Source organism: Herpailurus yagouaroundi, unplaced genomic scaffold (genome assembly GCF_014898765.1).
Source record: "Herpailurus yagouaroundi ecotype Mexico unplaced genomic scaffold, PumYag 28, whole genome shotgun sequence".
NCBI lineage: Eukaryota > Metazoa > Chordata > Mammalia > Carnivora > Felidae > Herpailurus > Herpailurus yagouaroundi.
Window position 1 is genome coordinate 120,545,035 of NW_024412376.1, and position 72,089 is coordinate 120,617,123.

The 72,089-nt window shown below is 35.7% G+C and overlaps 1 long non-coding RNA gene across 1 annotated transcript; it reads left to right on the forward strand.

The window, feature by feature from the left end:
* Positions 1-27,793: 27,793 nt before the first annotated feature.
* Positions 27,794-54,279, forward strand: LOC121032238 (uncharacterized). Its single transcript, XR_005791171.1, has 3 exons — positions 27,794-28,014; positions 40,666-40,681; positions 54,268-54,279. It is a non-coding gene; the product is annotated as an uncharacterized LOC121032238 (long non-coding RNA).
* Positions 54,280-72,089: the final 17,810 nt, after the last annotated feature.

A 72,089-nucleotide genomic window follows, 5' to 3' on the forward strand; every position in this document is an offset into this window, starting at 1 on the left:
TTTTGAATGAATAATTATAAATAAATACATGAATGAATGAATTTTCAGAAATCTTTGTATCACTCTACATAACTAAAATATAAAGCCCAAACAGCCAAGTTTGGAATTAAAGAATTTTCCACTTTCATTGCTGGTCATTTCTCCATATTCAGCCTCTGCAAAATCATATCAAAATAAATGTCCTTTCTAAAACACTGCCAACACCCACAGCACCCAATAGATTTACTCAGACACATAAACAGAGGCAGTATTTTTTTTTTTTTGGTCAGTGAATAGAATCACATTGAATAGATATGCATGTCATCTAGCTATAGCCAATATAGTTATTCTGAAAGAAATTTTTCTTCTTAGCTTGTGAGCTTTTGGAAATCAGGGAACGTGTATACTTTCTTATGGGTACCCATAATCTAATCATTTGTTTGATATATAGTTGATTTTCCATATGTATTTTCTGCATTGATAAATGCCCTTACACCAAATATAAGCAAATGCAATATAGGTTTTCCATAGTCACTAAGGGGTTTATTTATTTATTTTTTTAAAAAACTGAGTTGAATCCTCAGTAGCTTTTTTTTAACTTATTTTTGAGACAGAGAGAGACAGAGCATGAATGGGGGAGTGGCAGAGAGAGAGGGAGACACAGAATCGGAAGCAGGCTCCAGGCTCTGAGCCATCAGCCCAGAGCCCGACGCAGGGCTCGAACTCACAGAGGGCGAGATGGTGACCTGAGCTGAAGTCGGACGCTTAACCGACTGAGCCACCCAGGCGTCCCAATCACTAAGGGCTTTAAAATGAGATCATGGATTTGTGCCCAAAGAGGGACCACACACTTACAAATTCTGGCTATACTGTAAATGTTGCTCCCTTCCGGTAACCTGTGCTGATAAAATATGACTTTTATATACACTAGTGTTAAACACTTCATGGTGCTTATCAGGTAATAAAATGTGTTTTGCTGTTTTCCACTTTCATCTTGATGGATGCAAACAAAATTATACAAACTATTTTCAGACTTTCCACCCACCATTCGTGTCATGTATAATAGCTTTTTATTGATGAACGTGGTTACTCCAGAGCATCTTAGGTCAGGAAATAAAGATGAATCGCATATATATTTGACAATGCAAAATGGATTTAGATTAATAAATATGTTAACATTAGAATTTAACTAATTCTGGTAAAAATAAGTTTGTAAACATTTTTTTTTACCAAGATAATCATGCTCCTCTTTCAGAATAGTTAAAAAGGATACTTATATATGATGATGATGGTGATGATGACATTTATAAGAACCCCCAGTTATTGATCATTTTAACTTTTTTTAATGTTTATTTTTGAAAGGGAGAGAGACAGAGAGTGAGCGGGGGAGGAGCAGAGAGAGAGAGAGAGAGAGAGAGAGAGAGAGACAATGAGAATCAAAAGCAAGCTCCAGGCTCTGAGCTGTCAGCACAGAGCCTGATGTGGAACTTGAACTCACAAACCATGAGATCATGACCTGAGCTGAAGTCAGATGCTCAATCGACTGAGCCACCCAGGTGCCCCTTGATCATTTTAAATGTGTTTAATATACTACAGACCTTAACTTATTTAACCTTGTAAAATTTTACAGAGAGCTCAAGATATTTGGGTTCAAAAATATTAGGTTATTTGGACAAGAGGGTTAAATACTTGCTTTCAATGACTGGTCAAACAGAGAGTATATAAACCCACCCCATATGACTTCATAGTTGCCATTTTAAACATCTGCAGTGCTAAGAACCAAACTAGTTTAGTGCCTTTCAGAATTTGGAAATGAATGAGTACACAGTAATACCAATACATCACAAGAATGGCAATCACTGTATAACCTTACTATATTTGAGAAAAAAAAAACATTAATTTATTGAAATTAACATTCAAAGTGTCCTTGAAATATTGCATTATTTTAATTTGAACAATTAAAAAAATTTAGAGAGAGAGTGCAAGTGGGGGAGAGGGGCAGAGAGAAAGTGAAAGAGAAGCTTAAGCAGTCTCCATGCTCAGTGAAGAACCCACCGTGGGGCTTGACCCCATGACCCTGGGATCATGACATGAGCCTAAATCAAGAGTCAGGCACTCAACCAACTGAGCCACCAGGCACCCCTAATTTGAATAATTTTTATAGAAATCCTGGAATAATTACGTAAAGGCAAACAGTGGAGTTTTTTATTTACACATATGTTCATCTCAGAGAGGCTATTTTTCACTTGCATATGACTAATCTCCTTAAATAAAGATCAGTTCCATAACTCCATTCTAATCTATCACTTAAGTTTGAATTCTAAGAATAGTCACATACAATTAATTAATATGAAATGGAGCGTTTTTTAAAATTATTTGTTAAGTAGTCTCATGTTGTTTTTTTTATCTCATTCTGTGTTAGTAGTAGACCAAGTTTTCTAAACCATAGGAAAGCAGAAACTCTTTTTTTCTCAGGGAAAGCAAAAGCGACAGTAATACTGATGAAAAAAATCATTACAGTATGTAGCCAAGAAATCAGGCTCTGTACAGTTGGTTTCTACGCAGTACATACTGCCACAAAGGCAATTTGACTGCAATAACTCAGCTCAATTCTGTGCTGGTGGTGGTTGTATGATTGAAAGAACTTTTCAGCCTGCAAGACCAACTTCACCAGCATCGTTTTTATAGTACTGCAGAATCTAGAAATGGACTGACTTCCTAACTCACCCCAGGGATTCCTTAGCCAGTTCTCAAGTTTCCATTTAGAAGAATATTTGCCTTATTTGCCTGGCATTTAAGAAATCCAAAACATGTTTCATAATTTCTCTGGTGATACGTCCTATATTTAATGCCATTCTCACAATTTCTATTTTATGGTCTCTAGTATTTGTTTACATATCAATTAACACATAACCAAAAGAGACAGGGATACAAGCTAATTATTATTCTGTATGTAATGACCCTGAATACTTTTCAAGAGAATTTTCTTCATCTATCAAGCTTTGAATCTTTCTGTGCAATAAAATTATATCAACTATTGATGTTTACCATTGATTGTTTGGTTATACTTTACTCAGATAAATCAACCAGAGGTTGCTTCCTGTGAAGACTGAGTCCCTCTGTTTGACTAAAAACCACACATACAGGAAAAACAAAACAAAACAAAACAAAAACATGGATACAAGAAGGACTAAAGTCAGATGTGTATAAAGTAATGAAACATTTTCCCAGATAGACCATTTGAAAAATGACAAAGTCTTTGGGTATATACGAGATAAATAAATTAAAAACAAAGGAGACAATGGCAAAACAGGTTAAGCTAAAAAACAAAACAAACAAACAAACAAACAAACAATCAGGATAGGGTGGAATGAGCCACATGGCCAAAATATTCAGTGAAGAGGAGCTAAGAGAAAATGACAACAAGCAAGGTAGGGGAGGATTCTGAACTGAATTACTAAAGTCCCAGATTTAGAGTGCCCACATTAATGGCAAACACTTGGGTTAAAATGTCCAGCAGCAACTATGGCCTTCAGTTATTTGATCTGCCGGTTTAATTATGCTACTTTTGAGTATATTCCAGGATTAATATCTAAAAAGATAAAACTTATTTATATTATCATTTTTATTTTTATTTAAATGGCAGCTCACTAAAAGAATGAAAAAAGTAAAAACATTTACTTAAGTATATGAAAAGTGCCTTTTTTTTTTTTACATGAACTTCTTCAATGAACTTTAGCCTTGACATATACACCAGAATCTTGGTTTCTAATATGGTTTTGACTGACTGAAGGAAGTTATATGTTATTTGCCTGGTCAGATTAGTACATAGCCTAGATCTACTAGGTAGTAGAAAAAATGAACATCTCCTCTCTCAAAAACATATTTTCAGAATCCACGTCATGAAATAATAGCTAACATTTTTTGAATACCCAATATTTATCAGTATAATTTTACTTTAAGATCAGCATATGTCCCTAAACATGTGTTGGTTCAGAAACATTCTTTACATTTTTAATTTATGCACAATGAGTACACATTTTGTTTTGTTTTGTTTTGTTTTGTTTCCTGTATGTGTGTTGTTTTGATCAAACAGAGGGACTCAGTCTTCAACAAGAAATGGCCAAGGGTTGATTTGTTGGAGTAAACTATAATCAAAACAATTAATGGTAAGCATCAGTAGTTGGTATAATTTTATTACACAGAATGAATCAAAGATGGACAGATGAACGAAATTCCCATGAAAAATATTAAGGGTCATTATATACAGAATAACGTTTAGCTTGTATCCCTGTCTCTTTTGTTATGTATTAATTTATATAAACAAATACTAGAGAACTATGAAAGAGAATATGTGAGGATGGCATTAAATACAGGAAATGTTCCCAGAGATTATTTGAATCACAAAGGATTTCACTAGTGCTCTATTAACACTTTTAAATATCAGTGTTCTATGAATACCTTCTTTTTTTAAGGCTTCAATTCATGTTGAATTAGGTTTGATAAAAGATTCACATTCATTTTAGAATTGATTCAGTCTTCCTTTTTCACTCACATATCTTAGAAAATCATATTAGGAATCCTGAAGAGATAGCAAGGCACTTCCAACATTTCCTTTTTTTACAGCATCTAAGTTACTCAGAGTTTTATCTACAACTCTTGGGACCCAACTGTCCCAGTTCTGCTGAAGGTATATGATGGCCTGTCATGGTTCAAAGACACTATTTCTGATAAGTCACTGGTTTCTGCTTTTTCTCAGAAACTCCATACCACTGGGACTATACTGAACAGCATTTCATTGATTTAGTAGAATGTCATCTCTAACGTAACAAAACTGGAAGACTAAAATTGTGGGGCATCAGCCATAGTTAAAAAAAAGTGATATTTTAATACTATAATATGCATACAATGATATTAAAATAATTCCAGGCAAATAGGGTAGCATGATATCTCCCCCCACCAATTTTATTGATTCTAGGTTATTTTGCAAAATGTCATTTGTCTAAATACAAAACTTAACCTAGTCAAATGTAAAAACTAAAGGTTATTTAAATCACAATTAAAAGCAAATTTATCTTTTTATTGCCCCTCTCTTCCTGGGAAAAGGCCACGTACACGGTATGAAGGAGGAGAATTTGCAGCCAAGGACCTAGTGAGGCTGAAAAATTGGAGTGCCAACGAGTTAATGGTGGCAGGCAGTGGAGTGAAAGAGACAGCAACATGACCAGTGGTTGAGGCTGTGAAACAGACCGGAAATTGGTGCATCTAGGGGCAATGAGCAACTAAATAAATATACTGAAATATTAGGAGCCAGGATCTATTAAAGAAAGGATTTACAAATGTAAAAAGGGACAAGGTGTTGGATTGGATTTGATTGTATTGTTGTCAGTAGATCTCTACAGATTTACACATAGGAATAAATACATGAATATACGTATAAAAAATGTGTAGTTAGCTTTGTCATCTAGAGGGCCTGGAGTCTAGGATATCTCTACAGCAACATGGACACTAAGTGCATAGATCTTGGTCCCTAAATAACATCAACTAAAAAGAATCAAAGCTCTTCAAAAAAAATGGCTGAATGGCTGATTTCAAGCAGGGAAAGTAGAAGATGAAACTAGAATACATGTTCATGACAAAAATTAAAGTTCACAAAGATGTATGGAGACATCAAAAGAAGACATAAGTAAGTTTCATGTTCCTACTTACTAAATCTAAGGAGATTTGTGCATTAAATGTGTCAATAGTAATGGCTCACATGCCATTTGATAAAATTATAATTCATAACTTCATACAGATATAAGTAAATAGAAACCTCAGCCTTATGCTATAGTCAAAATACATATAGGAAGAATGAGAGAAATAGAAAATAGCCTCGGGGTGTGTGGGTGGCTCAGTCAGTTAAGCGTCTGACATCAGCTCAGGTCATGATCTTGCAGTTCATGGGTTCGAGCCCTGAGTCAGGTTCTGTGCAGACAGCTCAGAGCCTGGAGCCTGCTTCAGATTCTGTCTCTCTCTCTCTCTCTTTCTGCCCCTACCCTACTCATGCTCAGTCTCTGTCTCTCAAAAATAAATAAAATCATTAAAAACAGAAAAAGAAAATAGGCATTATAGTGGATATTGATTCAGGTAGGGAGTACCAATGTTATAAAGCTGGTGGGCAGAAGTTTTATGATAGACTATTAAGGCAGATTCACAGTAATTTACCCCCAAATATTTAGAAGTTACACATGGAAAAAGCATGACTTTTCAGAAGAGAAAATTTGTGGAGAATTTTTCAACTTAGCCAGCTGATCAGAGAGGTATAGCTTCAGTGGAGGATGAGATGTCCTGTTCCCATGACGTGATGCACTGAAAGCCAAAGCATCATTGTACAGTATTCTTCCCAAAAAGTCATGAACCGGTACTATATATGAAGAAAAATTGCACAGAACCAGATTAAGGGAAATCCTCCAGATGGAAATCCCTTAAAAGAGTCTGGGTCGTGAAAGACAGTGTAAGACTAAGGAAATGTTACAGATTGAAGAAGAATGAACAGACATGAAAGTGCATTATGTGATCCTAGATTAGATTTGGAAAGGAAAAAGTCACACTGTTGGACTACTAGCAAAATTTGAATGGAATATGTAAATAACTTGTAGGATTAATTTGATTTCCAGATTTGCATGGTTGTACTCTGGTTATGTAGGAGAATGTCTTCTTTATGTAAAGTATGCACTATAGTATTAAAGATTGATGGGGTATCATGTTTGGAACTATTTTCCATGGTTCAAAAAGAAAGAATGATAATAGGTGGTCATAGGTAATTCTCCATGGGTCTTTGCATTTCTATGTATCTTGAGAAAGATTTTACTCTATCACATCTTTGTCAGGATGTTTGTGTGGCAAATAGTTCTGAAAAAGAGCTAATGTCTCCTTCTGCTGGGAAGAGAGGTCTATTTTATGATGAGGATAGCAAAGTTAATGTGTCTCCCTACTGTAAAGGTTGGACAGTATAGTTGCACTCTTCTTAAAAGATGAATATGTTTCAAAGTTTGCAATTACTCAGTCATAATAAAGACCCACTGTGTGTGTATCATCCATCTCAGCCTGCCTTCTCCTCACCCTCCTCCTCATCATCTCCATTGTACTGAGCAAAAAGAACCAATGGGGGACATGACGCTAATGCTGCCTGCTATGTCTTGAGTAACAAGGTTTTGATGAATAATAATAGTCTCTGACCCAAGTCTCTTGATATCTGCCAGAGTCTATGAGAATGTAGCTGGAGAGGGCAGAGTGCGAGTGGGGGAGGGGCCTAGAAAGAAGGAGACACAGAATCTGAAGCAGGCTCCAGGCTCCGAGCTGTCAACACAGAGCCCCATGCAGGGCTCGAACCCATGAATCAAATCGTGAGATCATGAACTGAGCCAAAGTTGGAAGCTTAACTGCCTAAGTCACCCAGGTACCCCAGACCCTTCATAATTCTTGACATTTATATTCAGTGAGTAAAAAAGTGATGATTAAATAAACGGGGAAAAATATTCAGGTAATCTGGGTGACGAGTATATGTATGTTCCATTGCAACATTTTTGTAAGTGCAACTCTTCTGCAATTTGTATGCCATTTGAAAGTTATTCAAAAATATAATTATACAAAAAGCCATTTACATTATTTCTAAAATAAAATAAAATTTCTGTATTTTTAAGTAAAATTTTCAATTTTCAAGAAAAATGTTTTGAAAAATCATCTAAATCTTAAATTATTTTTTAGTCTGCATATATGCAGGCCTTATCTATCCATCAAAATAGAGCCAGATCAGTCACAAAACAGTTGGGCAGTTATTCTCACTTGGCCTATAATATAATATGTAGTATAATATATACATCATACTAATTTTCAGCCTGCCACTTATACTTTCAAAACTAATTATCTTTCTACCATTCAAAGTATAATGAATATCTAGAGACTTGAAAATACCAATGACCATCTGGGAATTTATTTGCATTTTAATTTTTTCAAAAACATGCAACACTATTTTAAAAAAGACTACACACATGCAAAACACAGATGCAGGTAGAGAATGAGCTGTCTTCTACAATGCTAATGTTTCCATTGTTTTCCCTTTGTAATCACCCTGAATTGTGCAGGCATACCTTTAGATATTTTCATGATGTCATAACTGTTTTTAATCAAGAAAAATATTGCCTTTAGAAAATACATACTAAACATTACACACAAAACATTAGTATTTTAATTTGCATCTACTAGGAGTGAAATATCCAAGGTGACAGTAAAGCGTAAATGTAGAGTCTGAATGGAGAGTGGAATTTGATCTTGTGCATGTTACTTCTCTCATCCCCAATTTTCTCACCTGCACAATAGATAATTATAAGGCCATGGAAAGAAGAAAAGTAAAGTATTTGGTACACTGAATTTGTATTTGTATTTGTATCTGTAAAGTATTTGGTATACTGAATAAGAATTCAGCATATCATCTTTTGTTATACCTGCCTATATTTCCCTTTGATTGCATGTGGAAAATATATATTGCAATAGCACTGCTCCACCTTCTTATAAAATCAAATTTCCTTGCAGGAAATTCCTTATTCAGCACAGAAAGAAATCTGTTTCATTCCCTGGGTCTCTTGTCCAAAATCTCCACTTTAACTGAACTGTCTGATATGGTTGAATGAAGCTATCGTATAAAAGACTGATAGGACACCAAGTTAAAGAGAAGGACGAGCCTGGGAACAAAATAGACCATAGTAAGGCTGTTCTCAATTTAAATCTGTCTCTTTATCATTAACAAAAATGTCATGCAACATTAGCCAAAGCAATCTTGAGAAAGAACAACGAAGCTGGAGGTATCACAATCCCAGATTTCAAGATATACTACAAAGCCATAATAATCAAAACAATACAGTATTTGCCCCAAAACAGACACCTAGATCAATGGAACAGAAGAAAGAGCCCAGAAATAAGCCCACACTTATATGGAAAATTAATCTATGACAAAGGAGGCAAGAATATGCAATGGAGAAAGACAATCTCTTCAATAAATGGCACTGAGAAAACTGGGAAGCTACATGCAAAAGAATGAAACTGGACAACTTTCTTACACTATGTACAAAAATAAACTCAAAATGGATTAAAGAGTTATGTGAGACATAAAACCATAAAAATCCGAGAAGAAAATAGGCAGTTATTTCCTTGACATGAGTCTTAGTAATATTTATCTAGATATGTTTCTTCAGGCAAGAGAATCAAAAGCAAAAGGAAACTGCTGGGACTAAACTATGGGAAGGAGAGAAGATATTCACAAATGATAAATTTGATAATATCCAAAAATATGTAAAGAACTAATACAGCTCAACACCAAAAAACCCCAAATTACCCAATTAAAAACTGGTCAAAGGACCTGAATAGACATTCTTACAAAGAAGACATACAGATGGCCAACAGATACATGAAAAAATGCTCAACATCACAAATCATCAAGGAAATGTAAATCACAACTACAATGAGATATCACCTCTTGCCTGTTGGAATTCGTACACTCAAAAATATGAGATAGAACAAGTGTTGGTGGGGATGTGGAGAAAAAGAACCCTTGTGCACAGCTGGTGAGAATGCAAATTGATGTAGCCATTCTGAAAATAGTATGGAGGTCCTTCAAAAAATTAAAAATATAACTACCATACAATTCAGTACTTTCACTACTGGGTATTTGTCCAAAGAAAATGAAAGCACTAATTTGAAAAGATATAAGTATCCCTCTGTTTATTGCAGCATTATTTACAATAGCCAAATTATGGAAGCAACCCAAGTGTCCGTTGACAAATGAATGGGCAAAGAAGAGGTGAGATATATACATATACATATACATATACATATACATATACATATACATGTATATGTATATATATGTGTGTATATATATGTATATATGTGTGTGTGTATGTATATATATATATATATATATATATATATATATTACCCAGCTGTAAAAAAGAATGAGATCTTGCCATTTGAAGCAACATGGACAGACCTAGAGGCTATTATGCTAAGTGAAATAAGTCTGACATGGAAGGCCAAATGGCATTTGATTTCACATGTATATGGAATCTGAAAACAAAAAACGAAAAAACAAAAAACAACATCAACAAAAACAAATGAATAAACAAACAGAAAGCAGAAAAAGACCCATAAATGCAAAGAAAAAACTGATGATTGATAGAGGGATGGGCAAAATGAGTGAAGGGCCATAGGAGTTATAGGCTTCCAGTTATGGAATGAGTAAGTCATGGGATTAAAAGGCACAGCACAGGGAATATAGTTAATGGCATTGTAATAATGATGTATGGAGACAGATGGTAGCTACACTTGTGGAGAGCATAGAATAATGTATAGACTTGACAATCACTATTATGTATACCTAAAACTATGTAACATGGTATGTCAACTATACTTTAATAAAAATACTGGATAGATATAGATAGACCATACAATATATGTTCATCATGCAACTTCTTTTTTTGCTTACTTTTGATATTGATATATATTGTCTGTATGGCATGCTCTTTATCTTTTTTCCTTATTTTATTCATGGCAGTCTTATTTTTATTTTTATTTAGTTTTTTAAAATTTTTTAATGTTTATCCAGTTTCTGAGAGAGAGAGAGAGAGAGAAAGACAGAGTGTTAGCAGGGGAAGGCAGAGAGAGAGAGAGGTGGGAAGACAGAATCTGAAGCAGGCTCCAGGCTCTGAGCTGTCAGTTCAGAACCCAAGGCAGGGCAAGAACTCAAAGCCATGAGATCATGACCTGAACCAAAGTCAATCACTTAACCAACTGAGTCACCTAGGTGCCCCATGTCAGTCTTATGTTTTAAAATTACTTATTTTTATTACTTCAATGTGAATTATCTCTTATTCCCAAAGCATTAACATTATCTTTCTCATTTTTTCCCTCAGAGTCAGAGAAAAAAAATGTGCTTTCTTTATTCTTCCAATGCCTTCCCTTGTGAATTTTGATTTTGTACCTCTAGAGAGACATGACAGAGGTAAATAATGTTATCCATTTCAAATTAAATTAGTGATATATGTTTAATTATAGCTCTCTCTTAAGAAAAAAGTTCACATTCAATATTTCAAGTGCTAAAAGCAGCTGTGTGTCAATATATTTTTATTTATTGACTTTCTTGACTACCCTTTGAGTAGAAGTGAAAGTAAACAGAAAAGAATGTCAGAGGGTTTATTAGAGAGGTAAATGAGATTCCATTTTCTTTTGTTCTCAACACAAAATAAATGAATTACGTCAAGCTCAGCTTTAGATACCCTCTGTATCCATCTTTTATTCTCAATTTTCTTACTACTACTGTTCAGATCTGAATTACCTCCTACTATTTGTGCCACCCAAGAGTCTGTGTACTCTCTCTCCACCAATATCCATCTACAGGGCTTCAGAGGTACCTCTCTATAATCCATCTTTAATCATTCTATCCTATCTCCTTGTATGTCCTGTGTTGGCTGATTAGTTGGATTTTTTTAAGACTTCCAATCAATGTGTCCTTGTTTCCTGAAAATACACCAATATCTGACTGTATGAGTTTTCTAAATTTCCCCAGCTATACCATAAAGATAATGAGAGTACATTTAGTGCTTGGAGTTCCTGATAGACAGTCAATGTTCAACAAGTGTTAGGTATCTTTATGGCACACATTTAAATTAGAAACATATTGCATGTTGGAGTTTAAATTTGAACAAAAAAATGATAATAAGCTTGGCTTCATATTTTAAATTTTATAGGACTCTGTGTCTTTGTTCCCAGGTATTTCTGGTTTGCTCAGGTTTTCTCTAAACTTCTAGGGTGAGAATTCCCCACAAACTTAGAACATGCCTAGACATGTCTTCAGGGGCCTCCTTGGGAACTTCAGAGAAGGTGTACTCAGAAGAATATTGAAGATACAGCAGGCAAAAACTTGACCCAGAAAGGATGTTACTTTCTCTCAAACATAACGGAAGCTTTCATGGTTGGATGCCTTGTTTGTAGGTGATAGGAAATCTCTAATTCTGGCAACAACTTCTGTGTAAAAGACAATGAAGATTTATAACCTGCTACATTCTGTTTAAGAAAACATGTTCATTGAATTTAGCTTCTTAATAAGAAGCACACAAGTGTTAAAAGTTAAGTATACTTTAAAAATCCCAAGGAAATTTAATTGATCAATAGCTGTTAATGGTCTTAATTAAGATATGCTCCTTTCCTTATAGAGAAGAGTAAGCTTTCAGAACGAAAATAAATAGAGCCTTTATTTAATAAAGAGTTCACCATTTTTCTTGCTTCAAACATTATCCAATATTTAACCATTAGCAATGAAATACCTATGACATAATTCAACTATTCAATAGTACAGGAAGTTTTTGCTGTAAAGCAAGTCCTACAGAATCCTAAGTTTAAAAAGTTCCTTTAAAATAAATTTTCTTTTAGACATACAAAAAATATAATTTGGTCTCAGAGAAACAAATGCCTTTCAAAACAGCTCAAAATTTCTTCTCATGCTCTTTAAACCTATTCCCGAACTCTTGGAAACACAGATAAGGGGTGCCTGGGTAACTGAGTAGGTTAAGCAACTGACACTTGGTTTAAGCTCAGGTCATGATCTTACAATTTGTTAGTTTGAGCCCCATGTCAGGTTCTGTGCTGACAGTATGGAGCCTGCTTGAGATTCTCTCTCTCTCTCTTTTTCTCTCTTTCTTATCTCTCTCACTCCCTCTCTCTGCTCCTCCCCTGTTCTCAACAACAACAAAAAAGAAAACACTGATAAATCCAAACTTCTTCAAAGCCTTAAATGATGCTTTATCTAACAAAATAGTTAAAATTACCATGCAAATTATACAAATAGTCTATTTTTACACACTAAAAATAAGATTTTTTGGACTATTCAAACAAATCAATAAACAGTAAATCAATTAGTGTAATTTTAGAAGCATTATTATCAGAGTAAAAATATTTTTCAGTATACACTTCTACAGGTGGCTTCTACTAAGACCCCTCTCTTTTGCAAGACTCAGCTTTAGTTAAATGCTTTTCACTCATATTCATTTTTAACTTGCCAAATAAAAATTTTTAAAGAATGGTTTTAAATACGAAAGGAGAAAGAATGAAAGAACACATACACACACACACACACACACACACACACACACACGGAATGAGAAAGTGAAGAAGAAGGAATAAAGGAAAATAGGAAGGAAGGAAGGAAGGAAGGAAGGAAGGAAGGAAGGAAGGTAAAGAAGGAGGAAAGGAAGAAAGGGACAGAAAGGGAAAGAAAATATTACATGATGCAAGTGTGGATCAAATCACAAGGAAAGTGCCTCCAGATTCAGTGTGTTTAATCTTTCCAAAAATATTAACACATTTCCCAATATAACTTTACAGTATTAGAATTCTGACACAGTATAAGAAATATATATTTCAAAAAAAGAAAGAAAGAAATTTATATTTCAAAACCAAAACTTCAAATTTGATAGGTAACCGGAAGTTGTGCTTACCAATTCAGAAACACTGCCATCTGCTGACCAAATAAAATTGATATGAGTTCTGTATTTGTTTTTTCTAAATGTATAACCAATAACATTGTATACTTCATAATGCATCCTACAAAACTTGTATTTGGTAATAAGTTACTAATGCAAAGACTTTAATTTACAAATATAACCAACTCTGAGAAATTTGAAATATGAAAAAGTGCAAAAGGAAGTATTTTGGTTTCTAGCAAAAATCCTATTAGGGTTTTAATCAGTAATCCAAAATATGAATAAGTAATTTTTCTGACACTGTCCACAATTATGTAACAAATTAACAACTGTTTGAGCATTAACTCAAGCCACAGCATTTTTTGTAATATACTGCCCTGATGTAAGAGATTTCTTCTAAATGTTCATTATCCACTAAAAGTCTCAACACTCCAGAAAATGCATCACATTGATGAAATCACAAGATGAAGTGTCCAGATCCTTACGTGTGGTTTTATTTCCTTCTTACACCATCCTTATTCCCATATTAATCAGGGGAAGTAGTAGGAAAGTACAGATTTTGACATACTTAGGAGGTAAAGACACAGTGTTTTCTGATAGCTCATGTTGGGTAAATGCATGGGTTATTTCCATAGTATATGAAAGTGATCACAAAGTTACCAACAAGATTTCTTTCTGTGAGTGTCAGTGATGTAGGGAGTCTCCTAACTGACCTGCCCTTATGTGCAAGGTCTTGAATTGATACAACGTGGAGCTAACAGCATATTTATTCTCTGTGTACTGTTCTCTTCTTCTACATTTCCAGATTTATCTCTTGTGATACTAGTCTTGCCCTCATACTCCAGTTATGGGAATTTGCTTGCAGCTCAAAGGAAACTTCATATTTCACCTCTGTGCTTTTGTGCAAGCTGCTGTCTGTCTATGATGCAATTATCTTCCTGAGGATGTTCTGACCTGCTAACACCAGGAAAGCTGATTTTCTTTCCTCTCTGTTCCCAGCCTGCAGTGTTTATGTTTACCACTGCACTTACTAGGAGAAAGTGTTTTCTGTTTGTCAGTCTGTTATCCTTGCTTCCTAGTGAAGTCCATCATATGAGGGATGTTGACTTATTTCTCTCCAGATAATCTATGCATGGCATGACACCTTCTGAAGAGAATTTTTTTAAACCTCCCAATATTTTACGAACTCGTACATTTCCCTGCTCTTCATCATTTCTGCAATGACAGACATGTTTCCATAGAAATTATCAACAGCATGTTAGGTTTGGTAGCTTGGACTATTCTGTTATATATAGTTTAACGCATTATCTTGTGATTAGAGCTTTCCCCTGTCCCAACTAGTCTGGAAACATCTGTGGGATTGGGCAATTTCAGACTGCATATTGCCCTCCAAACTGGACATTGTGGGGGATGCCAAGTAAATAAATTCTTATCAAATGTTGCATTGTTATATAATCTCAATTACATTAATAAAAACAATGCAATATAACAAGTACTATACAATCCTAGGATATAAAATGAAAATGAAACAAAGAGGATGAAAAAATCTGTTTGGGGAACTTCTTGCTTCAAAGTGAATCTCAAAGTATAGTTAGGAATGGACTGAATTTACACAGGGATTCTCTATAGATTTGGAAGAAGCAGGAAAATGTGTAATCAGTCTAGTATCTAGCAAATTGAACCAGAATATGTTTTTTTCTTTTTTTTTTTTTTTCATTTTTAAATCTCCATAAGGGACACAGATAGGAAAAATAAGAAAGAGGAGTGAGAAACATGTTGATGTTCCTGAATTATAAAAGTTAAAGAGAACATGAAAGTATCAGATGGTAGATATTTCCTGAATGCCTGATCTCTGGGTTTATAAATTGAGCCACATATCTCAAAGTTCTTTGAGAAAGAAACATCACAGATTAATCAATTAATTTCCTTAATACTCATTTTCAAGGTGTTGCTGGAAGTCAGTGCTGGGCACTTCATGTAGTCAAGGAAACAGGCAATTAATGCAGTGTTCAATGAGAAGTATGATAAGTTTTTTCTGCCTCAATGTGTCTTCCTTGCCAGGTCAGGAGTTCTTACTTCTATATTATGGGACTAGATATCAATGGCATTGTCATTAAATATTATTAAAATTCATAATTCTCTAGGAAGTGCTGTACCCCACACATCCCCCAAATTTTTAATGTTCAGATTAACTTGTAAAACTGGCAAGAAAGCAAGGTGGTCCTTAGGGGACTAGATATACGGTGGCAAGTTTCTTTCTTTTTGTTTTATTGTCATAAAAACACTTGAGATGTATCCTCTTAAAAAAATTAAGTACACAATTACAGTACTTTCAAGTATAGGCACTAAGTTGTACAGCAGATCCCTAGAACTTATAACTGAATCTTTGTATCCATTGAATTAGGTTCTCCCTTTTTCCTCTTCCTGCAGGAGAGGGTAATCACCATTCTACTCCGTTTCTGTGAGTTTGACTATTTTAGATGTCTCATACAAATAGAATAATTCAGTATTTGCCTTCCTGTGACTGGTTGAATTCACTTAGCACAATGTCCACCAGGTTCAGTCATGTTATCCCATAGGACAGGATTTTTTTTCCTTTTTTATGACAATAATATTCCATTTTCCATATATACCACATTTTCTTTATTTATCATGGACATTTATATTGTTTGCATGTCTTGGCTATTATGAATAATGCTGCCATGAACATGGGGGTGCAGATATCTCTTTGAGATCTTGATTTCTTACACAGAGGAATTAGGCAAGTGAAAGAAATAAAGGGCAGACACATAAAAAAGGAAGAAGTAAATTATCTCTGTTTGCAGATGACATGACCTTACATGCAGAAAACTCTAAAGACTGCATGCACACACACTCACACACACACAACCTATTAAAATGGATAAAATTAATAAAGTGGCAGGATATACAATCAACATATAACCATACAGAAATCAGATGAATTCCATACACTAACAATGAACTATCTAAAAAGGAAATTCATGAAACAGTTCCATCTTTAATAGCATCAAAAAGAGTAAAATACTTAGGAATAAACTTAACCAAGGAGGTGCAATAAATGTAAACTGAAAACTATAAAACATTGATTACGGAAATTAAAGACACAAAGACATCCTTTGGTAATTAATTGTTAGAACTGATATTGTTAAAATGTCCATCCATACTACCCAAAGTAGTACGGGTATACTATATGTACATATGCAGCACAATCAGTGTCAAAATCCAGTGGCACTTTATACAGAAAACAAACAAACAAACAAACAAACAAAAGACTCCTAAAATCCTTATGGAACAACAAAAGACCTCAAATAGCCAAAGTAATCTTGAGAAAGAAAAACAAAGCTGAAGGCATTAGAATTCCTGAATCAAAATATTTTACAAAACTACAGTAATTAAGATGGTATGATACTGGCATGAAACAAATCTATAAATCAATGGAACACAGTAAAAAGCCTAGAAATAAATGCAGGTAAATACTGTCAATTGATCTTTTAGAAGGATACCAAGAATACCCAATGGAGTAAGGATAGCCTCAATAAGTGATGCTGAGGAAATTGCATATCCACATATATAAGAATGAAATAGACTCTTATCTTACACCATACACAAAAATCAATTCAAAATGCATTAAAGACTTAAATGTAAGACCTGAAATTGTAAAATTCCTAAAAGAAAATACAGGGGAAACATGTATGACATTGGTTTGGGCAATTATTTCTTTGGTATGACACCAAAAACATAAAGCAACAAAAGCAAAAATAGAAAGTGAAACTATATCAAACTAAAAACCTTTGCACGGCAAAGGAAACAATCAAGAGAGTGAAAAGGTAACTTATAGAATGGGAGAAAAAAATGCAAACCATGTATCTAATAAGTGGTTAATATCCAAAAATACACTAAACTCCTACAAGTCAGAGGGAAAAAAACAAAAACAACAACAACCAAAAAAAAAAAAACCTTAATTTAAAAATGGGCTAAGGACTTTATAAACACATAACATTTCTTCAAAGAAGATATACAAAAGGTCAACAGGTACATCATCAGGAAAATGCAAATCAAAACCACAATGAGCTATGACTTCACACCTGCTGGGATGGTTTCATTCCCTATGTGCTTGCAGATCTTCAGAATGTAGGAGTAGAGGGGGAAAAAGCCAAAGAATGTGCTAAAGGAATCATCGAAATCACTTACAAGGACATATTGGTATAGAAAACAATCAAATGGAGTCAGTTGCCCTTAGGTCCCTGGCAACTACTACTACTACTACTACTAATAATAATAATTAATTAATAATAATGTAAATGGTTTTCTTAGTTTATGATGAGACTCAATATCCTCGAAATGGTTTGTAAAAAAAGACAGAGTACAAGGAGCAAGCAAGGGCAGCAGACAGCAAGCTTCCACTGAGACACAGAGAGGTAGCAAATGGGTGAGGGAGAAGAGAAGGAAGGGTGCCTGTAGATGACCAGCAGTGGTAGTAAAGCAGGACTGGGATATTTTCAAAATTCTCTTTATTTCCTTCACAAAATGCTTCTTAATGTATTAAAAAATTGAAATCACACACACACACACACACACACACACACACACACAAAAGTCTCTGAAAACAAAAGTGTCACCCCTGATTAGAAATGGCATAAGAAGCAGCAGAAAAGCTTTAGGCACAGCTTGAAGTCTTGGGGAATAAGAAAACCTTTCAGGAGCAAAAACAAAACATAGCAGAGGAAAGGCAGATTAGTGTGACTTCAGAAATGAGTTCCAAGACTACTGAAGCACAGTGTATTAGCTTTATGACGAGAGCCATTAGCTCTCCACAGACAGGCAATATTTCTAAAGAGCTACACTATGCAGAGAAGATGTGAGGGATCTAGAAGCAAAGCTCTGCTTTCTCACAAGTTATTAACCTCATTTATACCACTGAGTCCCTATCATTATGCTCATTGCCTTGACATGGTTCAGTGCATTGATACTTCATTCAGCAGGGTGCAAGTTGTGACGACAGACACGGGGAGCCCCAGAGGCTTGGTTGCAATTGCCTTTGTTATGACCAGCTGCACCTCGGATGAAAGTAAACGTTTAAGTAACTATTCTGGGAAAGAATTCCCTAAAAACATTTTCAGTCTTTTATCCCGAGGCCAATTCACCAAGTATCTGTGTATAAACCTCTGTAGGTTTCAAGTTCATTTTTTAAAAGCAGTTGTACATTTTCATTCTACAGCACAGGCAAACAGAAAGCTGTATTCTAGGAAAGTCAATGTGGATCTTTCCATTAGCTTCTTTAATGGGAAATAGCTTTCCATGAATTTGAAGAAATCATCCATGGGGATGGTAAATGGATTGGAAGGGTGGAGAAGGTAGCATTTTAGCTACTTAAAAACAAAAACAAAGAACAAATGCTCCCCATTTGAAAACTATCCTTTTAGAATAAATACCATTTGTTGGGATTTGATTAGCTTTAACGAATCCTAACAATGTGTGCTTTTGATTTTATGAGTATATTAAAAGAGGCCCTACAAAAGCAAGCAATATGTGTCTACTGAAGTAAAATTAATCACAATAATTGATTATCAATAATGATCTTTGATAATAGATCATTAACTCATTAAATAAAATATAAGATCATTTTTAAGTATAAACATGGTAGCAGCTATTTCCTACAAAATGAAACTTAATGTAAAGTTGGAAGGTTTCTACTCATTGAAAATTCCTGACCAATCACATCTAATACAATTTGTAAGATGTCACTAGTATAAATAATTAAACTTGACCTTTGGAAATAACCTTATTTAAAGTTCAGGTATTCCTAAAAGAAGCACACTTTTGAACTTCAGTCCGAAATAATGTAAATATCTGCATTCATGAAGGACACCGGAAAACCAGACTTCTGAGTAGAAGGTAAACATTACATCTATATGAGACAGTACAATTTGAAAACTAATAAGACAACTTTATATATATCTAATAAAAAGTGTATGTGATGAAATGACAACGTGAATAATTTGGCATATATTATGTGTAATACTGAAACATTGTTATAAATGCCAGCATTTCATTTTAAAAGAACTCACAATTAATAGGAAAAACCATGAAACTATGTTTAATATGGTTGAAATAAAAATATAAACTCATTATTCATATTATGCAAAACTTGAAATTGATTTATGATATATATTTAACATATCTTAAAGCTTTAATATAAATTACTAACCACTAATAACTCTGCTATTTCTTTTGGCTTCAAGCCACTTTGTCCTTTGGTCCTTAGAACAACTGGACCCATTTGGCTTAAATGCTTATTCCGCCAAATTTAGCTTTCCCTCTGTGGAGATTTTTAGACAATCTTTTCAGGGGTGTTTCTCTGCTCTGACCAACAGATCTGCTCAGCAACTCCCCTTCCAAAGTAGCAACAACAATAACAAAAAATCTTCTTCATTGAGGGAAGAGAGTTAAAATGGGGCAACAAAATTAGTAAAGCTTAGTGGTAATGTGCAAATGAGAAGTCTGAGATGAGAGTCTCAGCAATGCGGGTTGGGGCGGGGGGGTGGGTAGAGGGAAAGGCAGAAGTGAAAGGAAGGATTGGTAAAAGAGCAAACAGATTGAAGAAATCTCTTCTGCAGTATCTGAACCAATATCACAACCATAACAACAAACATTTTAGCCCCCTCTAGTAGTGTAGTAGAATACTGGAATACTAAAAAGCCCTTAATATGATCAATAATCATCACTTTAATTAACTTTATGAATTGGAAAAAAGTATAGCATAAATAAGAAATCTGAACTTGAAGAAACTTCAGCTTAAGTTCCCTTAGGTAGTCAAGGTCAACAAGCCCAGACTTCTCATTCCTAATAGAAGATGGAGAAAAAATTGATATCTATCTAGTTAGAGATGCAATGAGGTCGACTTGACTTATGTGTTTTTCTTGGAGATGTAATTCCCTCAATTTCTTAACTCACCTCTATCTCCTTTGAAACTTTTTAACCGTACATCTACATTTCTGCCACTTGTGTTTTGTGTTGCGCCAAAACTATTCCTCCAGTGGGAGACATAGTGAGTGAATTCTTCCCTGCAAACAGGTTATATTTAATGAGAATGGCTTTTGTGAAAAGAACATATCCATGAAAAAGGTACTATTAGAACCAGAAAGGTTCCTGAGATTTCATAAACAATCAAGGATCAAGACTGCCAGTCTTTTGTGGCACACCTGAGTGGCTTAGTTGGTTGGGCGTCTGACTTTGGCTTGGGTTACAATCGCATGGTTCTTGAGTTCAAGCCTGGTGTCAGGCTCCATGTTGACAGCTCAGAGCCTTGAGCCTGCTTTGGATTCTGTGTCTCCCTCTTTCTGCGCACCCCCCACCCCCCACTCATGCTCTGTCTCTGAAAAAAAAAAAAAAAAAAAAGATTGCCAATCTTTTGTGTACAAATTAAGTGAACACAATTAGCTAACAGTCAAAGAAAATGCCCTGTGACAATTAAATTCACAATTGCCTATTGTAACTGAGATCTCGAAGAGCAAGTTTTAAAACTTCTCCACTTGAATTGTGGTTAGATAATAATTATATAGTCAAGTGAAGTGAAAGACAGCTTGGTGACCGGAATGAATTTGACAAAATGATATAAATGAGCTGTGATGTAATTCCTACAATAATTTGGATTATGTTATTTTAATTAAGAAAAGATCCCTGTGGAGTAAAAAGGAAAAGAAATCAAAGAGAATGTTTTAATATTAAATTTCCCTGCAATTCTTTAGCTAAGCAAATAATACTTTTACATGTTATATTAGATACTTTTCTTGATTTTACAAAATCACAACCCCCTGGTTTTAACAGCATTCTTAACTACTTCCAGATGTATTCAACATAACTTATGCAACATTCTCCATACAGGCTTAAGATTTTGATGAGGTTTCTAACATTTTTTTATAAGTTAAAGAAATGAATTTAATGGCTAATATTTGGGAAATCATTTGGGAAAAGGCATATTTCAATGTTAATCATGGACAATTATATCACAACATAATAAAAATGCTGTTAATTAATAATTATAATACATTCCATTTATTGAATATTTTCTTGGTACTAGCAACTTCACACGTATTTTCTTATTAATTCATCATTAAATTTCTCTGATTAAGATTATTTCCTATTTTATAGATAAAGAAACTAAGGCTCAGACATTTTATGCAAAGAATCTAAATAAATGTATATCTACCTGAAACTTAACTCCTTCAAACAAAGATGTATATGTAGTCTTAAAAAAAATGAATAGAATGGTCAAAACAAATATCAACAACTAGATAGCTGTCCGAATGCATTAAGTAAGGAACATGTGAAGGAAGGAAGGAAGGAAGGAAGGAAGGAAGGAAGGAAGGAAGGGAGGGAGGAAAAGGGAAAGGGAAAGGGAAAGGAAAGGAAAGGAAGAAATGAATGGATTTGGATAAAATTCATAGTAGAAAAGCAACATTTTAAATTCTTGTTTTTGATCTGTAAACATTTATTAAACTTCTTGTGTACCATTTTTGGCACTCAGAATATGCAATTTAACAAAACATATAAGCGCCCCTACAACTGGAAAAATACAACTGCCATTGACTGAAATGAGAAGACAGCTTCCCATTGCACATAGAATAAAAGCTACATTTTCACCATAGCCTCCAAAACCCCAAGGATATGGCCCTGCCTGCCCATCTCTGCAGCCTCAAATTCTCATACTAGCCTCATGGCTCCTTCAGTATCAGCTACAGTGACCTTGTTCCACATCCTCAAAAACACAGTGCTCTTCTCTATCTTAAGGGTCATCTCACATTCTGTTTTCTCTATAGAATATCATTTCTTATCTTTTTTATTCTTTTGAACATCTTTAGGAACACAGGGTAGGTATTTCTTATTTGAAGAGAACTTCCCTAAACCCAAGTATAAAGCATCCTCCACTCCCTTGTTTTCCTCCTATTTTAATCCTTTTCTGTCACTTTGTCTTTTTCTCTATATTATGTAACACATTTTGATACTCTTTGTTTATTTAAAAAACATAAAGATAACAAATGTGTATTTTATTCTTCACTGTGAATCTACCATATTCCTTAGTGTTTGGTACCTGTCAGACAGTAAACATACATTTGTTGAATATTTGAATGAACAAACCTATATTGTTTTATAGTCTATTGGGGATTGAATATCCTCTTCGTGTCTTATATATTTGCAGTTTATATATAATTTTTGTAAAGCAGTTACTTAACACAAATAAAGGATTCCTTCACAGAATAAGTTATGGAGAGACATTATAGACTAGTTTATATTATAGACTAGTTTATAAACATTACATACAATATCTTTATATAGTGACATCAAATTAATGTTTTAAAAGATCTCTTCCATAGTTGTAATTTGATGTGAGTTGTTGAGATTTTTACATGGTGAGCATAATATACACCACTAAACGGTGATTGCCTTCTCAGCCAAGCAAAGCTTATTGAACAAAAGGAATATATAATAAATCCAGAAAAAAATTAAGTTACAAATAAAGGTTATTTCTAGCTTCTGCTTAAGATGCAGAAATCTGGAAAGAACATCACCCCCACTCTAATAACAAGAAAAAGCTCAAAGAAAAATTCTCAAAGTCGTAATTGCTTTAACCTCATCAAAAATCTGAAATCACAAGGCAATCAAAAGCATGAAATACAATGGCATACAAACCCCACCAAAGAGAAACTCAGACACATACACTGGCTTACCTGGGACAGAGCATGGAAACAAGATAAGGGCACTATACAAGCTAAACTTTTTAAAACAAATTTCTAAAAGTGTAATGAGAGCTAGTATAGCAGTATGAAATTAGTGGGAATTTCAGAGGCAAGTGGAACTTGTACCAGTCAAAGGTGTTTTTGTATGGAACTTAGTATATGCTCACAAGAAAGATTTGTGCAGAACAAGAAACCAATTAAAGCTTTCTCAATGTTGCAGGCCTGAGGAAGGGGGACATTCTGCAGTGGGAATGGCAGAAACTCCATTTGGATCTATCACCCCAACTCCTCTGTGGAAAGATAAGACAGAAGGTACCTTTCTACTGACGGTAAGACAGAAAACCTTGTCACTCTCAGGGTATAGGTAAGGACCCATAGAAGCTACGAGAAGGGAATAAAAAATATCTTCTATACAACTAGACAAAGGTAAGAACTACTATCCTAGACTCAGACCATGAGAGGTTTTCTATCACTAGAGAAGAGGCAGAAAATCACATCCCTGAACCCTAGGGACCCCAAATATACCAGATTCTGGGTCTAAATCAAAGCACAACAGAGATTACCTTAGCCTAAGGCAAAAAAAAAATCAGAAATATATTATATATTTATAGCTTATGCAAAAGTAACACTTATGACAACAATATCATTAATGATCAGAGGCAGGGATTGGAAATGTACCACTGTAAGGTTCTTACACTACACATGAAATGAAATAACAGTATTTAAGTGTATACCATGATTAACTAAGGATATACATTTTAAACATAGGTTAACAACTAAAAACAAACAAATAAAATAAAGTATAAAAAAGAAGCCAAGAGTGGAGAGAAAAATGAAAAATGAAAACAAAGGTTAACAACTAAAAACAAACAAATAAAAGAAAGTACAAAAAAGAAGCCAAGAGTGGAGAGAAAAATGAAAGAATAATTCAATTTAAATAAAGGCAGAAAAAAGCAAAAGAAAAATAGAAGAAACCAATAGTAGATAACACCAATAGAATACAACTAACAAGATAGTAAGCTTTAATTCAAATATGCTAATAATTTAATTGCATACAAATGGTCTAAAATCAATTAAAAGAAATTACTAATTGGATGAAAAACCTAGACCCAACTAAATCTTTTCTAAACAAAATTCATGTTAACATAAAGATACATATGCATGCATACATGTTTATATGTATATACATATATGTACCTATAAAAGAAAAACTTGGGAAAACATATAGCATATAAATATTAATCAAAATTAGTCTGGAGTTGTCATATCATATGAAGCATTTCATAAATATTACCAGGAGGGGCACCTGGGTGGCTCAGTTAAGTGTCCGACTCTTGGTTTCAGCTCAGGTCATGATCTCATAGTCTGTGAGATCGAGTCCCATATCAGGCTCTGTGCTCACAGAAAGCCTGCTTGGAATTCTCTCTGTCCCTCTCTCTCTCTACCCCTTTTCCGTTTACATTCTCTCTCTCTCTCTCTCTCTCTCTCTCTCTCTCTCTCTCTCTCAAAATAAGTAATAAACTTAAAAAAAATTTTTTTTAAATATTTCCAAGAAAAGAGATGGGGCTCCTGGGTGGCTCAGTTGGTTAAGCATCCAATTTTGGCTCAGGTCATGATCTCATGGCTCATGGGTTCAAGCCCTATGTGGGCTTTGTGCTGACACCTAGGAGCCTGGAGCCTGCTTCAGATTCTGTGTCTCCCTCTCTCTCTGCCCCTCCCCTGCTCATACTCTCTCTCTCTCTCCCTCTCTCTCTCTTTCTCAAAAAATAAATAAACATTATTTTTTTAAATAAGTAATGGAATAAATATTACCAGGAAAGGAGAGACACTACATAACTTTCTGACCAAGATCGTGCTTAACTAGAAATGAATTGTGCAAAGATATCTCACAAACATTTGGAAATAAAACACAATTCCCAATAACCGATGGGTCATTAGGAAACCAAAATGAAATTATAAAATATTTTGAATTAAATGAAAATGAAAAAATATTTTTCAAAATGTGTGCAATGCTACTTCAGGGAAAGATGGAAGAGTAGGAGGACCTTAAGCTTACCTTGTTCCACGGATACAACTACATAACACCTACATCAATATACATAACCCAGAGAATGACCCAAAGACTGACCAAAACAGAATTTCCATAGCTAATGTAGAGATGGGGCCACATCGAGAGGGTAGGAAGGATGGAGATGTGGTTGGAAACTAAAGAGACCCACAGGACTATCCGTGAAGGGGAGGAATGTCATGGACATGGAGAGGGGAAATAAACAAGACACTCACAATAGGCACCCAGGCAAGGGGACATGCATGGGGAAGACAAATCTCCATAACATTTGGCTTTGAAAATTAGATGGACATAACGTCACAAGGTCTTACAATCAGTGGGGCTTAACACTTAGAACCTTAAAAGTCAGTGGGCATGGCTCTGGGAGAGCTAGGAGGGCAATAGGAAACTGACTCCCCACCCTTAAAGAGATAACAGGACAAAGAGTCCTGAAGAGATATAGCATAGAAGCAGCAGTGTGAAAATCACCTGGAGTATACAGGAGGAAGATATGTTTACTAATCTCAGAGCTTGCACCAGAGGGGTAGGGATCTTGGGAAACTTCTCCAAGGACAAAAGAGCTAGTGAGTGTCACTTCCCTCCTTGTCCCCCTAGCTTAGACACATGGACACCTGCAGAAACCAGAACAGAGCCAATATTCACTATCTAAATTACTAACAGCGTACCCTGCATCCAAGTTCTCCTGTTGACATGCTCCCTCCAGGCAGGCTGGGCTCCCGGTGGCCTCCCACAGGAGACCTGCACAAACCTTGCTAACACCAGAGTGCTAACACCCACCCCTGTGGACCTGCTATCCTCTCCAATAGGCCCTTGGTCAGAGCCCATCCAAAGTGGTAGCACAAATCTGAAATCATGCAAGCATCCCCAAAAAGGACCAACACGACTCCAGAATGACTTCTGCCCTGAGGAGTGGGAATGATAACCACATACACCACTCAACTGCACACCACAGTGGGCTGTGGGGAGACATCTGGTCTAACTGTAGGCCACACCCACCAATGAAACTTCAGGAAACAATAATGGAAACAATAAAGTTGCTACCACAACTCTGGCAAAGGCAAAAGTGGCTTAGACAATAGTAGTACACATGTAACACAAATAGGAAATGCCCCTGAAGCACTAGGTTCTAAGGGACAGGAGACATTACACTGCAGGGCACTACACAATCTCTTCATAAGGTCACTACTTTCAAGAGCTGAAGATGCAGTAATTTTCCTAACACACAGAAACAGACACAGGGGTTTAGACAAAATGAAGAGAAAGGGAAATATGTACCAAATGAAAGAAAAGGACAAAATTATAGCAAGAAAGTTAAGCAAAAGAGAGATAGGTAATATGCCTGAAAGGGACTTTAAAGTAATGATCATAAAGATATTCACCCAGACTTGTAAAATGAGTGGAGTGAGAGAGAGACAGAGAGACAGAGAAACACAGAGGGAGGGGACTCAAATGAACAAAATCAGAAATGGAAGAAGAGAAGAAAAGAGAAATATTAATTGACACCACAGAAATACAAAGGATTATAAGAGAATGTTATGAAAAACTATATGTCAAAAAACTGGACAACCTAGAAGAACCAGATTAATTCCTAGAAATATATAACCTACCAAAACTGAAGCAGGAAGAAATAGAAAATTTGAACAGACTGAATTTCAGCCATGAAATTGAATCTGTACTCAAAAAACTCTCAACAAACAAAAGTCCAGGATCAGACAGCTTCACAGTGAATTCTACATTTTTCTTAATGTTTATTCATTTTTGAGAGACAGAGAGAGACAGAGCACGAGTGAGAGAGGGGCAGAGAAAGAAGGAAACACAGGATCCAAAGAAGACTCAAGGCTCTGAGCTGTTAGCACAGAGCCCAACTTGGGGCTGGAACCCACTAACCACAAGATCGTGACCTGAGCCCAAGTCAGATGCTCAACTGACTGAGCCACCCAGGTGCCCTTAATTCTACCAAACATTTAAAGGTGTGTTACTACCTATGTTTTTCAATGTATTCCAAAAAATAGTACAGGAAGGAAAACTTCCAAATTCATTCTATGAAGCCAGCATTACCCTGATATCAAAACCAGAAAAAGAGATCACAAAAAAAAGAGAACTACAAGCCAATATCTCCAATGAACATAGATACAAAATTCTTCAACAAAATATTAGCAAATCAAATTCAATAACACATTTTAAAAAAATCATTCTCCACGATCAAGTGGCATATATTCCTGGGATACAATGGTGACTCAATATTCACAAATCAATCAATATGATAGATTACATCAACAAAAGAAAGGATAAAAACCATATGATCATTTCAATAAATGCCGAAAAAGAATTTGACAAAGTACAACATCCTTTCATGATAAAAACCCTCAACAAAGTAGGTTTGAAGGGAACATACCTCAACATAATAAGGGCCATATAAAAAAACCTACAGCTAACATCACACTCAATGGGGAAAAATTGAGAGATTTTTTTCTCCTAAGATCAGGAAAAAGACAAGAATGCCCACTCTGACCACTTTTACTTGACAGTACTAGAAGTCCCACCCGCAGCAATCAGACAACAAAAGAAATAAAAGGCATATAAATTGGTAAGGAAGAAGTAAAACTTTCACTATTGGCAGATGATCTGATGCTATATATAGAAAACCCTAAAGACTCTACCAAAAATCTACTAGAACTGACAAATAAATTCAGTAGTATTGTGGGATAAAAACCAATATACAGAAATCAGTTGCATTCTATACACTAAAATTAAGGAGAAGAGAGGCGCCTGGGTGGCTTAGTTGGGTGAGCGTCCGACTTCAGCTCAGGTCATGATCTCACGGTTAATGAGTTCGAGCCCCACATCGGGCCCTGGTGCTGACAGCTCAGAGCCTGGAGCCTGCTTCAGATTCTGTGTCCCCCTTTCTCACCGCCCCACCCCTGCTGTGCTCTGTATCACTCTGTCTTTCAAAAATGAATAAACATTTAAAAAAAATTTAAAATAAAGGAGAAGAAAAAGAAACTAATAAAACAATAGCATTTACAATTACACCACAAATAATAAAATACATAGGAATAAACTTAACCAAGGCAGTGAAAGACCTCTGAAAACTATAAAACACTGATAAAAGAAATTGAAGACATCACAGACTAATGGAAACATATTCCATACTTAATGGGTTAGAAACTAATATTGTTAAAATAGCATACTACCCAAAGCAATCTACAGATTCAATGCAATCCCTATCAAAATACAAACATCATTATTCACAGAAGTAGAACAAACAATCCTAAAATTTGTATGGAACCACAAAATACCCCAAATAGACAAAACAATCATGAAAAAGAATAACAAAATTGGAGGTATCACAATCCCAGATTTCAAGATATACTACAAAGTTGTAATAATCAAAACAGTATGGTACTGACACAAAAATGGACACATAGATCAATGGAACAGAATAGAAAACCCTGGGGGATGGGGAAACAACAGCCTATATGGCCAATAATCTTCAACAGAGAAGGCAAGAATATGCAATGGGAAAAACAGTTTTTTCAACAAATGGTGCTGGGAAAACTGGACAGTTAAATGCAAAAGAATGAAACTAGACCAGTTTCTTACATCACACACAAAAATAAACTTAATGTGAATTAAGAACTTAAATGTGATACTTGAAACCATAAAACATTAAAGACAGTGCAGGCATTAATCTCTCTGACATCAGCCAGAGCAACATTTTTGTAGATATGTCTCCTGAGGCAAGGGAAACAAAAACAAAAATGAACTATTGGGACTACATCAAAATAAAAACTTCTTCACAGCAAAGGGAACAATCAACAAAACTCAATGCAAAGCCACTAAATGGGAGAAGATATTTGCAAATGACACATCCAATAAAGGGTTAGTATCCAATATATAAGTAAGAATTTATACAACTTAACACTAAAAAACCCACAAACAATCCAAGTTAAAAATATGCAGAAGACACAGAAGACATACAGATAGCTGACAGACACAAGAAAAGATGCTCAACATTAAATAATAGTCAGGGAAATGAAGGTCAAAACTGCAATGAGATATTACTTCACACCTGTAAGAATGGCTAAGACCCATAATACAAGAAACAAGCGTTGGAGTGGATATGGTGAACTGCACTGTTGGTGGGAATGCAAACCGGTGCAGCCACAATGGAAAACAGAATGGAGGTCCCTCAAAAACTTAAAAATAGAATTACCATATGATCCAATAATTCCTACTGGGTATTCAGCCAAAGAATATTAAACTAACAAATCAAAAAGGAACACAGGAAATAACAGATGTTAACAAGGATGCAGAGAAAGGGGTACATCTTTGAACTGTTGGTGTGAATTAAAACTGGTGGAGCCACTCTGGAGAATAATATGGAAGTTCTTCAAAAAATAAAAAAGTAGAATTACTCTATGGCCCAGCAATTTCACTATTAGGTATCTATCCAAAGGATACAAAAATGCTGATTCAAAGGGGCACATGCACTCCAATGTTTATATCAGCACTATCAACAATAGCCAAAGTATGGGAAGAGCCCAAATGTCCATTGACTGATGAATGAATAAAGAAGAATGTGGTATATATCTACAACGGAATATTACTCAGCAATCAAAAAAAATGAAATCTTGCCATTTGTAACTACATGGATGGAACTAGAGTGTAGTATGCTAAGTCAAATATGTCAGTCAGAGAAAGGGAAATATCATATGATTTCACTCATATGAGGAATTTAAGAAACAAAACAGATTAACATAGGGGAAGGGAAGGCAAAATAAGATAAAAACAGAGAGGGAGGCAAACCACAAGAGACTCCTAAATACAAAGAGCAAACAGGATTGCTGGAGGGGAGGTGGCAGGGGGATAGGCTAAAAGGGTAATGGGCATTAAGGAGAATACTTGTTGGGATGAGCACTGGGCATTGAATGGAAGGGATGAATCACTGGGTTCTACTCCTGAAACTGACACTACATTGTATGCTAACTAACTTGAATATAAACAAACAAACAAACAAACAAACAAAATATATAACAAAAATGTGGGAAATGCAGCTTTTATAGTATTAATGCATATATTTGAAAAGACTCTGAAATCAATGAACTAAACTTCCCTCTAAACAAACTAGAATAAAGAGCAAATTGAAACTAAAGCAAATAGAAAATAAAATCACTAAAAACAAAAATCAATGACATTATAAACAAAATAAAAAATTAATAAAATGGATACCTTATAGTGAAATTGATCAAGTAAAGATAAGATATGTATTAGGGGCTTGGGAAATGGAGGGAGGACATTACAATGACAGACATTAAAATGATAATTATATATTAAAAAATTTATAGCTATAAATTAGGTAAAAATAAATGAAATGGGAAAATTTCTTTAAAAACCTCAAACCAAGCCTACCAAATAAAAATATATGCAGAATAATCTTACATCTATTAGTGATACTGATTTGTATTTAATAACATCCCCACCTTCCAAAACAAGCAAAAAATCCAAGCTAAGTGACTTCACTGATAAATTAAATCATACATTTAACAAAGAAAGAAGACCAGTTAAACCCATTCAAGAAAATAGTTGAGAAGGAAATAATTCCTAACTCATTTTATAAGGCCAAAATCATTTTGATTCTAAAATGAGAAAAAGGCATTTAAAAAAAAGATGTATAGACATTTATAATTGACAAAATTCTCAAGAAAATATAAGCAAATATAATCTAGCAACATATATAAACAAAATACAGCACCGGAAAGTGATGTTCATTTCAATCATAAAGGCTGGATCAATAATACCAAAAGTCAATCAAAATACCAACAGATAAAGAAAAAAATCATAATTTCACTAGATTTAAAAAATCATGAATTTTGTCACTATTTATCATTCATGACCAAAAGCCTAAGCAAACTAAGAATGGCCATGAATTTCCTTGGAGCGATAAAGAGCTTCTGAAAAAAACTATACAGCTAACATATTTTAATGTTATATACTGAATACCTTTTCCCTAATTTCAGGATTAAGAGTATCCACTCTAACCACCACTCTTATTCAACATGATACAGGAAATTCTAGGCAGTGCAATAAGGCAGGTAAATAAACAAATCAAAGGCATACCATTTGGAAAAGAAGTAATAAAACTGTATTTATTCACAGACAACACAATAGTCTATGTGGAAAACTATAAAGATTATTAAAATATAAAGAAAATAGTTTTGTTTCATAATTATTTGTGGACTAACTTCTGTGTTTCGGACTGTGTTCATGTGGTCCCTCTAGCTGTTTCCCTATAGCAGTTAATCTTTATACTCCTCGAAATTAGATCCTAAAAGAAAGAATAGATAGAATAAACAAATTTTCAAGAAGTTAAAAGTAATTTTTTTCAGGAAAATAAGCTGGAGAATATGTATAGGGAAGGTAGAGAGTTGGAGGGCAAAGTGAATTTTCAATGTGGTGGTTAAGGAAGTTCTCACAGAAAGGCTAACATCTGAACATGGAAATGAAATAGGGGAGGAAGCCAACCATGTGAATATTTAAAGGAGTTTCCTATATAGTGGGACCAGAACTTGTAAACGTACTGAGGTGAGAATAAGTCTTACATACAGACTAGTGGGAAGGCCCAAATCCTATTTCTTTTTCTTCTCAGTAAAGTCACTGCCCTCAGCATTCCACTCCATCATCAAGGAGGATCCAGAGGGACTCCAAATAATGAATAACAAATATGGCTCAAAAGAGAGAGGAAGAGAACACACCACAGAATGAAAACCAGAGGAAAAGACAGAAGTCTGCACTCTTTAGAGCAAGACCAACTTTAGCCTTTGTCTTGCTTTGTCTCAAAAATGCCTGCAGCCAGGCATACATCTCTTAGGGATTGAAGGACTATTTGCTGAGGGAAATTAAAAGTCTCACAGCAATATCTTCAAAAAACTAACATTTAGAGTCCATAATAAAAAGCTAGATTATTACTATCTTCTATTACAGTGTAGTTCACATGTCAATTTTCTCTACTCAGACATGCAGACCTGTCAATGCATCATTAATGTCTCACTGTTGATGATGAATGGACCACGAATAAATGCAAACCATTAAAAAAGAAGTCTCCAACAGAAAACATAATCATGGAAAAGAGGGGAGGGGTTCTAGCCCATATGAAACAAACTTCATGCATAAGGAATATATGTACAATGTACATCCAGGGAAAAGTGAGGCAAATACTGCATTTTTAAAGTAATGACAGGAATACATAAAAAAAATGAACAATCACTAAAAAATAATGAGGTCTTGGAAGTTAAAACTTTAATAGCATACAAAATTATTCAACAGTAGGATCAGACAATAATGTATAAAAAATCAAAAAGAACAAACAAAAAATAGAACAAAATGGAAAAAAGACAAGCTAAAATAATTTACAGAATCAATTCAGAAGCTCTCATTTGACAGTTTAACAAAGTAAGAACAAATAATAAATAAACACGTAAATTGTTATAAAAGATAATATTTTAAAATTGCCACGTGAAGAAGTCTCCTCAGAGAAAAGTCTATCCTACTGTGTACCCAAATGCCCAACACAATGCATGAAATGATACATAATACATATACTATCTAAGGCACCTAATTATGAAGCCTAGAACATAGGAATATGAGGAACACCAGAGAGAAGTCATATTGCAAATCAGGAAACAAATGCAAATTATATCAGATTTCTCTTTCACAATAGGACTAAAATTTCTGAAGGAAAATAATTTTGTTTAAAATTATTTACCCAAAAAAGTATCAGTCAAGTTTAAGAGTAAGAAAAGAAGATATTTTCGGCAATACAAACATTCACAATACATATTTATTTTCCATTCTCCCTTCGATATGAAGCTACTATAAAATGTAAAGTCCAGGGAACAGGAAATGCTGACAAGAGACAAAGGATGATATAGAATTAGGTAAGAAAAATATTAGAATGATAACTGTGCCATCAGCTATGAGAATAGCCAGGAAGCTTCCCTTCAGGAAGAAGGGAGCTTCTGAGAGGAAGAAAAACCTTTGATTATCTAATATGTTCAGACACTTTAAAAATACATTGGTAGGTATCTACTATATCTAATGGAGCATATGGAAGCAATTAAATTAAGGTACAAAGAAAGCCAAACAATTCAAAACACAAGGCAATCGCAAATGCCAGAAAAATCAGTAAGTTTTATATCAAAAAAACCCTAAGTGTGCTTTAATATTGTTGCAGAAATAAATAATGTAAGCGTATAGTCAATATAAAAAAAAAACACAAAGTTGTTGTTTTAAACAAAAAATACTCAGATAACTATACATAGCAATATGCAGGGAGTTGAAGTTGAGGGAGCGGTGGTATAATAAAAATTCACCTTCCTTAACAGGAACTTATAACTAATTTAAACTGTTAATCAAATTACTAATATGGCACACTCTTGGTAAATATTGGTAATTTTTTTATGAATTTCTTGCAACTCTTTCACACAATTGAAAGTACTATATATAATAAAATAATTTACTGCATTATTCTGAAAGCAACTCATAGCAATAAAATAATATTTTAAATGAAAACTTTAAAACTGAAAATTTAAAGCTTGTGACTGTCAAAAGACACAGGGAGGAGGCAGGAAAGGACAGGCATAAAATGCTTTTAAATATAAATATGATTGCATGCAAATAAGGTTGAGCGTTATCTTTATTCCCTGCCATAAACATTTCAATTTCTATTTCTGTAAGTATTCATTCATTTCCACATATTTTGGGGATAAATATTTTGAGTAAGTAAGGAAATAGAAATTTCTTCCTCTAAAGCTTCCTTGCAATTTTCTCACATTATTGCCACAATCTTATGCTAAATTATCCAGCATTTGTACCCTCAAAACACTTTCAAAAATTTCCCCAATCTACAGTTGGCTAGTTTTCTTTAAGAATGACACTATTGACCTTGAAGAAATCTTAGTGTTTTAGAATAAACTGTGTGTATTTCCTCTAAGTGGTAGGAGTCTAGTTTGGTAAGCAAATAAACTACAACAATGAGAAAAAGCACATGATAGATAATCATTACTTACTTGCTAAATGAATAAATGAACGAATTTTCCATCAACAATTAAGAAAAACTCCAAGTGTGTATTACATTGTATTCAAATATCCATTTCCAGCATCTTCCTTTGGAAGCCTGGCAATCAGCTCAGCAAGTTATTTTAATCATGGGAGGTGGAGGACTGGGGGGAGACAATTGCCAAACCTAGTACAGAGGACCCACAAGTGAGTTATCTGGTTGTCATTGCTGAATAAAGAATTTATGTCGATAAAAAAATTTTGTCAATTTTTTTATAAAGGCAAGTTGTTTTGGAAGAAAATATAAAGTCAAATCTGACATCTACTGCTATGTGACATTTGGGTTATTTTATAATAATCATTTTCTGATTATAACACCTTACTTATTACAAAAACATTTACCTTACCTTACTATCTATTACTCTACAAAGAATACCAATAAGTAGAAATTCCCCCATGGAACTGTTTTAAGTCTTCTTGTCATCCTTCTCCATAAATTTAATCTGAACCATCTCACCAGATCTGAATTCACTTTCACCTCTGTTTGGCATGATTGTCAAATCTGTGTTTCTAGCTTTGATTTATGTGTTTTCGGTCCTGAATTTTCAGTGCCTGTTTCTGGGTAGCTCCAGATATCCTATGACTTCCTACAAAATATGATGTATCTTTCCTCTCAAACTTCCTTAGTTTCATACTTTCCTTATTTCTGCTCATGATACCCAGATCTACCGAGTCACCCGGACTCAAAACCTGTGTGTCTGCCTTGCTTGTTGTCAATACAGTGTATTGCCAATAGTATTTTATCTTTCCTTCACAATATTTTCACACATTACCACATAGCTGTTTCCATTCCTTCTCTCATAGTTTACACTTTTATAACCTTTCATCTTGTTTCTAACAATTGTCTTCTGGCAAGTCTCTAATGACTTCATTGTTATCTGATCAAAAATCACCAATGCTTCTTCAGCATTTCAAAAAGAAATGCAGTTTCCTTCCTTGTAATTCAAAATTCTCCAAGGTTTTGCCTCAAAGGATTTCCAATCTCATTCTCAGGTGTCCACCTGCTAGTATCCTACTTCCTTGTTAAATTCTTTAAATACTTGTGCCTTCTGGCCTCACTTCTGCCACACAGTCAGGCTGATGCTTCTGTTTGGCATTCTCTTTCACCCTTAGTTCCACCTAAACAACAAATCCAATCCATTTTCTCAGGCTCATTCAAATGTCAGTTATATCAATGTTTTCTAGGTTACACTACTAAGAAATAGTTTTATATACATTTCAGTCCTCACAATAAATTTCATTTCCCTAATTGCCAGGCTTTTTATCCTTTTTAATCTCCAAAGGCTAGGATTTATACTGGATTTCTTATGTGTTATTTATCATATCGAAAACACCTGCCACATATGTGATACTGTTTTAGGTATTAAGAATACAGAGTTAAGTAAGACCAGGCCCCAATATCATAAGGCCTTCATTCCTTTAATAGGAGAAACAGATATTCACCAAGAATGTGAATACAAATTAGATAATTTAGGAGAGTGGGCAGTGTACTGAAGAAAATAATGCAGATGAACATAATAGTATGTGTAGATAATTGTTATGAAAAAATTTGACTTAAAACACTTAATACGATAGTATGGCAGGATAGAGAAGGGGAAAGAAACAAATAAGGATGCATAAATTGTACTTCTATCAAACTGTATGGGATAGTTCATTCATTTATTAAAAATGTGTAGTGTGCAGCTAGAATGTGCCTGAACTATTATAATCACTGGTAAATAAAACATGGTACAAACTTGAGTAGCTCACACGGTGGGGAGACTTAAGATCACATAAGGCTTCATGAAAATTTCTGTAAAGGCATAAAATGACTATGAATGAAGACCTATTGTGCATAAGGAAGCAAGCAGCAATTAGTGAGTTTTGAAAAATCTGACGAACAAAGTGTTTGTCATGCTAGACCTTAAACAACTTAATGCTTAGTACTCTACCTTCCTTTCTGATTTATAGACATTCCCTCACTTCAACAATTTCATACTCATGGAAATTTTAATGTATTTTTTTTTCCTTTTTCACTGCTTTCCTGGCCACATGGTTGGTCTCCAGACACACTTGTGACCCACACTACACTTACGTCACAACTGCTTAGTTCCAGGATGGACATCTAGCCAAATCTGACCCTCTTTAGTAAGAATACTAAATTTGAGATTAAAGATAATAATACTGTGTTTCCTTCAATGACAAGGCCGACAAGTATTCATCAAAAGGCTTCTGAGAGCTTTATTTACAAATGCAAACAGGCTGTCATTCTGAAAGAATGAAAGGCACGTGAAGAGAGAAACAGATATTCGATAGGGAAAGAACCAGGTTTTTCAAAGATTCTGCTCATCCCTAACATTTAGTTTAATTCCTAAACTTCCATTGGTTTGATTTTTTGAACTTACATTTTTCTTCTCTGGTTCTCATTAGGATTGTGTTGTTTAAAGCCAAAACACGTCCACATTGATGAAAAGGGAAAGGGGTCATTCCAGGGAAAATAAGCTTTGACTTTATGGTTTGCCTATTACTCCTTCAACATTTTGTTTCATCGAAACTCATCCTGCTTTTCTTTTTATTCTTCTCAGAGACATTTTTCCCAAATCACCATTTCCACAGGAAAAGTCTTAGCGTTAAATTTATTTCTTAGGAAAAAAAAGAAATGCTGGATTTCAACAAGAAAAGCAACACCAAGCCCTACAAAACAATTTTACGACATTGATTGGAAAGGAAAGGAAAATAAAGTACTGGCAAGAATGGTCAATTATATAGACATCAGTCTTGTACAAAGGTGGGTGTGGTAGGTTAGGATGAGAAAACACGTTTCATTTACATCACAGTTAATATGAAGTGATAATATTAATCTTTGTAACCAATTGTAACTTACAGAACTTGAAAATCAAGGATCAGTTTACATGTGATGAGAGTAAAAGACAACACTATTTTATGTTTTGATTTTTTGTTTTTTACTAGACACAAAGAACAGTCATGACTCACCCAGAATGAGTACAGTATTATTCTCAGTTGAATTCAAATTCAAATTGAGTGCACTACCATTACGCCAATATTCCCTCATTTTAATTTTATTGGTTTCTGACTGCATGAAAAATGTTATCTATTTTGTCTTGAACAATGGATTTTAAATACAAAAATTATTTAAAAAAACAAACCAAAAAAAGTAGACGGAAGCTGCTGGGAGGTAGTGCAAAGGCATTACATTCATGCATCACAAAGAAAGTATGTGGTTTAAAAAAAATAACTGAATACAACATGCACTGTTTAGAGCTGCATGATATTCCATATTAGACTACAAATCCATGCTACAGGGAAAGCCTTGTTTTAGCCAACGGGACAGAAATTTGAAAATTAAAGCACTGATGGCAGGAAAAGAATTATAAGCAAATAGATTAGAAGACATTTGAAGTATTTATAATTGCATTGAATATTTAGAAATTTTATTTACATAACTTGTACTGATACCTATGCACTTTCTTTGTATTTTTGCACTAAGATTTTTGAAGAGGGAGCTTTAATACGTAAATATTATAAAATCTAATAAACTAAAACTGTCATGATTTAATATTGCTACCTTTAGATAATGTAATTATTCCATGACACATTAAACAGATGAAAAAAAGGGGCTCCTGGGTGGCTCTGTCAATTAAGTGTCTGACCCTTGATTTTGGCTCAGGTCATGATCTCACAGTTCTTGAGTTTGAGCTCCACAGCAGGCTCTGTGCTGACAGTGTGGAGCCTGCTTGGGGTTCTCTCTCTCTCCCTCTTTCTCTCTTTCTCTCTCTGCCCCTCCCCCACTCATCATCATCATCATCATCTCTCTCTCTCAAAATAAATAAACATTAAAAAAAACAAATGAGAAAGTAATTGCCTATAGAACATGAATTGTTCAAAAGTCTTTGTCACTGAGACATTTTCATAGTTGTCTACAATGAATACAGAAACAAATATAATAATTTTGAAAATCTCGAATACAAAGAAATACAACTAAAGTCTGCAGTCAGTAATTAGTAATAAAAGATAAGTGAGAAATACTTAAAGGAGTTTAGACACACAGAGGAAATGTTTCAGAATGGACAGATGACACAAAAAGTGTGAAATCCAAAGTAAGCACCCTTCATCTTAGCAATACCGGGGGAAATCAGAACACAGTGCCACCAAGTATATCTCTCAATAATTTATGTCAGGTATGTTTCAGATGTCCAAATGACCAGAATGGTGGTATAATGTGTTTATTGTGCTGCCGGTTGTATTGATTCCACAACCTGTTTCCCATCAATACACTACACCTGGAGGATTATTTGGTTTGGGGAAAGCCTTTTTTTTCCCCCTGTTGATGCTTAAATTTTTTTTTAAGATGAAGCAGACACATAGTTATGAGAAAATCAGTAGAAATAATTATGAGATAAAGATAACATATGGACTCAAATTCACAGAATTACTCAGTTTACACCTTTCAACAAAGAAGTTGGGGAGGGCTTAATTATACATGAAAGTTATATACTAATCTCAGACTACTTTATGAGCGTAAGATCAAATAGACCTCAAAACAGAGGATAGATGTAGATATAGATAGATAGATCTTCGCGCAGGTTTTCTTTGTTATAAATATTAAAGCTCAGATATCCTAGAATATATTCTCGAAAATGACAAAACGATGATGCACCTGGGTGGTTCAGTCGATTGAGTGTCCGAATTTGGCTCAGGTCACGATCTCACAGTTGGTGAGTTCGAGTCCCACATTGGGCTCTGTGCTGACAACTCAGAGCCTGCAGCCTACTTTGGATTCTGTGTGTGTCTCTCTTTCTGCCCCTCCCCCTCATGTTCTCTCTCTCTCTCTGTCTCTCTCTCAAAAGTAAATAAACACTAATTTTTTTTTAATGACAAAATGAAAAATATCAGGTTTCTATGAAACTTGATCACTGTTTAGGTGGTCTAAATTACTACCCTGCATCCCAAATGCACTCGTGCATGAATTAATTATTCCATTCAACCAGTAATCATTCTAAAATGAAACTGGAATAAAAGAAAACAAAGCAGTTAAAACACAAGGTCTCATTAAAAAAATGTTCTTAAATATTTATTTATTTTGAGAGAGAGAGACAGAGAGAGTGAGCCAAGGAGGGGCAGAAAGAGGAGAGAGAATCCCAAGCAGGCTCCACACCATCAGTGCAGAGCCAGCTGCAGGGCTCAAACTCACAACCATGATGAGATCAGGACCTGAGCCAAAACCAAAAGTTGGACACTTAGCTGACTGAGCCACCCAGGCACCCCGCAATGTCTCATTTAAAGTAGAACAACAAAAAAGAAATGAAGTTGTGTGAGTAGTCTAATATTAAACAAAATTTTTAAAACAGTATTTAGGGGCCACCTGGGTGGCTCAGTTGGTTGAGTGTCGAACTCTTGATTTTGGCTCAGATCATGATCTCAGGGTCCAGCTGAGCTTGGAGCCTGCTTAAGATTCTCTCTCTCTCCTTCTGTCCCTCTCTTCCATTCATGTGCTCTCTCTCTAAAAATAAAAAGAATAATAAAATCTAAACATTTAAACAAATAAAATAGTTTTAATAAAATGTTCTTTCTGGCAGTTTTTATTAACTTTTTGACCCATTTGCAAATTGTTGTTTGTTTATTCATTTTTCTATAGTGGCATTTAAAAAGTTCATCATAGGGCACCTGAGTGGCTCAGTTGGTTAAGCATCCAGTTCTTGGTTTCAGCTCAGGTCATGATCTCATGGTTTGTGAGTTCCAGTCCCGCACCGGGCTCTATGCTGACAACACAGTCTGCTTGGGATTCTCTCTCTCCCTCTCTCTCTTCCCCTCCCCTGTTCACTCTCTCTGTCCCTCTCTCAAAATAAATCAATAAACTTAAAAAATTAAAAAAAAAAAGAAAGTCCAATATAAGTTGCTTATGGTTTATGCTCACATGTAAAACAGAAGTGCAATAAAGTTGACAGTCAGAAATGAAAAAAAAAAAAAAAGAAAAAAAGAAAAAGAAATGTAGAGAAGGAGTAGAAAGGCTGATTGTCCTATGAGTTTGAAGAGCAGTTACAGTGGAATAAATGAGTGAGGTGGCTGGAAATAATTTAAGGTGAAGTCAGGCAGTAAAGTGGCTGAATTTATGACTACATAACAATGCAATTCTGGGTGTTGGTGAAGTCCCCAGTGATGTTATGGGGATGAGTGGTAGATACCTCAGTGGTAAAGGTCACTGGAAACTTACAAAGATAGAATGCTAAAGGAAAAAAAAAATGACAGTAATAGAAATATGATAAATCTAATTTTTTCATTTTACAATTCTAGCATATATTTCAGTAAAATTTCATCCCCAGACTCTTTAAATAGTCAACGTCTGCTATATGCCAGGAATTGAGCTAAGTTCTTTACACACATCACTTCGTCTAATCCTCAAAAATATCACATATAAAGACATATCACTGTTACCTTCGGCTTATGGATGAGAAAACTGTGGATCTGAAAATGTGAGTAATTCTGTCCAAGTTGCACAGATGTAAGTGATGAAACAGAGTTCAAAGCCAGACAATCAGATTCCAGGCACTATATTGTTAAGCATGATTGCATTATACTAGTATATAAAAATAAAATCAGAAGGAAGGGCTTTTATTGAATATCAACAGCAGAAATACCAATTGTATTTAAGTACAAAAGGAATATTTTCCTGGAGTGTTTATTCAATTTTGGCCATTGCAGATCCATTAGCAAACCTAATTATATCTAAGAACATTTTCTAAAGAAAATGCACATACATATATGTTTAAAAACTGGTTTGTATAGTCCCTTTGAAAGACTACAAAATGACAAATATGAAACATTCATTAAAATGATAGGCACATAGAAAAGATACACAATTTAAAACATTTGGGCAAAATACTTTATACTTCATGAAACGTGGGGAGATTTTATCTACGAAACTGGTTACATTTTCTGTAGTCACTTTGGGCTTTAAGGATTTTAAAATATAGTTGTGATCAGAATTAATGAACTCCAGTTGACAGAGTCATCCATTGCATTATGATATTCTTTTATGTGAGACATGAAAATTCTAAACATCCTGTACTCTACTAAGGTTCTGTCTGGCAGGGGATTACCATTGAGACACCTTTATGAGTTGTTTGAAAATTTCTTTGCAAAGGTCAGCTCCCCACAGGATTGATATTGGTAATTGGCTCAAAAGCAAACCACTTCTCCAAAATGTGCCACTTTCTGTCTGATTAGAACTTAGAGGCCAAAACAAAAGAAGGTTTTAAGTGATCTTTGTTTCTAAAACAGACTTGTTCAGAGTCAGTTTCAAGGGCACATGAATCCATATTCCTCAGCATATTGTTCTGAAAATTCTGTGGCGAGGCAGAGTTCTTACCTTGTGAGAATTATAGATTTCTTTTTAAGTTAAAATTGGCATTTTTAGAGCTTATCATTTGCTTCCCTCTGGCAGCTGCCATATTGCTATGAACATTACTGTGTCTGCCATCATTTGTGACATACTCTGTAGGAGGCCTGTCAGGAAATTTTGGTCTCAGACTCTACCGTAATGCAGGTTTAACAATCAGAAGAATCCTACACTTTAATAAAACATTAAACGCATTCTTGGCAGCATGAGGATGGAAGCAAGACAGTGGTAAACTCTGAGCTGTGTGTGGCATTCTAAGAGAATCAAAATGAGAGCACTTCCCTGATTTTATAGTTCCAGACATGGTCAAATCATTCTGGACCTGGCTTGTGAAAATATATATTTACTATATGACCAAAATGGTAAAAGTATTTAAAATAAGCCATACATGAAAATTATAAGAATAGTTCAATTCTACTGTCATTGTTTCCAGAAGAATCACAGAAAGGAAATAATGTCAATATGTTTCTTCTTCCTCCTTTGTATCCCATAAATTATATGATATTTCATGCCAATTAGTACATTCTTACCTTATCTTCAAACGGTTACTGGGGAAACCATACGAAGAAAAGAAGATAGACTGAAAAATAAGAGTGAAGAAACCAAGCCTGAATCAGAAGGATATAAATTGACCACTCGTGCACTATTGCTATTAGTTGTGTAGAACAGAACCCAGAGACCATGAAAACTACAACTAAACTAGTTTTTAAAACTTAAACTGATCAAATGTGTTTATTCAGTTTTAAGCAAATGATGGGAATAAAACAACAATATAGCCCAAGTGCCTCCCTTAGACATTTACAAATTCCTAGTATACCAATCAGGCTGTATGGAACGACCATCTGGGATTATAATTTGAAGTGATTATTGTACTTCAGAGTGACTATAATTATCAAAAATCTAATCATTGATACTGACCCTATATTATGCCAGAAGTTGGTTACATGGTCTCATAGAAAAGGGTTATCCAATTTCCACAGATTTCCATGTGCTCATTCATGTATTTTTAAGACAGGTACTCTGAACTGAAAATATGAATTCTTTGGCTCTTATGTGGGTTATGGTATAAACATTGCCTGTATTGGTTTAGCCCATTAACTTCTGTTGTTCTATCTCTATTTTTAGCCTTTGATTATAATTTTTCTGACCAGGGAGCTCTCTTCTGTGTAGAAAAGATACTGATCTCATCATTCATATCATAGTCTCCTGGATGTTTTTTTTTTCCCTCGGTACAAATGACTAGATTATAATTCTGTCTGGATTATAATACCACTCTATGTGAAAATAGATAATATGATTCTTCTTCCTGAGAATCATTTGTAATTTCCACTTTTGGGGAAACAAAGAAAAGAAGAAAAATGTTCTCGTGTTTAGAAGCATAAAGTCAAATTCTTGCAATATGGTTAATTCAATAAAGTATTCTCCATTGTTGACAGGTGCATTGTCAGACAGACAGTCCATTAGGTCCGTCAGTACGTTATCTTTTCTTCATGACTCTCAGCTTTTGTGAACTAAACTAAGTCAATCTGGCCACTTACAATATTGATTTGGGGACATATTCATAGGCTTCAGAAATTAGACATGAGGGCTCTAATTCGCCTCCCCCACAATCTCTCTAAGTGGAGTACCAGATGAGAGCAAACCTCAGAATAAATTCTGCACCAGCAAGCAGGCAAAAACTGCCACACAATGTATTCTTGTGAGCTCAGCAAAGTGGCAGGCACTCCTAAGCACATGATTCAAGGCATAGGCCAAGGGTATTTTAGTAGCAAAAGCCAGCTAACTTTTAGTTGAAATCTCATTACAGAATTATCCATTAGAGGCCAAAAACAAAAAAAAAAAACAAAAACAAAAACAAAGAAAAAAAAAAGCAAAGGCTAAAGATTGTTATATTTTTGTTTATATGAGGGCAAATGTTCTTGAGCAATTTTTAGAGCCAATTCATATATGGAGAACAGCAAAGTTGAAGTATTTCTAACACTAATTTTTTAAAAAATCTTTATTTATTTTTAAGAGAGAGACAAAGACAGAGCGTGAGCAGGGGAGAGGAAGAAAGAGAGGGAGATTCAGAATCTGAAGCAGGCTCCAGGCTCTGAGCTGTCAACACAGAACCCTATGCAGGGCTCCAATTCAGTGAGATCATTACCTGAGCCGAAGTCAGGCACTTAACCGACAGAGCCACCCGGGCACCCCTCTAATACTTCTTATGCTGATACAGTCTTGCTGTCAACCCAGCAATCATGATAATAATGTTGACTATCATTTTGCTTGAGAAAAGATTAAGTTGTAAGATTTGCCTAAATTTTCATCTCTTCAGGCTTTTTGTGCACAACATCCACTAAGAAGTTGCAATCCAATAAAATTATGGTTCAGATCCAGGGAGGTAGGGGAAAAGCTTAAAAAATAAAAAAATAAAATTAAATTAAATTAAATTAAGTTAAATTAAAAAACACTCTGTGTTAGCACTGCCCAATATCCGAGTGTCAGTCTTCTGAAGCCACAAGAGAGGAAAATAGTTATAATCTTGCTAGCTGGTTACCTGTGTTTTGTTTCACATCAGTGGGTTGGCAAACTAGGAAAGGCATATCTTACAAGACAGTTACTTTTACCAGTCTTAGTGAAGTGGCAGATTACTGAGGGATGAGCTAAACTTGATGCTCATGGAAGCAGCTTAGGAGACAGTGGAACCCTCGGGATCAGCTGCATCTAGCTAGATAGGAAGACAGTGATTCCTAGAGCAAGCACGAAGTTGTTGATACCATTGCTAACTCCACAGAGCTAGCTAGCTTCATCAATGTCAGCCCTTAGGCAGAAAATTGTGAACTGATTTGAAACTTTAATATCCTTATTTAGCATGTCAGAGAAGAACACAGTGAATTTTTGATAAACCAATTACCACCCTCTAGCACAGGAAGATGTGTGGATACAGTAAAGTATTTTTCTTGCTTTTAGGGATAAATTCTGGGTTAGTGCTCCCGCAGCCAATCCTAGGAGACTAAAAGAGTTCTCTGATAAGGGTCCCCCATCTGCTCTTGCATCAGCCTGGCAAGGAACAGTCTAGTGGAAAGTCTATGCCATCATCCTCTTCATGCTGCCGTGACAACTTTATGGCTTTCATTCTTTCTGTTTTGCTTTTTGCTTCACTGGAAGGGGAAAAAAAAGTTTATAAAAGGATTGATGGAAAGAGGGCAAATTTTCTTCTTCCACAGATCATTCTCTCAAAGCTGTGGGACTTGCTTCAGCTTTTTTCCTTTTTGATAAATAAGGATCTTCAATCTTAGGCACTAGGACCTTGGATGCTGTTCGGCAAAACCTTCCACTTCCCTCTCTTAGGATCTTTTTGGCTGTCCCCGGTGATTCTCCCCTTCCTAAATTCATTTCCTATCCCATTTCCCTGCTTTGTTCTAGGCTGCTGCTACTACCCCAGTCTTAGCTTCCTAAAGTATTAATTAAAACAAAGCAAAAGAGAAGAGGTAAGGCGGTCTTTTCCGCAGTCCTGACTCTGCTTCTCTTCTATCATCCCCTCTCCCTCACTCTCACTCTCACTAACCTTCTTCCAGAAAGGAGCGGAAACTAAATAAAGGCATGCATTCTGAATCTCAATTGTTTAAGTAACAAGTAACAATTCTTAGAGTGTGTGTTTCTGGGTGTCTTAAATTGCCTCCCTGACATAGGTAGATTAAAGCCAGCACTTTACATTCACATTGGACTCTATACTGAAGCATTTCAGACTAAACTAGAGCAATATAACAATGTCATTACATGTCATTTTCAATTTTAAATACATAAATTATACACTAATATTGTATAATAATTTCTTGAAATTCATTTTAAATGCTTTATGAGTTGGTTCAGATTTTTTAGAATGGAGATTGCTAGCTGTGAATTCATACCACTCGCTCTTCTAGTTTAAGATTGCCCAAATATACAAGACAGTATGGCAATATGAAAATCACCAAAATAGATTATACTTGGTTATTTACTTTTATTACTTATATAGTTGTGATTAGCTGTTAATTCAGAAAGATAAATCGATCCACTTGTATTACACATTTACTCTGTAATCTAAAATACTCTCCATCTTTCCCATACTTTAACTCATTTAAAACATACAGTAAATCTTGCAGATCTATAATACACATTTCAAATAACAGCAAACTGATACTTATTAAGGATATATTTTTAGAGACATTGTGAGATTTTAACAAGATTAAAAATAATGCAAAAATGAGGCTAAGAAGCTTATCCAAACCAAATTGTAAGCAGTTGTGACTAAATCAAATTCTATCCTTGGCAACTTACTCCAAAGCCTATATATAGGATCCTTATTCTACCTTGGTCTTTCTATTTTGCAAAATAAAATATAAGGAGTAGAAAACTAATATGCCTAAGGCAAAACCACTTCTTCAGTGGTAGAGAGGGTATATAAAACTGATTCCATATTTAGTGGTTTTCCACCTGTTTTAATACATTCCAGAATACTCCAAGTCAAACTAATAAAAATATTTATGCTCTTGTTTGTGAGCCTGAAATTATATTAAATATTTTGCTGTGATTAGCACAGCTCATTTCAGGATACTACTTCCATATACTTCAAAAGTACCATGTCAATTCTGCATATAACTTTAAAGGTTATTAATCGATGGGCTTATCCCATAAATAAATAATCCAGTAAAATTTAGTAAAAATGAATTGACAACAAATTTTTCTATAGGGTCTTATAAAATGGAGCCATAACTATATAAAAATAGTTATTAATCAAGGTTTTCAATAGTTTTAGGACAGAGAAAAGGTAAGTAATTAATCTTCTATCTGTTGGTACATAATTTCCCATGGGTCTCTTTTGTTTCTGTATATCTGGCCAGTGGAGGCACTGACAGCCATTGTTTGGGCTTTTCTTTTATGGTTGTTTATATAATCCCACTTTGGAGTAGATGGCAAGGTTGTTGACTGTGCAGAATACTAAACATGATGACATCTCCTGGATGTCTCTCCTGGAGCCAAGATTAGGCAGTTTTTCTTCAAATCCATTTTAAGATTTGGGTTTCCTAAGGTCAGGGTTATTCGGGTATGATGTAAACCTACTGTATGCACAACATCCACCTGGGCCCCTTCAAGTCATACATGGGACTTGGAGGTCAAGGGGAACAAATGCAAACATAAAACTCAGGATGCTCATTGTGCCATTAGTAATAAACTCTCTTTGTCTCTGACCCAGGAGTCTTTGACCTCTGCCAGCATCCGTGAAACTGTAGAAGGCTAATTTGTGAGCTTGCAAGTAACTTACAATTACAATTACCTTCAGTTATTGACATTGTCATGACTAAATCTCTATTTTTGCCTTTTAATATAAAGCAGAGCTATATTATATGTAACACACAAAAAAGTATTAATCTCCCAAAGAGAAGAACAGAACATAAAATGATACAAGCATTTGATACACCCTTTCTAAAAACATTTTTAGATTTTTTTAACTAAGATTACCTTAAGTCCATAGCTCATAAACAAAAAGTCACACTTTGACTTGTTTTTGAATGGTTTAAAATTATGAAGGTGAAAAAAAAAATTATCCCACTTCTGTTGGGTATATCCAGGAGTGGAATTCTGGGTAATAGGACATTCGTATGTTTAGCGATGGTAGATATTGCCAACCATTTTTCCTGGGTGGTTTGGTAAAATTACACTCCCAACAGCAATGTCTGAGAATTTACTTATGATACCTTAGAGGTGAAAACAACCCAAATATATTTTGAATTAGAGGAAAGCAGAGGGAGACCATCCTTCCATTATAAATGAATCAGTATCCCCCAGAGTATAAGAAACATTACAAATCTTAACTTGTAATCAGAAATCATGTCATCATATCTAATTCCAAATATTTACATTGTCACAAATAGGCATAAATGTGAAGAATTTCATACTTAAGCAATGCTGCATGACTTTTTAAAAATATGCATTTGTTTAAAAAATGTTAAAAAATAATAAAAAATAAAAAATAAACTGTTACAGAGCTTAATTTTTAACAAATACCACCACTCTTCAACACAGGTGCAATTAAAATACATAGTTGCCAGTCTTCAAAGATGCCACAGAAATTCATCCTCTCTTAGAGTCCATGAATGGATTTGATTAATAAAAGCAATGAAAGTAATGTTCTGGAACTCCCAAGTCCAGGCCTCAAAAGGACTGGCAGCTTCTACTTCCTGTAATCTCTCAAAAACTAGTCTCCATGTTCTGAGTAGCCCAAGCCAAATGAAGAGGCCACATGGAGCATAACCAAAGCACTATTTTCAACAGCTCTAGATGGGCTTCAAGCCAACAGCCATAGGAGCCATATGAGTGAACATTTTGGATGGCCTAGTCCTGTTGATCTTCCAGATAGATACAGCTCAGCTCAACTGACATCACTTCCATCACAAAATTACATGGGCCAAATCCGATCACCCTACAAAGCCATGAGGGATAAAAAGGTGGTTCTTGTATTCAGCTATTAAGTTTTGAGGTGGTTTGTTATTCAGCAGGGTAAACAAAATAACATATGTATATGTGTTTCTCAAACTAGAGAAATAAGGGAATTGATACCATTATATGTATGTACATATACATACGAATTTTGGATTAACATTTTTTTTAATGTTCATTTTTAGGTATCTCCCTGGCAACATAGTTAAGGAACACTGACAAATGTCCATGGGAAAGCAGTATGATTACTCCCAGAATGATAGAAGTGATTTTCAGGCCAGTAACCCCCACTTTCAATTGCCATGTAATACCATGCTATATGCATGCATTGAAATTGATCTCTGTGTACTCAGGTGTTTCTCAGATTTTAAATAAAATCAGAACTTGAACTATGTCAGACCTGCTGGTGATTAAGCTGCATAAGGCAGTAGAGGTATTACGTTTTGAGACATTAAGGGATACTTCCTTCACTGGAATTCTATGCTTCTTTACTTCTGTCCATTATTGGGCAGTTTGAACCATAGTGTTCATTTCTCCTGGGGAAACAGAAGAGGAAAATTCTTGACCTTTGATATTCAAACCCAATGTGAACACATAAAGTGAAACATTGAGAACATGATTTGATATATAAAAAGAAGAGAGAGGACAAAGAAAGAAGGAAAGGGAATGGAATAGGATGGAAGAAAGAGAAAGAGAAAAGAATGTGAGGGGAAAAGAATGGAAGGGAAAAGGAGGAAGGGAAGGGAGGGGGAGGAAAAGAGAAGGAAAGAAGAAGAAACTGAATTGAAAAGTTAGATAAGAGTACATGTATCAGATGTGAGGGTCTACTTCCTATGAACTTCAGGCTCTATCAAGCCAAATACAGAGTGGGGTAAAGGATAAATTTGTGGGTCAAGGATGAGAGAAGATTTGTACTCTTAATCTGCAGAGAAGAACCCAGGTTGTTGATGAGGTTCCAGAGATTTCTGTTACTGAACCAGTCAGGAGCAGCAGAAAATAAATGGAGGCAGGTGAGTCAAATACATACTTAGAATGCAGTGGTTCCCAACTGGGGTGACTGCCAATGACTGGAGACTTTCTAATTGTAATGACCCATAGTAGTAATGGTGGATGGGATGGGAAGATTCTAGTGGGTACAGGCCAGGGATACTGTCTCCTTACAGGACAAAAGACCACAAAGAATTATCTAGCCAAAGTGTCAATAGGGCAAGGTTGAGAAATCTTGTCATAGAAGTCATTCAAATTCCAATGTGCTGCAAATAGCCATGGAATGTATAATACTGTGGGCAAGATTAACATGAAGGTAATGAAGAGCTTTATACAACTTCACTCTTTCCTTCAGCTCCCAAGTAGATTGGGAACACTATATTTTTCTTTTGTTATCTAAGAAGGTAGGACAACAAAGAGAGAGAATCCTGAAAAGATCTTGCATTTTTCAACAGAGGAGAATATGGCACTTGAGAAATACTGTGTAAAGCAGCACTTAGAACTGGGTGAAATGATATTCAATGATGGACACCATAAAAGATCCAATGGTAGGAATTCCCAACCCCTCCCCAGTGACTGCTACATTATGTGAGGCTCTCATTATGGTCTAAAAGAAAAGGAGAGTGGGGAGAAATTCTTGCCTGAACTCAAGTTTTCATGACCAACAAAATGAGGGCTTCATCATGAAATTTTAGAAATTTTAGTTCAAGTTTACAAAACTGAAGTTAAATGTCTAGCACTTGGGAATTTGTAGAATGAGTATCATATCTGTTTCTAAACTATCATATTTAGAGTTCAAATGAATGTTATCAGCTACACTGAGTCATCAACCTGTGCTGTATCTTTCATCGTCTTGACAACAGATTGAGAAATATTGATAGACAAATATTAAGATTAAAAAAAGATAGATCTGGGGCACTGTTGAATATGAAAAACACTCCATGTTTAAGAAGACCTGATCTATGATAATAAAAACAGAGTGTTGGTAGTGTTAATTAATGCCATGCAAGATTTCATTAAAACTGTACATAATTTTTCTTTTTCTTTAATCTACAAACATTATCCGGGGCGCCTGGGTGGCGCAGTCGGTTAAGCGTCCGACTTCAGCCAGGTCACGATCTCGCGGTCCGTGAGTTCGAGACCCGCGTCGGGCTCTGGGCTGATGGCTCAGAGCCTGGAGCCTGTTTCCGATTCTGTGCCTCCCTCTCTCTCTGCCCCTCCCCCGTTCATGCTCTGTCTCTCTCTGTCCCAAAAATAAATAAACGTTGAAAAAAAAATTAAAAAAAAAATCTACAAACATTTTCTATCTACTTGTCTTTTGCCATTGATTATTTCTTTGGTATCATGTTATATGTGAAATGAAAAAGAAAGGGTATGAATGAAATTGCTTTCAACTCGCTGGAATATATTTACTAAGTGCTCATTCATTTTTAATGGAGAGGATGGGCAAAGATAATGTGAGGACAAGGACCAGAGTGTGAAGTTAGAGTTTCTAGGTGGACTAGGAAGGAAATAAAGTCAGTAGAGAGTGGCAGACTTTTGGAAAAGAGAAGAACTCAAACCAGCAGTTTAGAAAAATGTAAAAGTGAGAGAGGTGGAGGGATGGGAGACTGTGGCCTGAGATTCTCAGAGCTCAAAATTTGTGGATATAGATGCTTTTAGTGATGATAAAGTTTAGAGCATGGCTGTGGGGTGGGAGGGGCAGCTACTGAAATAAAGCCAAGGGAAAATATATAAGAGAAAAGAAGACCAAGGAAAGTCAATTGATGAAAATGTCCGTGTATTCTAGAAAATTACAGTTAATTGTGGCTGCATTATTTTATATCTATTAAAGAAAGATGTACAATACAAATTTCTTTTAAAACTTTCTACCAGGAAAATTTTTTTTTCTCAGTTGAATTCTTTGAAATTAGGAAATCTGCATCATCTAAACATTGTGGGTTTTTTTTTCTTTTTTACTACTGTAATAATAATAATACAAATCCTAAAAAGTAAATGAGTAAGAAAGAGGAAAAGGAAGAGGGGGAGGAAAGCAGAGAAAGGGAGAGAGGAAAAGAGAGAGAGAGAGAGAGAAAGAGGGAGAATGAGGGGTGGGGAAGGGAGATAGAAATGGTAATATCCCTTCTCAGGAGCTCACAGCAGACTGAGATAATGAGTCATGATAATCCTTCCCTCTGAGGCTGGGCACAGCTGAGGTTCTTCTCAAGTTGGTACTCTGGAAAATCATTACCAATTTACTGAATGTGGCAAGTGAAATAAAATGTATTTTCTATTGTCAGCACAGAGCATGAAGCAGGGCTCAAACTCATGAACTGTGAGATCATGATCTGAGCCAAAACCAAGAGTCAGACACTGAACTGAATGAGCTGCTCAAGTGCCCCTGAATTTTCTTACTTTTTGAGAAATAATTACCAAACAAAAACTGATACCTAGCTGTAATTATTGGAACATCAATTCACATTTTTGTCCTCATAGGTTATCAACATATACAAAGTCTTTCATATATTAAAAACACATAAGTCAAAATTCACTGTGCAATATGCTTGAGATACACAGAATAATATGATTGTTCTGGTTATTGAGGAATTTAAACACTAGTGTAAACAAGAGGTGGTAAAAAAGAAAGGGAAAGAGAAGGAAGAAATATGGAAAAGGTGAAGTGGCTACAGGAGGCAGAGGAAGAGAAGAGGAGACTATGCTTGAGCTGAACTAGGTTTGGGCCAGTTGGACAATGCAGCAATGACAGAGGAAGGAGAAGCAGGGAGGCGAGGAGATGGGGGAGAGAAGGAAATAACTGAAGACAAGAGGAAAATACTGCAATTTCAGCAAGATCTGGCAGTTTTCTTACTGGCACGTCTCTATTCCTAGATTAGTACCTGGCACATAGTAGGTGCTCAATAGTATTTCTGACTGAAATTATACCTTCTCATATTCTCTTCTGAAGTAATTTCCAAGGTGAAAGGGAAACAAGAATTTAAAGATGTCTTTTCTTTGTTACCGTAGTTTTACACAATGAATTTAACACTATTTATTACACTGAGAAATATTTCAGTAGGTATGAATTTTAAGTTGTTAGTTATGCATAACTTTCATTACCATTTCATAACATTGTCAAGCAGTTGGAGAAGGAATTTACTTTGCTTGAGGCCTGGCTTAGTTCTGTCTGTGTATTCTGCTACTGGGTAGTCAAGCATATTTTTTTTTAAGCTATTTCATAGTGTTCTTCAGAATTGAGCAATACCCTAGGGAGCTGTCAAAGCATTGCCTGAGGTGATTTCATATGTTTGTGCTTATAATTGTGAAAATGTAACTGCAGTTGCACAGCATGAATTTGTACCGGGACAGGTCTGCATAGTTTTACATCTGCTGCAACAGTACTCTGCCATCCAGGAGCAAGAGAAGAGGGAGTGGGTATGTGAGTCATTGCAGCTGGGTGATTATTGCAATGGGCAAAATGGAGAGCCACTTGGGAGCAAGAGAGTAGTACTAAGGACAACACTGAAATAGCAATCTAGGCAAACACCAAGGAGAAGGCAGATGGAAATGAAATGTCATAGGTAGTTGAGTGGATTGAGCAGTGTATCACCCAGCTGCCCCATTTAGTGGCTGACAGCTCTCAGCTGAGCACCTCTAGAGGCATAACTCTCAGGCTGAGAGAACCCAATCGTCTAGTCATGCCCCTTTCTCCAGGGAAGTCCATATCCAAAGACTGGTACTAGAAAACTAGGATTGTTCTTGGAAACAAATATGGATGTGGTAGGACAGTGGTGGACTTGCCTCAAGGTAGGTCAATCTAAACACCCCAACTTCCCATGGACCAACTAAGCCCTCTGTGACCATATCAGTTCACCTCCTCCCTCTGCCCAATCCTACTTCTTTACTCATCCACTATGTATTGGGGTAAAGATAATCCCCAATACTACTGCCTATGGTAGTCTTGCATGCGTGTCTCTATTGCAAAGTCTGTTTCCAGGGAACCTGAACTAATACACTCAGTGCCAAGAATTATCTGATGAATCAGTCTCTAAGAATATTTGGAGACTGGCAGACAATAAGGACCTCATCACTGGTAGTAGGTAGAGCCCTAATAACACCTGGCATGCTGTACCAGTACAGTTGTTAAAACATTTATTGGTGGAAAATTGATTATAAGACATCAGGGCAATGCACTGTACTGGTGGATGCAATATCTCAGGCCTTCAAGAGGTTTAGGACATTCTAATTATAAGGACTATGGAATCAGACAGCTATGTCGAGTGCCATTGATGCTTTGGAGGAAGAAAATGAAAGGCTGAGGGTGATTAATCATCAATTACAGATGCTTTAGCAATACTGGCTAAAAGTCAAAGTGACTCTTTGGCAGCATAAAAAGAGATACTTATCTCCCACATTTAGAGGAAGATCATAGGAATAGCAGAGCTCCAGGAAAAAAAAGATGAATTCTCAACCCTAGCCAGAGTGTTTCACCAAGGTCATGGTTCTGATTGAGAAGTGGGACACTGAGACTGAGGGTGTGAACACCTGACTTAGTATTCTTGGAAATCTTGAAACTTTGCATCTCCCTAAACCTATTAGGTATGCAAAAGTAAGTCACTCTTTTCTCTTAGAGGCCAGAATTCCTGCCTCAATTAGAGATAATGTAAAGACAATAGGATCTAACCTCACTTCCTCTTCTGATCTCTATTTGACTGCTAACTTTGGGCACATTACAACATAATTCAATTAAGGAAGTGCCAAGCGTTCTGAGGGAAAAAAGGGTCTATATCCCAAAGGAGCTGCAGAACCTAGTCCACACATACTGGAAGGAGCTCTGAAAGTCTATATAATATTAGATCCCAATGCAGCTGTAGTAAGGTGGGTGGAAAATAGGGGTAGAAAATGAAAAGCTTATTGATTTGAGAGTGTTCTTCCAATATAAGGATTTATACCCAGGATTTAATATCTTGGGGAGCTAATACTGCTAAACTACCTGTTATAATCTTGGAGAAAGCAATGTACCATATTAAGTATAGCAGATATATCACTGGCTACTTTGGTAGACAATAGAAAAGGGGTCAGAAAGGCTAATAAAAGTAAGAATGGATGCTCAAATCACTATACTTTGTGAGGCCAGAAAACCCAGCAACTGATTATGCTTCCAGAGGAGCCTAGATGACATCCCATTTCATAAAGTGATAAAACATATGCTAGTGGGAGTTGCATTGTGGGTACCTTAGTGAAGATCAAGAATGGTTGTACTCTTGTAGGTCAGGCTAACGGTAGGGGAAACTGTAACAGAACCGAGTTTGTTGAATTTGCAATGTTGATGGTAGGACTCTAACATAATAGAACCAAGTGTGTGGAAAAAAAGGGAATGAATATCAAAATGGGCAGCAAGGTTAGGCCTGGCAGCTAGGAAAGCTCGATTCACAGATTGCTAGCTATGTAAATAGTAAAGAGAATATAGGGGCAAGGCTGATAGGCACAAAATAAGGACGTTAGTCAATCCATACAATCAAAATAAATAAGGATTGGATGATCAGAAAACTACATAGCAATCCCAATAAAATGTCACACCTTCTGAATTTAAGCCAGTTTTTAGACCTAGAACCCACTGGAGAAAGAATAGGCTAGATCCTCAAGAAGACAGACCTGTAAGTTTATAGCAAGTGTATACTGTTTATCCTGCCACCAACAAAGAGCAAAGATGACAACTTCATATGATATTTTTCCTCAAGATCAATAAGCCACTTGGTGGTAAGTAGATCCAATTATACCCCTTCCAACCTGGAAATAATATTTCTCTTTGTGCGTCTGCCAGCACCACTATCCATGTCAGTGTCAGACACACAAATATAGGATCTTGCATCACATCTGACTGAGCTAAGGAGCCCACTTTAAAGACACAGAGGTACGACATGGGGGCCAATGATCCTCCCATATAACCTACCTTTCAGAAGCTGCAGGCCTTATAGCATGTTGAGATGTGGGATGACCTCATTAAGGTATAACCTGGGCTCCAGGTTAGATGATACTTGGCAAAGATGAGAAGACATCCTACATGGAGAGGGATAAATGTATATTTTAATAAATATTTACATTTATAAATTATGTATGCATTTATAAATTATATAATTATAATTTGTACATTATATTATTACATTACATGCATATACATATATTTGTATACATTACAATATGTATTTGTATGTATACATATATTTATACATATGCATATATAAATGTATATGTATACAAATATATATAATAAATATATTTGTAAATATGCATTATTTCATATGTGTGTGTCTGTATGTGTGTGTGTGTGTGTCCTAAATCAATCAATCATAATTATAAGGTATTCCCAGTAGGTAGCATACATGGTTCCAGGAACCAAGGGGTAGGAGGCAGAGGTGATGATGATGCTCACCATTACTCCCAGTGGTCCACTTGTAGAAAGTTGCATCTTATCTGAACAACTCTGGGCAAATCAGATCTAGAGGCCTAAATCTTCAGATTTAGAGATCTGTTGTGAGAGAGACAATGCTTTCACAAGGAAACTGAGCAAGAGTCCTAATCCAGTCATTTCTGGATCCTCACACCATGAGTGTAGCTGATAAGAGGAGAACCACCTTCCAGGCAGAATTGTCCCTGATCATCAAGAAGGGAGGTCTGCTGTTCCATAGTGGCACATCACACATGGTTCACCTGCCCCAGGGCAGCTCACATTCAATGACCTGATCTGAGTATAGAAGGCTAAGGCCTCCTTACTCAGGGCACACCATTTTTTGAAGGGCTGCCAAATGTTCTGTAGAGACAGCCACTAGCGTGGCCAATGCCTTTGTCTTGTTGCCCCATATAACATTAAAAAAGATTCCAATTAAATAATGACAAATCCTCCTTTAGTTGTAAGTTTTACTTTATTTTAAAGAACTCTTTTAGACTTGTTTAGACTTAGTCTTTTAAATCAAGCATCATTATTGATTATGCATAGAAAGGAAACATAAATATACAATTGAGTAAGCAGCACCCAAAACATGTTTTCATTCCAACTCTGCCTCTTCTTATTCACTGTCTTACATAGCCATTGTTCAAATTTTCGTGCATAATATTCTCTTCCATGCTATCAACAGCTTTGCAGATACAGCATTTCTCAAAGGAACATTGTATTGTTCTCTCTGGGTTTCCCTTATATGCTGCTGACCATCATGATGCGGGTCTTTTTCCCCTACAACCCATATCGTATCTGAGACGATTGTGAAAGTAGGGGACACACAAACTCCCCCAAACAAAAAAAAAGATGTATTTAAAAATAATATAAAATATTTGTATTGTGGGTCATTAGCAGGAACATATTTATACATATAGTTTTATGGTATGAGTATGTATAGAGAATCACTTTGCTATTGAGTAGATGATAGCCATGGAAAACAAACAAAGAAACAAACAAAATTGGAAGGCCACATTTTCCTGGTCCTAATATGATCCAAAGAAACTACATTATTATCTGCTTACCACTTGTATTAATTACAAAGAACTCCTTAAATCTGAATTCTTATGGTCTGTCATTTCTTAGGAAATGGTCTGCTCCATGAAGGATACCTAGGTCCCTACATCTAAACTAAGTTAGAAGCCTTTTGTCTGTTTCTTTACCCTCACACTTGTCTTTTTGGTATGAGTATAGGTAGTTTGGGCCCACCTAAGGACTTGCTTGAGGCATGTTTAGAATCTAAAGATAGACTATAGAAGAGGCAGTCTAGACTAAAAATAGCTCCATATAGTCAATACATGGTCAATCATTAAGATTAGGTAAAGAAAAAGAAATAATCAGAAACGGTTCAATACGTGGCACAGCACAAGCAGGGGACAAGAGAAGATTCCAAAGGCAGGATTCCAGGACATCAAACAGCCAGAGTGAGCCTCGACACAGCTCCAGGAATCCAGAAATGTACACAAGCTAAACAACAGGCTAAATTAGATGGGGGTTGGGGGGGTGTCAGGAAAGACAAAGCAGAAACACATTTCCTGGAGCATAGACAGAAGCCTTATAATGTTGGGCAAAAGATCCTTTCTGGGCCTGGTTCTGGGCAGCCCTCGCAGCGCCCACTCTTTCAATGAGATGTCTGAGGCTTCTGACAGGGAGATGGATAATGACTGTAAAACAAACACTATTACTACTAATGCTGAAAGCGTTAACAATATTGCAGCTTAAGCCATAAGCAACCATGGCAACTGGGAAGTGTAACTCCAGAGGCCTGCAGAGCTGTGATGGATGGGAGGATGTCTTCTCAGCTGAGAGGGATTCACACTCCTTGATTTTTTCATTTAATCAACATTGATCGAACACCGATAACGTGCCACACGCTTTCTAGGTGCTGACGTTAAAATTTAAAGATGAATAAATAAAATGTAAACTTTTATCTAGAGCCAAACCTATAGAGCTTCAAACTATTCACTGAAAACAGCAACTCTGCACACACACTTTATCAAATTTTGTGCAGGAATGATCATTAAACTCTGAAAATTATGTAGGGAATGAATCATTACAAAATTCCTGGAACTTGTTTTGGAATTGTTCTATAGTGTTCACTGATATTCCATGTGAGGCTCTTTTCTTCCTGGGGCGGTGGGTGGGGGGGGGGGAGGGTGTATAAGCTATATGAGAGCAATGTAACTCATTTTTTTGTCTTTGTCTCTCATGGAGTGAAGAATAGAAATTTAAAATGTATGAACAAGTGCTTCATCATTTTAAAAAGAAAGCAGATTCCTATAAACATTAAGTGATGGAATATTCCTAACGATAATTTGCATTGAAAAACTAGGGGAATAGATATCTATGTTCTGTGTATTTCCTAGTGGTTCAGTACACAAAGTTCTCATTTTAAATATGTAGACAATTATTATACATGACTCATTTATATGTAACTGGTTTGTATATTCCACAGCTGATCCAGTCATACTGATTACACCCTAATTTAATCAAGATTGGAAAACCAGATGGTTCGGAATTTACTTCATTAATAATCCATTTCAAACTGTTGACTCATATGTACATAATATTTTCCTATCTTTTGTTTGTTCTAGTTCTTTTTATAATTAGACACTTATATTTATTCAATGAATTCTGGGGAGAATAGAGAAAAATCTATCACCAGTATTTTAAACCAAGTTTCATAAAATGCCTTAATGTCCTTTGATATTTTGCAGCTCAACAAGGAAAAAACAAAGGCCAAACATTGTTTCTTTAAACCTAAGCTCATAGATGTTTTTTTCCCAGGAGAGTTTTCCCTAGTGGTTTATTATAAAGGACTCCAGGTTGAAACCAGATTCCTAGACAGACAGAAACATACCAGTAACCCTCTTTTATTTTCTTAGTACTCTAGAGCAATACTCCATTCTGAAGAGAGTTTCAAAAAATACTATTTGTTCACAACTTAATCCAATTTATTTTTAGTAATCTAGAGATGGTGAGATTTAAGGCAGTAGCACAAATGCCTCCAGTTGTTATCATCAGAAGTTTCCTAAGGAGGACAGAATGTATTAAACGCAGCAAGAAGACAGGCTTCTCTTGTGCACATTATGGGAAGACCTATGTCTAAAGGATACATCATTTCACTTGTATCTCAAAATGCATGGCTTCTTCCACAAATGTCCCTCAAGAGAATTTCTTTGGTTTAAAAAAAAATTAAAAAAAGAAGAAGAAAATCACCAGTAGCTATAAAACAAAATAAAACAAAACAAAAAAACAGCTCCATGCTGCACATAGCTATTTCATTTTTAATATTCTAATTTTTTCTGTGTTTTCCTGCTGTGTGGCTTTGTATTCATCTGTATGAAGCTAGAAAGTTCCAAAATGGCAATAGGCCGGTAGTACCAGGTGAATAACAGGGTTTAGAAATACAATTTGATTTACTTTTTAGGAAAGTAGTGTGACTGCCATATACCAGTTGACTAATTCAGCATCTTTTTTATCTTTTAACCAGCACTTTGAATTAAGTTGTTTTGTAAATGATTCTTTTTTATTAACATGGGACAAGGGCTCTAAATGGATTCTAACACTGTATAGTCTGGAAGATCATCACTTTAAGTATCTGGCATCCTTAAATAGAAATATATTGATCAGGCAATACCCCATACATAATCATAATGTTCGCAGGAAAAGGCCTTTCCATGGCAGGTAACAAAGATGGATGAGACAACATCCCCTCTTGGAGTTCTTTAAATGCTTATCCATGAGAAGAGCTTCAATAACTAAGGGACCAGCCAGGTTGTATGAACATGGTAAAAGCCACCTTTATTTAAAATGCCATTGATGTAGACAAAAGAGCTGAGGATTTCCCCCTACCAACCTGCCACTATCTTTATTGCATTTCCTAACACCAGAAAATCTCTGGTTTTAGTACACACAAAGTGATTTACATGCTTTTAGAGAGACCTTTCCACTGCAGGTTGTGTCTGTCTGGGTGTTTATATAAAATAGATGGGGCACATTAAAATTAGAATTATCCTAGAAGTGTTCAAAAAGGGACCACTTAGAAAGGTGTCGTTTGGTGTAAGGTAACTACAAGAAATAACACAGTTGTCTGGGGCAGGGAACACCAAAATGATGGTTCCTAGAAACTAGAAGGAAAGTATACTATACAGAGGAGAGCCTTGAGAGGAGCAGTGACCTTCAGGAAAGAGACATGACAGGCGTCCCCTCAGCATGGGAGCCAGAGCAACACCTAATAATTACCCTGATCTCATTGTCTTCTCCCTCTTCCATCTCTGCCTAGGCTCACCATTGCTCTACCCTAACCTGAAGCTAGAAGTCAGGGGATTTGTTCACATATGTCATGCAAGAAATCATCCCAGGGCAGACAGCAGTGTGGGGAAAAGTGGGGAGTAGATCTGGAAACATATATGGACAATATCTGGAACACATAGTAACAAATGAAGGACACTTGAAATGCTTTCATTGTCTTAAAAATAATCCCTACATAAGTAATCCTTGGTTTGTTTTTGTGGCACCAGACACTAGCAAAGGTTTATCCAGGTGAACTTAATGACTCCTCCTCGGAGGAGGTCCGTAGAGGGCCATCTTGGGCCATAATGGTCAGTAGAGGGCCATCTTGGGAAATTATGAAGCTGAAAGAGGAATACTCCTAGGTACCTAGTAGAACACATTTCTATTTCCTTACTAGAGAAATCAGGAATATGAGAATATAACTGTATATAATGTTCCATAGTGCACATTACACTGTACATGTAGACTGCACGGTTCAAAATTAAATGGAATATCAGAAAGAAACTCTAATTTATAGTCTACAGTATAAATTAAATTATGGTAGCAAATTAAAAGTAATCATCTTTAAAATTTTTTGAAATTAAAAAAAAATGCTAGTTTTTAAAGTTTATTTATTTATTTTGAGAGAGAGAGAGATGGAGGGAGGGACAGAGAGAGAGAGGGAGAGAGAAAATCCCAAGCAGGCTTTGCTCTGCCAGAGCTCAATGTGGGGCTAGATTCCACAAATGGTGAGACCATGATCTGAGCTGAAATCAAGAGTTGGACACTTAACTGTCTGAGCTACCCAGGCACCCCAAGAATGCTATTAAGTTATGAAAAAAAAACTAAGCTTAGCCTCAAATTTATATTACTTCACAAATAGAATCACTGGTTTACTTTTATTCCCAATTTTCTTGTGTGTACATTAAAATCTTTAGGCTTTATTCCAAAATCTGAGTTTCTTAACCATCCTTTTAATAAGTTCTTATAGAGAAGGACCTTTGGATTTCTTCAGAAACATTCAACCTTAAATCCTTCTTCTGGATGGACTAGAGGTATATCTCATAAGATATATTTTTGTCTTATAATCTCCCTGCTCCCACCACCAATTATAAGAACTTCCTTTCTCCCTGCCTTCAGTAATCTGTGTGACCAGAGTTTATGATTTGTAGACATATCTCTTCATTCACTTTTCCTCAAGGAAGGAAAGTTGTCTTATTTAATTGATATATGCAAAAGTAATGGGGCATGTGTGGCTCTACTCTTCTATTTTCTCTATAGTGGGGCAGAGGGATAGCTGCTGGTAGGAAGCATCCAATCCCACCTTCTTTTAGGAAGAAGGTAGTACTAGGCTGAGTGGGGCAAGATCTATGGCAGAAGCCAGTATCTAGGGGAGGATAATTTCAGCTGAGGGAGTGTTAACATGACATTGGACCAGATTTATCAACCTATACCATTTTACTTTATCAGTAACAAAGTTGACATTTTGATTTCTGGAAGTTTGATTCTTGTCTATGTTTCAGGTGGTTCTGAATCCAGATGATATAAGAGGGTCCTATTTATTGGGCCTTACTAATATCCAAAATATCTAATATGTTTGGCTTGGAACCTGGAGAACATACAGGGGATAAAATTAAGCAGACAATGCACACAAGTGGTGACAGAGAATACCTAGCTAGAGCAGCCAGAAACGGTGGCTGTAAGACTTAGCGGTGCTATAGTAAACATGAGCATTGGGATTTCATGACCATGTCAGGTTATCAGATTACAATAACTTTTCTTTTGCTGTTTTTGTTTGTTGGTTTTGGTAATTATGCATTGGTGTTTAATGTGACCTGGATGACTGACTTTAAAACTCAGTCACACGGAATTGTGACCTTGGCAGTTAACTGTAGCAAATAGCAGCGCTGACTGGTCAGACCAGCTACATAATTTGTGGTGCCCAGTGCAAAACGAAAGTGTGGGCCCTTAGTTAAAAATTATTAAGAATTTTAAGATAGTGACAGCAGAGAATTGTCTCGCGCAGGAATCTTCTGAGTGGGGAGCCCTATGCAATTTATATAGGCAGTGCTACACGAGTGGATCTTAGCCACACTATACAAATGATAGGGGGACGACCATGCTAGGTCTTAACGAAAACATGCATGCTGCCATGCTAGATAGGTTGTTAGGCCAGCTAAGGTAAAACATAGAGAAAAAACACTGTGTACATTAGGTTAGAGATGAACTTTTTTTTTTCTTTTTTTTTTTTTTTTTTGGTCACCTTTAGTATGTTTATGTACTTAGATTACAAACCAAAACTTGAAACAACAGAGATAGGTGGGTTCCAGAGTAAAACAGGCAGGAGTAGATGGGCTGTACCATATTCAAACTGCTAACGCAATCCCTAGCATTGAGCATTGTCAGGACCTAGCTTCGTTAAAGACGTGTGTTCTCCTTATCACTTTAGATTTCAGGCACACACAAAATGGAGCCTTAACCAAAGAGGTGTGCTATATTTTTTTTAAAAACAAACAAACGAATAAAGAGAAATGGAGGCCATTGTTTTAAGGAGTATAAACCATAATCTTAAGTGGATGTGAAGGGGGGAAAAAAAAGCAAATAAAATAAGCACACCTAAAATTGAAGAAGACAATTTTAAGGGCTCTGGCAGAACATTTGGTTTCTCTGCTTTATTTTTAAAAATGCTTTCAAAACATATGTGTTTCAAAACTATCTCAAGCACAGGAGCATCATAAGAATGAAAACAAAGTGAAGAAATGTAGGCTGATAAAAAAGGAGAGAGTAATATCTTTAAGATAAAATGAAATTAAAATGAAATAAATGAATAAAGTCTCTGGTTTCTTACTGATGTTAAACTACTAGAAAAGGAGTGGTATCAGAGATACTAGAACAAAAAAGGAAATTAGATCCCAAAGAAACATAATAAAAAATATGAATAAGATGTCAGAGACATGACTTACAACTAATACCAAAGGGAACTAATGTCTTGGCAGGAAGAAGTATTCTCTTAAAATTGTAGATCAAGTGTCCAGGGTTATATCAGCTGGGAGCTGACCCTTAAATCAAGAAACAGGGGCACCTGGGTGGCTCAGTCAGTTAAGCGTCTGACTTTGCTCAGGTCATAATCTTGGCAGTTCTCAAGCTGGAGCCCCGCATTGGGCTCTGTGCTGATGGCTCAGAGCCTGAAGCCTGCTTCAGATTCTGTGTCTCCCTCTCTGCTCCTCCCCCACTCACACTCAGTCTCTCAAAAGTAAATAAATGTTAAAAAAAAAAAAATCACGACACATAAAACAAATAGCTCCAAAAGTCAGACATATTTGAAAGGAAAAATTCAGAATGACCAATGTAAAATAATCAAAGAGTAACTGGGTGAGTTTTAAGGAGGAAGAGTCACCAAAGAGTAGTGTGCAAGGACTTCCTTTATCTTGAGGGAGTGACACATGAAGTTTATGGAACCAAAACTAATAGAAGGCATAAGAATAAAGAAACATATTAGCTTCTCTGAAAATTTACAACTTTCTATGCTTCTAGTCTTCAGGATGACGTGAAATCCCTCATGAAATATGTTACAAAAACACAGGTATTGACATTTTTAACCCCTACTAAAGAGCCTAACAAATGAAATTCACTGAGTTTCCTGTTTATATTTGCCTTATCTTTTGTCTCAAAAGGGATCTTGATTGAGTGAATGAATTAAATGTTCCTGAAGAATGTCAAAAGTTGATCACTTGGGATGTTAATATGTATTAATTAGGGAGAGGGAAAGAAGAAGGCAAACGGTGGTAATTGCATGCAAGGGCATAAATAAAGTCCAACTCTTCATCAAGGTTCAGACAAAATCACAAATAAAGAGGCTTTGGCAAATAAAATGCAAAGTCTATTTCATAAACTTTGTATTAAGCACTCACTCCGGCAATGATGAGTACCATAGACTAATTGGTTATTCATTGCACTTCTTAAATGTTCCAATACAATTTGTAATAGTTAATGGGTATTCACAATAACATGACTCCTCTATTTGTTTTCTAATTACATAAAAGTGATGACTGTTTTGCCTGTATCTTGCCCTTTATTTTACCACTGAGGATGATGCTTCTAAGCTGCTCTGATAATATATTCTGTACCTTATTTTTGCTGTAATTGGTCCTCTGAATATTTGTATGGCCATGATTCTCTTTCTCATGCAAAATGCTAAATGTTATTGGGCATATTCCTTTGCTCATCTTATATTTTGAACTTTATTAAATATTAATATTAATATTATGGCAAGTTTTTTTTTAAATAATCAAAAGAAATTCTTGTTTACTCACTATTCTACTTCCGAAAGGAGAAAAAAATAAGAAAAAAGAACATTAAAATAAAGCTTCTTTTGTTTATTCTATTCCTCCTTTAGAAAAGTTTCTGAATTCCTCAAGTATTATTGCAAAGCTAAATAATGCTTATGGAAGAATACATCCTTTTGCACTACTCCTGCTAGATCTCCCTCTGCAGTTGTGTGTCTTGAAAAAGAAACGCTTTTCATTTTGTAATTCACTTTTCACCTCTGCCTCACAAACCCAATCAACTTGGAAAGTATTCCTAGCATTGTAAGCTAAACTTCAATTGGTTATGCTGTAAATCTCTTTTATTTTTCAATGTATTACAATAATCCTCTTTCTTACTCAGTCTGTCTGTAGAAGAGCATCTTTTATATCCAAGGATATACATTAAATCAATTTTAGCTGGGCACAAGTATGCTTGAGATTTACCTGTAGCTGCCACACTTAAAAAGTTTCTACTAATGAACTTTTTGCTAATGTCAGAAGAGAAAACAATCCTTGATATATGAAAGTTTTTTTTTTAATTAACTCTACTTTTTTAAAAATTTTTTTAAGGTTTGTTTCTTTTGAGAGAAAGAGAGAGTACGAGCGGGATAGGGACAGAAAGAGAGGAGAGATAGAGTCTCAAGCAGGCTCACAAACTATGAGATATGACCTGAGCTGAAACCAAGAGTAGGACCCTCAATCGACTCAGCCACCTATGCGCCCCTAACTCTACTTTATGAAACTAAAATGTATGACAGGAGTATGAATCAGTGCCTACTATGTACAAACCACTATCAAATTCAAGTCCTTGTGATAGACTGTATGTACTGAATTAGTTTTCCATTGTTATGCAACAAAATTCCACAAGCTTGAAACAGCATACATATATTATCTCACCTATTAGATCAGGAGTCAAAGCATCTGAACATGGCTATGACCAAGATGCTGCCTGGGGCTGTGGTCTCATGTGAGGCTCGGGGTCTTCTTCCCAGCTCACATCCTTGTAAGTAGAATTCATTTTCTGGCAGCTGTATAACTACTGACAGCTTGCTTCTTCACAGCCACTGGGATAGCTTCTCAGCTGCTTCTGAGTTTTTACAAAGGACTCAGCTGATTAGGTCAGGCCCACTGAGATCATCTCCCTTTGATTAAATCAAAGTCAGCCGAATAGCTTTATATCTACAAAATTCCTTCACATCTGCCATATAATGTAATCTATCATAATAGTGGCATTTGTCATATTCACAGTTCACATCCACACACGAGGGGAGGGATTATACAGAGCATGTACACTAGAGGGCACAGTCCTCGGGCCCATCTTAGAATTCTTCCTACCACATGCCTCTTTCCTTTGGTGGTCAAAGTAGCAGCAATAAATATTTTCAAACTTGTAATTAAAATATAAATATAGACACATATACGGTCGGTTTGTGCACACCTTCAATTTGAGAAATTTAGAAAAAATATCTATGCCTATGTTCCAGTTAGGAACACATAAGCTCAAATGGCACTGAGTTCTTACTTACTATATCTACTGCAAAGCTATTGTTATTGTCAACTAGAGATGGAAGGATGAATTATGTAAGCATCTGGGTCCTCTTTTTCCCATCCAGAGCAATTAGAAACAACCAGATGTTCCTTTAAATTAACTCCTTGTTAATGTAGTCAAAACTGAGTACCTGTATTTCAAATACTCCTATGTTTTAAGAAAGGAAAAATACTACAGTTATTAAATATACTGATAAAGCAATTCATTTCCTTTTTATTTTCACCATTAAAAGGTTATAGAGGATATATTAACATAAAAATGAATTAATAAAAAATAATTTTGAAGACAGTCAATTAAAAAAAAATACCCAACATTTATCTTATGTTATTTTAAGAAATTCAAGTCAGATTAGAGTCTGGGAAGTTGGTGGAATAGGAGGACCCTAAGCTTACCTTGTCCCAGAGATACAAGTCGATAACACTCACATCAGTATAAACAAACCAAAATATAACCCAAAGACTGGTAGAACAAAATCTACAGGTAAAGGTAGAGACAAGGCCACATCTAAGGGACTGTAGGGCATGCATGGGAGGGAGGGAGGGAGGGAGCTGCAGGCATGGAGAGGCTAGAGAAACAGACCCTCACACAGGGAAGCAACACAGGGAAGACAAATCGCCACAACATCTGGGTTTGAACACTTGAGGGCCCAAATTTGGTGAGTTCTTACAACTAGTGGGGCTTAAAGCCTGGAATTTTAACAATCAATTAATTCAGCTATGGGAGATCCCTGAGGGCAAATAGAAACCAAGCCCCCACCATTAAAGAGACAGTGCAAAAAGCAGGCAGCAGAGATACAGCTAGAAGCAGCAGTTTCAAAACTGCCTGGGGCATATGGGAAGAAGCATTATTTAGTAATCTCAGAGCCTGTCTCTAAGGGACAGGATTCACTGAGGGACTTTTCTAGGAAGAAAGGAGCTGTCGGATGCCATTTTCCTCCCCCACACCCCAACATAAACACAGGGCCACCCGCAGGACCAGTGGGGTGTCAACACTGGCCACCGCAGATCTGCCCTTTCCAGTCATGCTTGCCTAAGTCCCAGCACTGAGTCCCCAAACCCAGAAGAGCACCACAAACATTGTCAATACCTTGTCTCATGACCTGTGCACTTTGTGACTCCTTGGTCCTGGCAGTAGTGATGGTGGCTGTGGGGTGGCAGGCCCCCTCCTACAGAAGAGCTGGGAGCACCTTGTTAAAACTGTGTGCCCTTCCCTAGCCAATCCAGACTGGCTGCAGCACATCCACTCCTATAGGCTCCTCACCTGAAGCCCATTCACAAGGCTGGCAGTGTGAAAACCATCCTGACAGGGACCAGCACCACTCTGTAACCACTCTAAAGTTGCTTCCTTCCCTAGGGTGAGAAGGGGATAACCACACACCAGTCAGCCTGTGGCCCCAGCCATGGGCTGGGGGCAGGAAGTTGGTCTGACTATAGGCCCTGCCCTCCAATGAATACTTCTGAGGGGACAACACAGGAAAAATGCTCAGCAGTTTGGAGATACTGTATCTCAGGCAAATTCCAGGTCTGACTAAACTAAAGCCCAAGACAGCCTGAGACTATTCAACTAACACTACAGGAACCAAACACTGCCCATGTCAGGCAAAGACATCCACTACAGATGACTAGACTGAATGAAAAAACAGACAAGACACAACAGCAGGGAATAGGCAACACATACTGGAGTCACCCTAAAGCTCTAGGTTCTGGTGAACAGGGGACACTGCACTGCAGAATACCACAGGACCTGTCCTCCATAAGGCCATTATTTTCAAGAGTAGGAGACATAGGTGACTTTCCTAGTACACAGAAGCAGATGCAGAGAGTCAGACAAAATGAGAAAACAGATGAATATGTCCCAAATGAAAAAAAAACAAAAACAAAAAACCAAAAAACAAGACAAAACCACAGCAAGAGACCTAAGTGAAACAAATATAAGCACTATGCCTGATAGAGAATTTAAAGTAATGATCATGAATATACTCAGTGGACTAGAGAAGAGTGGAGGATATCAGTGAGACCCTCAACAAAGATATAAAAAGAACCAATTACAGATGAAGAACACAATAATGAAATTAAAAATACACTAGACAGAATAAAGGAAACAGAAAAACAAATCAGTGACCTGAAGGACAGAGTAACGGAAAGTAATCAAGTGGAGTAGGTAAGAGAGAAAAAAAAATGTGAAAATTGAGAATCGACTGGGGTGCCTGGGTGGCTCAGTCAGTTAAACATCCAACTCTTAATATAGGCTCAAGTCATGATCTCATGGTTCATGGGATCAAGCCCCACGTCTGTGCTAATAGAACAGAGCCTGCTTTCGATTCTCTCTCTCCCTCTCTCTTTGCCCCTCCCTTGTTCACACTCACTCTCTATCACTCTTTCTCTCAAAATAAGTAAATGAACTTAAAAACAAAAATAACAATAGACTTAGGGAACACAGTGACACCATCAAGTGTAGTATTCACACTATAAGGATCCTAGAAGGAGAAGAGAAAAGGGTGGGGAGAATAAAATTTATTTGAAGAAATAATAGCTGAAAAATTCCCTAATCAAGAGAAGGAAACAGATATCCAGATCCAGGAGGCACAGAAGCCCCCAAGAAAATCAACCCAAGGAGGTCCATACCAAGACACATGATAATCAAAATGGCAAAAAGTAATAATAAAGATAGAGTTTTAAAAGCAGCACGAGAAAGAATGAAGTCTTGCCATTTGCAACTATATGGATGCAACTAGAAGGTATTATGCTAAGTGAAATTAGTCAGTCAGAGAAAGACAAATATCATATGACTTCACTCATATGAGGACTTTAAGGCACAGAACAGATGAACACAAAGGAAGAGAAACAAAAATAATATAAAAAGGGGAAGGGAACAAAACATAGGAGATTCTTAATATGGAGAACAAACAGAGGGTTACTGAAGGGGTTGTGGGAGGGGAATAGGCTAAACGGGTAAGGGGCATTAAGGAATCTATTCCTGAAATCATTGTTGCACTATATGCTAACTAACTTGGATGTAAATTAAAAAATAAATAAATAAATAGATAAATAAATAATAAAAATAAAAGCAGCAAAAGAAAACAAAATAGTTACATACAAGACAAACCCCATAAGGCTAGTAGCAAATTTTTTAGCAGAAATTTCGATTGCCAAAAGGGAGCAACATGATATATTCAAAGTGCTGAAAGGACAAAATCTGCAGCCAAGATCCAACAAGGCTATTATTCAGAATATAATGAGATATAAAAAGTTTCCCAGACAAACAAAGGTAAAGTAATTCATGAGCACTAAGTCAGCCCTACAAGAAATGTTAAAGGGGACTCTTTGAGGGGAAATGAAGACCATAAGTGGAAGTAAGAAAATTAGGAAGCATGAAAGTAGCAAAATTAATTATAGCTGTAAATACCAGTTGAAGGACTCACAAAGTAAAAGAATATAAATTATGATACCATATGCCTAAAACTTTGAAAGGAGAGGAATAAACTTAAATGACTATCAACTTGAAATATAGAATCCTAAATGCAGAAGAAACTATATACAAACCGAAAGGTAACCACAAATCAAAAACTAGGAACAGATATGCAAAAAATAATGAGAAAGGAATCCAATATATCACTAAAGAAAGCCAGCAAACCATGAAAGAAAGAAAGAGAAAAAAAGGATCAGAGAAAAACTACAAAAATAACCACAAAACAAGTAACAAAATGGCAATAAATACATACCCATTAATAATTACTTAGATGTAAATGGCCTAAATGCTCTAATCAAAAGACATATGGTGGCAGAATAGATTTAAAAAAAAATACTCATCTATATGCTGTCTACAGGAAACTCGTTTCAGACCTAAAGGTGCATCCAGACTGAAAATGAATGGATGGAGAAACATTTATCATGCAAATAGATGTCAGTAGGAAGCCAGGATAGCAATACTTATATTGGACAAAACAGATTTTAAAACAAAGACTGTAATAAGAAACAAAGAAGGACACTATATAATAATAAAGAAGACACTCCAACATGAAGATATAACAAATGTAAATATATATGCACCCAACATGATAGCACCCAAATACACAAACAGTTTATAACAAACATAAAGAAACTAATGTACAGTAATACAATAGTAGTATGGGACTTTAACACCCCACTTATACCAATGGATATGTCATCCAAACAGAAAATCAAAAAGGAAACAGTGACTTTGAATGACACACTGGACAAGATGGATTTAAAAGATATATTCAGAACATTCCATCCTAAAACAGCAGAATATACATTCTTTTCAAGTGCACACAGAACATTCTCCAGAATAGATACATATTAAACCACAAAACAAGTCTCAACAAATTAAAAAAAACTGAAGTCATGTCATGCGTCTTTTCTGACCACAACACCGTGAAACTAGAAATCAGCCACAAGAAAAAAAATCTGGAAAGACCACAAATCCTTGGAAGTTAAATACCATGCTACTAAACAATGAGTGGGCCAATCAAGATATCAAAGAGGAAATCAAAATTACATGGGAGAAATGAAAATGAAAAGAAAATGGTCCAAAATCTTTGGGATGCAGCAAAAGCAGTTCTAAGAAGGAAGTTTATAGCAGTACAAGCCTATCTCAAGAAGCAAGAAAAATCTCAAATAATCTAATCTTATACCTAAAGGAGCTTTAAGAAAATAACAAACAAAACACAAAACCAGCGGAAGGAAGGAAATAATAAAGATTGGGGGAGAAATAAATGATATAGTAACTAAAAAAAAAAAAAAAAAAAAAAAGGAAAAAAAAAAAAAAACAGGGGAGGTTTTTTTTTAAAAAAAAAAAAAAATTTAAAAAACTTTTGGGAAAACAAAAAAAAAAAAAAAAAAAAAAGGCTCAAATTCACAGCATCAGAGATGAAGGAGGGGAAGTAACAACTGCAACCACAGAAATTCAAATGATTGTAAGAGAATATTATGAAAAAGTATATGCCAACAAATTGGACAACATAAAAGAATGGATAAATTCCTGGAAACATAACCTGCCAAAACTGCAGCTGGAAAAAATAGGAAATTTGAACAGACTGATTACCAGCACTGAATTAAATCAGCAAGCAACAACATGCAACAAGCAAAAGTGCAGAACTACATGGCTTCAAAGGTGAATGCTAGCAAACATTCAAAGAAGAATTAATACCTATTCTTCTCAAACTTTTTCAAATTCTAGAAGAGGAAGGAAAGCTTCCAAATTCATTCTATAAGGCCAACATTACTCTGACATCGAAACCAGAAAAAGACACTACAAAACAAAACAAAACAAACAAAAAAAAGTGAGAGAGAGGGAGAGAACTACAGGCCAATATCTATGATGTACATAGATGCAAAATTCCTCAACAAAATAGCAAACTGAATCCAACAATACATTTAAAAAAAAAAATCATTCGCCATGATGGAATAGCAACTATTCCTGGGATGCTAAGGTAGCTCAATATTCACAAATAAATCAATGTGAGACAGAACCTCAATAGAGGCACCTATAGGGGCACCTGGATGGCTCAATCAGTTAAGCGTTCAACTCTTGGTTTCGGCTCAGGTCATGATCTCACAGTTCCTGGGTTCGAGCCCTTCATTGGGCTCTGTGCTGCCAGTGTGGAACCTGATGAGATTCTCTCTCTCTGTGTGTCCTCTCTCTTTCTTTCTCAAAATAAATAAGTAAACTTAAAAAAAGAGGAAAGATAAAACTATATGAACATTTCAATAGATGCAGAAGCAGCATTTGACAAGGTATAATATCTATTCCTGATAAAAATCCTCAACAAAGCCACCAAAAGCCTACTAGAACTGATAAATGATGTTTAGTAAAACTACGTGATAAAAACTCAATGTACAGAAATCCTTTGCATATTTATACACTAACAGTGAATAGAAAGAAATTAAGAAAATAATCTCATTTATAACTGTATCATGAATAATAAGACACATAGGTATAAACTTAGCCAAAGTGAAAGATCTCTACTCTGAAAACTATAAACACTGATGAAAGTTATTGAAGATGACGCAAATAAAAAGAAAGATATTCCGTGCTCATGGATTGGAAGAACAAATATTTTTTAAATGTCTATACCACTCAAAGTAATCTACATATTTAATGCAAGCCCTATCAAAACACCAACAGCATTTTTCACAGAACTAGAACAATCCTCAAATTTGTATGGAACCACAAAAGACCATGAGTA